Source organism: Rana temporaria, chromosome 8 (genome assembly GCF_905171775.1).
Source record: "Rana temporaria chromosome 8, aRanTem1.1, whole genome shotgun sequence".
NCBI classification, from domain to species: Eukaryota; Metazoa; Chordata; class Amphibia; order Anura; family Ranidae; genus Rana; species Rana temporaria.
In genome coordinates this window covers 64411104-64483192 of record NC_053496.1, presented here as the reverse complement: position 1 = coordinate 64483192, position 72089 = coordinate 64411104, and positions in this window count along the sequence as shown.

The following is a 72089-nucleotide window of genomic DNA, read 5'->3' as shown; positions in this document are numbered from 1 at the left end:
TTTTAGGGCTCATCTTGTTAGACCTGTGGCATTCCCAGCACCCCTGGATTACTCCTCACCCTCTCTTTCTTCAAACTTTACTACCCGGTGTCTTCCGCTCTGCTCTGCGCATGCGCATGCGTGGACAGCCGAAAATCGAGCCATTGGACCGGAGGGGTCCTAGTGCCTAGTGCTTGAAACATCTTTAGAAAGGGAAAGGCTGAACACCATTTTCCAGTGGCAGCGTACAATCCCACCCTTGGTATTCTATGTTATGGAGAATGCTGGGGGCTCTAACCCTATTCTTTTATAATATTCACTGGTCCTTAGGGAGGAGCCAAGGTGGAGCTTGTCATAGGTATTCTGCCATGGATAGGCACCAGGAAAAGAAAATACAGTAAGTATGGCACAATTTTCTTTTTTTTGCATTTTTAGATCTCTCCCAATAGCAGGCTGCATGGGGTTAATGCTGCAGGGAAAATGTCCAGGATTTGGGTTGGTCCGGCAGAAAAGTCTTATGAAGACATAGGCCCAGATTCATAAAGACTTACGCCGACGTATCTTTATATACGCCACTTAAGTCCACGGATGCGCCGTCGTATCTATGCGCCGTATTCACAGATACGCTTGAATTTTGGTTTCCTACGACCAACGTAATGCCGCATACAGACGGTCGTTTTTTGTGATGAAAAAAAAACGACGTTTTAAATCATGAAATAAAACAACGTTTTTGAAACCTCATTTTCAAAAACGACATTGCCTACACACCATCGTTTTTTCACAATGCTCTAGCAAAGCGAGGTTACGTTTCACCACTTTTTTCCATTGAAACTAGCTTCTGGGCATGCGCGGGTTTAAAAACGTAGTTTTTTGGTACACACGGTCAATTTCTGTGAAACAAAAAACGACGTTTTGAAAAATGACACAAAAAGAAGAAGACATAAAACGACGTTTTCCCCCACACACGATCATTTTAAATGACGTTTTCAAAAACTTCATTTTTTTTCATCACAAAAAACGACCGTCTGTATGCGGCATAAGTCTCCTACGCCGTCGTATCTTGGGTGCATATTTACGCTGGCCGCTAGGGGCGCTTCCATTGATTTACGCGGCGAATATGCAAATTACCTAGATACGCCGATTCAGGAACGTACTTGCACAGTAAGCTACGCCGTTTACGTAAGGCGTACGTCCGGCGTAAAGATAAACCACTAGTTGGTCTAAGTCATGTTAGGGTATGGACGTCGGAACTGCCGTCGGATTTTACGTCGTTTACGTAAGTCGTACGTGAATAGGGCTGGGCGTAGGTTACGTTCATGTTTTATCGATTGAGCCGACGTATTTTAGGGAGTGAATTTGACGTGATTCTGAGCATGCGCGTGCATGCGCCTTTCGTTCGGCGCTTCATTTACATGGGGTCACGATTCATTTTAATACAACACGCCCACTACCTGCCTACTTTGAATTAGGCGGGCTTACGCCGGCCCATTTACGCTACGCCGCCGTAACTTAGGGAGCAAGTGCTTTGTGAATACTGGTCTTGCCTCTCTATGTTACGTTGGCGTAGCGCATATGAGCTGCTCTACGCCCGCTCAAATATACACCGCTCTACCTGAATCCAGCTAATACTGTCTGGGAAAGGGCTTGTTTAGTTAAATTCTTCTCCCAATTTCCACTGATATCATATTCGTTATTTTCAGACAAATATTACAGATGCAGCAAAAAAAATTATTTACTAACACTGATGCGTTACTGATGCAGTGACACTACCAATGCAGGGACATTATTTCCTTCCAGTTACGCCACCAATGCAGGGGCATTTGTTCCTTCCAGTGACGCCATCAACACAGGGACATTATTTCCTTCCAGTTACTCCACCAATGCAGGGACATTTGTTCCTTCCAGTGACTCCATCAACACAGGGGGCCGGATTCAGATACGAGATACGACGGCGTATCTCCAGATACGCCGTTGTATCTCTGAGTGCGGGCCGTCTTATCTATGCGCCTGATTCAGAGAATCAGTTACGCATTGACTTCCCTAAGATCCGACCGGCGTAAGTGTCTTACACCGTCGTATCTTAGGCTGCATATTTACGCTGGCCGCTAGGTGGCGCTTCCGTATAGTTACGCGAAGAAAAAGCTAATTAGGTATTTACGTTGATTCAGAAATGTACGTTATTTCCTTCCAGTTATGCCACCAATGCAAGGACATGTGTTCCTTCCAGTGACGCCATCAACACAGGGACATTATTTCCTTCCAGTTACGCCACCAATGCAGGGACATTTGTTCCTTCTAGTGACGCCATCAACATAGGGACATTATTTCCTTCCAGTTATGCCACCAATGCAGGGACATTTGCTACTTCCAGTTTTACCACAAACAAAGGGACATTTTTTAATTCTAGTGACACCACCAACGCATGGATATCTTTTCCTTCTAGTGACACCACCAATGCAGGAGCCTTTTTTCCTTATTATGACTTCAACAAAACATGAGCATTTTTTCCTTACACCAATGCCGGGACGTTTCTTCTATAGCCACTGTTAGCCCCATGTTTTTCTGCAGGACGAAATGTGTACTGCCAATAATTGCTCCTAATTTTGCTGTGATTTGCCACTACCATTGGCACTATTTTAGCGCATACCACAGCTAATATATACAGTACATTCAAGCATGACAATGAGTGTACCGTTATTATTCCCCATGCAATACTCTACCTGGGGGAGAGGTGGAGTTTGGCATCTTCATCCTGGGCACCTGATGACCTTGTCCCAGCACTGCCCCTAACCATGTGTAGATGAGAGACCTAGGTAAAGCATATGCACCATCCACAACCCTGTCAGCCAGTGCCTTACACTATATACAGCAACAACACAGTTGAACCTTGGATTACGAGCATAATCCGTTCCAGGAGAATGCTTGTAATTCAAAGTCCTCGCATATCAAAGCGAGTTTCCCCATTGAAAAAATTATTTGTTCCGCATTGACTTCAATGGCATGCAATACCGCATGCGGCCAGAGCTGGACAGCCTCGAAACGGCCGGAAAGGCCCAAGTACACTTCGGCTGACCTCGGCAAACCTCGGAAAGACTCCGTTCCCGCGATTTGCCAAGGTCAGCCGAGCTGTCCTCGGGCCCTTTCATGCATTTCCGAACGGCGTTGATCGACTGCAGATCGCCGACATTCGGCTCTGCTTGGCTCCGGGCGCCCCCCCACCTCAGGCCAAATGCAGTACTGCAGGCCCCATTAGCTTAAATTCTGCTAGTTTTGCGAGACAACACTTGCAAACCGTGCCAAAATTCCTTTAAAAAATCTGTACTATCTATACTTAAAAAGCTCTCCTTGACCTCCAGGCAAGTGATATGATGTCATCAGTCTGCTGCAGGCAGTTAGAAAATTTCTTCTTTCTTTCTTTCTTTTGATTTGTGTCTGACGTTTGTAAACACAGCAAAAAACTGTGCAGGAACCAGAACTCACATGACTAGTCTTTGAAATTAGGGCTGTGGAAATTAACTATTAATTCATCGATTATTCTTAAATTTTTTTGATCGATCAAAATTCTTTTGATTGGTACTCACCTCTCTGCCGGCTTCCGGGCCTTCAGGTAATTCTATTGAAGATCCGTTGACATCACGGACACCGGCGGGGCTTGCCGTGTCCATCTGAAGGGCTCCTTTGCTGTGCCTTCAAATCTGCATGCCAGCGGGACCTTACTATCTGTCACATACAAGGGCTGTTACACTTCCCTCTATCAACCTGGGATTCTACAACCATCCACTGGGAGTTGTGATAGTTCCCTTCACGGGACATCTACTTCCCGACGGACTGATGTTAACACCTCCTCATCTGGATTCAGCAGTGGCATCGTTGTACCCATTTTTATACCAGTATCATACTTAGCTACATGTTTTAATGTCTGCTTTTGCTACCATTTGGTATTACTCGCACCATTTTTACAGTTAATGTAGCTACATCGATTTTATCTCCAGTGCATTATTTATTTTGTTACCTACTTGAGTGCTGCCTTTGTGTGTTTTTAGTATCCTGCTATCCATTTTTCCAGTGGTTGGTAGCTGCACTGGGAATCGGCCTGCAAGGAGATCAGCTAAAAGTAGTTGGATCTGTGTCGAAATTAGTTGATTAATCGATTAAAAAAAATCGATTAATCGAACACAAAAATTTTAATCAGTAACAGCCCTATTTGAAATAGATGCTGACAAGTGATGACGTCTGAATAAATACGACAGTTGTGAGTGGTAAGGACTAACAATAGTCTTCTCCTTCCTTACACTTTTGGGGTGCACGTGAAAGAAGTCTACACAAAAAGAACACACAAAATACATGCAGAGAGCGTAGAGAGTCAAACTTATGCCATTTTTGTTGATTGTGTGATTTTTTTTTCTGTGCTCAAGGTGGACTGTTGTCATTTGTCACAGGGTATATCTAAGCATTCTAGGCATTACCTGTTCCTCTTTTAATCACATTGATGTCTAACACATTAGTGCTGCGGATGTATCTGGCGCTGCCAGACAATTTAGGAGGAGATAAGAGACAGCATGTCCCAGAGAGAAGCCAAGTGTCTGTAGACTTCAAAATGCTGATTCAAGCAGCAATTCTGAAAAATGAGAGTTATGCCAGCACTATTTGTGATCATTATGCCGTGGTGCATTAACCAAGGGCGCAGAGAGTGTGGCTGCAGCCGAACTGAATTACCTGGAAAAAAAAACATTGTCTCCTCCAATACAGTTGCGGATTGGCACAGCATTTGTAGGTCAGATGATAAATTCATATGACACCTACTCACTGGCTATTTTAGCCCCGTAAATCCTGCACCGCTAAACATGTGCAGAATGTGTTTTGTTTCGGATATATTAGTTATATTACTAATTTTGGTTGTGAGTGGTTGTACCGGCGCAAATAAATTAGATATTACGTGTTAATATAAATTAAATTATTTGGTCTGCTGCAGTTGTGGTGTACTCCACCATGTGGTGCAGTTGTGCAAAATATTAAAGTGTATTCGTACAGTTTGTACTCCTGCGCTGACCTTAAAATATAAATGAATATGTATATATCCGTGACATTCATACACCAGCTCTTGTGAATCGTTATCTCTAAATCTGTGATACATTCACATATATAGAAACAAAATGTAAAAATTATATAAAACACAAAATATATGAACCCCTTCTCCCCTGCAAACTCTTAAGCGCGTCTGCGCTATTAATCAAAATACGGAACTATAAATACACTAAATAGTTCAGTGCAATTGTGCATTAATACAATGTCCTCAAAAAAGCGTGCCTCCAGTAAGTGCAGGAATTTGTGCCTTGCTGCAAAAAAAAATTCGTGACTTTGCCACCTTATAGTGTCACCACCACCTCCTATTGCGCTATGCTCTCACCAGATTCAAAAAGGTAAACTGCATATAATCATATGGTGTACGGTTTCCTCTTCTGGTTCCCGAATCTCTGCGCTCCAACTCTCTATGGGTTCTCTTATACTCCCAAGAAGAAAAAAGGCCCATATGGTGTAGTACGCTTTAACAAGTTTTATTCATGAAACATTAAAAACGAATTTTACACTCACATGTTCCTGTGCCCAAGCCGGCACTAGCCTGTCCAGCGTCACTGCTACCTTCCCGGCGTGCGTTCCAAGCCTTAACCATGGTGCGTTCCAGCGGACGAAAATGCCTGTGCGGTATCATTCCAGGGGTCAAGGATCGTGTGGTGTGAAAAAGATATGTGGTACCCCCGCGCCTCGACGCGTTTCAAATACTTAGATTCGTCCTCAGGAAGCTATATAGAAACAAAATGTAAAAATTATATAAAACACAAAATATATGAACCCCTTCTCCCCTGCAAACTCTTTAGCGCATCTGCGCTATTAATCAAAATACGGAACTATAAATACACTAAATAGTCCAGTGCACTTTAATACATTACTAATTTTGTTTATTTTCGTCAAATTTCGTTTTCAGAACGATTTGAATTCGGATCAGTCAAAAAATGAACGTCCAATTCGAATTCTGTGTAATGAATAGCTGGTTGTTATTAAACAGTGGGCCGGGAAGCTGGCCACCATGTCCTTAACTACTTGCCGATCAACCACTGTGTATTTACTCTGGTTATGTGGCGCTTTTGTGCGAAACACCGTGATTGTCTAGCGGGGTTGTCATCCGCGATCATCCCCGGGAGAGGCAGATCGCCATTATGCAAGGGGACAAAATGGAGATCTTGTGTTCCTGCTAAGCCTTCCTTCCTTCCCCCACTCAGTGCAAGCCCCCACAGTTTATAAGCACCCCCTAGGGACACACTTAACCCTTTGATCGCCCCTGATGTTAACCCCTTCCCTGCCAGTGTCAGTGCATTTTTTTTAGCTCTGATCACTGTATTAGTGTCACTGGTCCCCAAAAAGTGTCAAAAGTGTCAGTTAGATGACCGATTTTTCCGCCGCAATGTTGCAGTCCCGCTAAAAATCACTGATCGCCAACATTACTAGTAAAATAAAAATTCCATAAGAATATTGCATTGTTTGTAGACACTTTGGCCCGGATTCACAGACAGCCGCGCACATTTATGCGTATCTCCTGTACGCTACGCCGACGCAGCGCAGAGAGGCAAGCACTGACTTCACAAAGCCAGTGCTCCCAAAACTGCGCTGGGTTTCCTAGGCGTAAGCCGGCGTAGGTGGAAGTGGGCGTGAGCCATGCAAATGAGGCGTGACCCCATGCAAATGATGGGTCGAGCGTCAGACAGATACGTACAACGAACGGCGCATGCGCCGTCCCGTGGACGCATCCCAGTGCGCATGCTCAGAATCACATCGAAACTACTCCCTAAGATACGTCGGATCACTGCCTACGGCGTGAACGTAACCTACGCTCAGCCATATTCACGTCCAACGTAAACTACGTAAAATATGCCGGCTTGTGTTCCCTGGTGCAGCCCTTTACATGGATGCTGCTGAGTTACACCTCCTTTATGGGGCATAACTTTACGACGTACGTATAACTTACGCGCACTTGCGTCGGGTGCACATACGTTCGTGAATCGCCGTATCTCCCTCCTTTGCATATTTGAATAGAAAATCAATGGGAGCGCCAAATGCGTCCAGTGTAAATATGCGCCCACTCTACGCCGGCGTAGGCAAGTTAGGTCGGTGGGATGAAGCCTGTTTTTAGGCGTATCTTAGTCGGTGGGTCCGGCGCATAGATACGACGGCACATATTTGCACTTACGCGATACGTCGGCGCAAGTGCTTTGTGAATCCGGGCCTTTAACTTTTGCGCAACCCAATCAATATACGCATATTGGGATTTTTTTTACCAAAAATATGTAGCAGAATACATACTGGCCCATATTCAGATAGGAGATACGACGGCGTATCTCCTGATACGCCGTTGTATCTCTGAGTGCAGGCAGTTGTATCTATGCGCCTGATTCAGAGAATCAGTTACGCATAGATTTCCCTAAGATCCGACTGGTGTAAGGCCCCATACACACGAGAGGATTTATCCGCAGATACGGTCCAGCGGACCGTATCCGCGGATAAATCCTCTCGAGGATTTCAGAGGATTTCTATGCGATGGCGTGTACACACCATCGCATTGAAATCCGCGCTGAAATCCTCTGCCGATGACGTGTCGCGCCGTCGCCGCTATTATGACGCGGCGACGGGCGCGACGCTGTCATATAAGGAATTCCACGCATGCGTCAAATCATTACGACGCGTGCGGGGAATCCCTTTAGACGGATGGATCCGGTAAGTCTGTACAGACGAGCGGATCCATCCGTTGGAATGGATTCCAGCAGATGGATTTGTTGTGCATGTCAGCAAATATCCATCTGCTGGAAATCCATCCCAGGGGAGATTTCTCTGCGGATAAATATCCGTTGGCGTGTACACACCATAGGATCTATCCGCAGAAACCCATTTGATGGGATTTATCTGCGGATAGATTCTATGGTGTGTATGGGGCCTAAGTGTCTTACACCGTCGTATCTTAGGCTGCATATTCACGCTGGCCACTAGGTGGCGGTTCCGTATAGTTACGCGAGGAATATGTTAATTAGGTATTTACGCTGATTCAGAAAGGTACGTCCCGCCGGCGCATTATTTTACGTCGTTTAAGTTAGGCTTTTTTCGGCGTATAGTTACTCCTGCTATATGTACGTTACGCACGTCGCCGTTCAAAAAAATGAAGTCACTTCGCACAAAGCACGGCGGGAATTTCAAAACGGAGCATGCGCAGTATGTCCGGCGCGGCAGCGCGCCTAATTTAAATGGTACACGCCCCATTTGAATTGGGCGGGCTTGCGCCGGACGCCTTTACGTTACACCGCCGTAAGTTTACGGTGCTTGGTGAATCAGGCACTTGCGCTAAAAACTTGCGGCGGTGTAACGTATAGACGATATGTTACGCCGCCGCAAGTATATGTGAATCTGGCCCCAAATGTTGAATCACATATAGCAATGGACAATTTAACAGTAAGTATGACAATTCCTCCTACTATTCCTTGTCAGCCTCCTTTTATACAATACAAAGGTGGGAGTTTATGTACAGTGCCTTGAAAAAGTATTCGACTGCGCTCATCTTTCTGAAAAGATGCGCTCATCTTTCTGAATCCGGGCCACTGTGTATGCTTGTTTTATAACAGAAAGTAAAAAATATTGGGCCAGATCCACAGTCAGCGGGCTTAACTTAAATCTTCCTATTTAAGTTACACCGCCGCAAAATTTCTACCTAAGTGCCCGATCCACAAAGCACTTACCTAGAATTTTCGGCTGTGTAACTTAAATGTGTCCGGCGCAAGGCGTGCCCAATCTAATGGGGCGAGTCCCATTTAAATTAGGCACGCTCCCGCGCCGGACGTACTGCGCATGCTCCCGACGCGATTTTCCCGTTGTGCTTTGCGCGAAGTTACGTTACGCCGAGTTTTGTGAATCGCGCCGGGTAAAAAAAGTTGCGTCGGGAAAAAAAAAAATTTGAAAAAAAAGTTGACAGCGTCGCGGGAAAGAAGGGTCTACTTTTACATGGTGTACTAACTTTACACTTTGTAAAAGTAGCCCTAATTTTGCGTTTGCAAACTAACAACTTACGGAGACTTCACGAAGGGAAACCGCTTCGTGGATCCCAGTAAGTGCTAATTTGCATACCCGACGCAGAATTTCGACGAGAAATGCCCCCAGCGGCGGCCGAGGTACTGCATCCTAAGATCCGACAGTGTAAAACTATTACACCTGCCGGACCTTAGGAATATCTATGCGTAACTGATTCTGTGAATCAGTCGCATAGATAGAAACAGGGATACGACGGCGTATCAGTAGATACGCCGGCGTATCCCTTTTGTGGATCTGGCCCATTGTTTTTTTTGTTTGTTTTTTAAATTGTCGCTCTTTTTTTTTTTTGTTTTGTAGCGCAAAAAATGAAAACTGCAGAGGTGATTAAATACCACCAAAAGAAAGCTCAATTTTTCAGAAAAAGGGACATACATTTAATTTGGGTACAGCGTGGCACGACCGTGCAATTCGAACTCCACCCAGCGGCGGCCGAAGTATTGCATCCTAAGATCCGACGGTGTAAGTCAATTACACCTGTCGGATCTTAGGGCTATCTATGCGTAACTGATTCTATGAATCAGTCGCATAGATACACTCAGAGATACGACGGCGTATCAGGAGATACGCCGTCGTATCTCTCCTGTGAATCTGGCCCAAAGACTCTCAATTATTAGGCTTCTTTCACACTAGTCGATTTCAAAGTTGCGTGATTTTTAGTGCAACTTCTTAATACGACTTTGAAGTGACTTTGATAAGACTTTTACGCTCTCTGCCATTGAAGTCATGTCAAAGTTGGATCAAAGTAGTGCAGGAACCCTTTCTGAAGTCAGAGTGACTTCAGTAGTGCCAATTGGAATGGCTTGCATAGAGATATATGGCAATTCACATGTCCTGCGACTTTGGGTCTCACAAGTCAGATCCCAAGTCGCACGAGTGGACCACACCTTAAAGAGAAGTCTTGACGAGGCAGTGTGACTTTCACGTATATTTGTAAATGTGTAAACTGTTAGACTGGTACACTGTCTTTAAGTATTTACGCAGCAGGCTAAATGATAAAGATGTGAGGAGCTCGGGAGGAGCTTGCCATACTAACTATGCAATAATAGTGCAACGATCTTCCCATTGAGCTTTTGTGTTCTGCCCCCCCCCCCCCCCCCATGCAGAACACACCAGTTAGCGCTCGCAGCTATTGGCTTCCAGTGCTGATCAAATGCTGGTTTTCGGCTTTTGTTAAACAGCCTGATGTACAGTATACACGGGTCGAATGTCAGCCGTTTTCTGTTGACCCGGCCGATATTCGGCACCGTGTGTACCAGGATTTAGACAGCGCCAGGGGAATGCTGGGAAAACTTTTGTTTATTTTGGCTGTCGAGTAATGTTTAACATAATTATCATTATCAACTCTTAAGTGTTAAAACTTTAGAAACCGCCCTCCTGCATTGTATGTTCATGAGGGACAAGTTTGTGTGGGGACAAATATACTGTCCAGAATGGCTTAGAATCACACTTTCTCCTTAGAAACATCTAAAAGATAGATAGATAGATAGATAGATAGATAGATAGATAGATAGATAGATAGATAGATAGATAGATAGATAGATAGATAGATAGATTGTTTTTGTTAGATATGCTGTGTGAATAGGAACACATAACAAACATAGAGTGGGGTTTTCCAAAATTTTACAGCAAAAGTGGAAATTTTTACTTTTGCCATCTGCTGGCCAATACTTTGCACTGCAGTTCTGGGGGCAGATCCACAAAGAAATTACGCCGGCGTATCTATTGATACGCCGGCGTAATTTCAAAATTCCCGCGTCGTATCTTTGTTTTATATCCTCAAAACAAGATACGACGGCATCTCTGCTTGATCCGACAGGCGTAAGTCTTCGTACGCCTTCAGATCTTAGATGCAATTTTTCGGCAGCCGCTAGGTGGCGTTTCCGTCGAAATCCACGTTGAGTATGCAAATTAGCTATTTACGGCGATCCACGAACGTACATCGGCCCGGCGCATTTTTTTCCGTCTTTTGCATTCGGCTTTTTTCCAGCGTATAGTTAAAGCTGCTGTTCTGAGGCGTACTCAATGTTAAGTATGGCCGTCCTTCCCGCGTACAATTTTGAATTTTTTGTGTAGTTTGCGTAAGTCGTTCGCGAATAGGAATTTGCGTAGAATGACGTCACCGTCGTAAGCATTGGCTGGTTCTGGTTTAATTTCGAGCATGCGCACTGGGATACCCCCAGGGACGGCGCATGCTTAGTTAAAAAAAAACGTTGTTTACGTCGGGTCACGATGTATTAACATAAAACACGCCCCCATCACTTCCATTTGAATTCCGTGCCCTTATGCCGCAACAGATACACTACGCCGCCGTAACTTACGGCGCGAATTCTTGAGGATTCAAACCAAACAAAAGTAAGTTACAGCGGCGTAGCGTATCTTAGATACGCTGCGCCCGGCGCAGATGTATGTGGATCTGCCCCCTGGTCTCTACCACACACACCTGCCCTAATCAAGAAAGCCTAAATAGACTGCTAGACATGTAGCTTTTGCATGATCTACAGTGTATTCTACCTGCTCATGTCCTGAATCAAGGTCTATCTTATGTCTGTCAGTTCATGCCCTGGAAGATTCCGGTAAATTGGTTGGGCTGTATTTGTACTCAGCTTGTCTTGCTCATTAACCTGCTATCACAGTTATTATCAGTTGTTTCTCTATCTACCTATCTGAATATTCAGACAATTTTTTTCTGTGTGTTATCTGGCCATTTGCCTGCTGATTCTGTTTCCATCTGCTGTTTACTTTTGCCATCTGTCTGAAGACTTACCCTGCTCTTGAGTCTGCCATGTCTGTTAGTCGGCTGTCACCCCTGGTGACATGATGGATCCACCAAACTCCACGACAGTCAGTATAATACCAGGAGTGAAAAATATAGGAGCCCTGACATTAAACACCAGTTTTCAATGGCCTTTCTTGCACAGCATTATACAGGGCATTGCTAAAGTGCTCTGAATTGAAGATAAACCCAAAATGAACAGAATGTACATAAGCTGATCAGGATACAGCACATGCACAATTGGTTTCCCTTTGTCTGACTCATTTCTCTCTAAAATCTGCAATGTTTTATGCAGTTTTCCCTTTCCTATCTTCATGATCATGTTTCATTATTTAATTGTCAGCAACAAGGCTCATAGGACATAGTCCCAGTGACTGACAGATGAGAGCCATGTACAGTGATACAAGCACTAATGTTTCTAAAGAACCCCAATTTATGTTATGTTATGTCTTTTCCCATCAAGGCCTGATTGTGCCCATAAATTCTCTTACTTTATTTCACAGCGGTCCTACCCGCTTCACTGTCTTGGCAATCATACAGTTAAAACTCCCATCTTTTTTTAGACGCTAACAGAATTTCTCTCCTACATTGTGGGCTCTGGAATTGAACTTGTTGGACATGTTTTTATTGGACTGCTGACCTGAGGGAAAAAACGTTTCAGTCATTTTCTAAGTATTTGTTCGGAGTTCAAAAGGTACGTTACAAGCTCTGCAAAACGACTAGTGAGGGGAGGTCAGTGGCTTGCAAGGCTTGCTTCAGGATGAGATTCTACCAGCTTCCAGCCAAAACCCCTAGTGAAAGACAATCACCATCGCTGTCAACTAGCTAATTCTGACTATATCAAGGCAGTAATGAAATTCACTGCAGGATTACCCTTTCTATCCAATGGGGCAGCACTGCAGTGACATATCTCTCTTATCGCCCGAATGTAACACACCATCTAATTTACGTCGTGTAGCGAGTGGGAATGAAATGTTCATAAAGAATTGCAGCATCTTGTCACCTTAACTGTGGCCCCAGGCTCTAAGGCATCTGTCAGAGAGAGAGCAGCATTTAGAGATGGCTGGCTGCTGCTTAACTCATGCAGACCTCCCTATTCACACGTTTATCTATATTTTCTACAATGATTACGTGTATTATTTTAAAACGTTTATAATTCTAATGAGGTAAAAAATATTTAGAGGGGGAAATTAATTCAAGCTGCCTGACCCCATTGTTAATTTCCTTTTCTATCACCACCAGTGTCAATTTCGTCAACTAAAACCGACTAAAACATTTTAGTTGACTAACTTAATACCATTTTAGTCAACTAAGCACATTCATCACGCTGTAACAGACTGACAAGCACGAAGACTGAAAAGCACGAATCGTCTCTCACCAAAGTTTTACTTACACGAAATCAGCAAAAGCAGCACAAAGGGTGGCGCCATCTGAATGGAACTTCCCCTTTATAGTGCCGTCGTACGTGTTGTACGTCACCGTGCTTTTCACTATCGTGTGTATGCAAGGCAGGCTTGAAAAGAATCACGTAGAAAAAAACTTCTAGGTAGATTCAGGTAGAGTTAGGCCGGCTTATCAGTAGATAAGCCGACCTAACTCAGAATCTACGCCGACTTATGTTTAAACGTATGCTCAAACAGAGATACGCTTAAACATATCTAAGATAAGACGGCTTATAAGGCGGTCCTATCTTAGGTTGCAATTTTTCGGATGGCCGCTAGGTGGCGCTTCCATTGCGGTCGGCGTAGAATATGTAAATGAGTTGAAACGCCAATTCACGAACGTACGCCCGGCCGCCGCAGTCGATTTACGCTGTTTCCGTAAGGCATTAGCAGGCCTAAATTTATTCCATCTATTAGGTGGAATAACAATGTTAAAGTATGGCCGCCGTTCCCGCCGCGAGATTCGAATTTTTTACGTCGTTTGCGTAAGTTGTCCGCGAATCGGGATTTACGTCGTTTACGTCCACGTCGAAATCAATAGGCCCATGCGGCGTACTTAGCCGCAATGCACGCTGGGAAATGTAGGCGCCCGGCGCATGCGCAGTAAAAGAAAACTTCAAAAACGTGAGGTCAAGCCTCATTACCATAAAACACGCCCCCCTCCAACACATTTGAATTAGGCGCCCTTACGCCCGCCGCATTTACACTACGCCGCCCTAAGTAAGGAGGCAAGTACTTTGAGAATACAGTACTTGCCTCTCTTACTTAAGGCGGCGTAGTGTAAACACGCTAGGCTACGCCGCCTTAGATTTGCGCGCCCCTACCTGAATCTACCTATTCGTTTTTTCTAGGACATTAAAAATGGTCGTGTGTAAAACTAAAAACTTAAAACTAAATTGAAAATTGCTGACACCTTCGATGGTATAAAAGTATATCATACATGGGTGTTGGTTGGTCATTTTTGGCACAGTAGAAGTAGAAGATCCCTTAATTGTCATTAAAATATAAAGTATCTCCAATAAAAACACTAACATTTTACACAGAACTAAACTGTATATGAGCGCCAAAAACTGAAAATGCTATTTCATTCATTTTTAATATTTAAAGCATACTCAGCCATTTATCCATGTCTCCGTGCTTTATTTTGTTATCTTTGAACAACACCCCCTAGCATTTCTAGTTGTGGCCATCTTGATGTAGCACTACCCCCGGAGGAGCTGCTGGTTAAATTTTGGGTTTGCACGTTACCTTTGTAGCTTCGTTGTCAGGGTGGGAAAGTACATAATGAATGCAATGTCCAGGCCAATGTAAAACCTCCAACAGTTAGGTTTTATTTCTTTTTACTGAATCGTAACTTGAAATAGAGAAAGCAGGAGGGAGGAGAAGAGCAGGGGAAGGTTCAGGCACGCGTTACAAAATAAATCAGTCTCCACTCCTAGCTACTGAGTGGGAATTGCTCACCCGGATAGTCCCCTCCCACTTGGCCTAGCAGCCGGGGTGACGCACAAACTAATGTCCAGACGGTCTCTGCCACAGGCCAAGTGGAATGAGCTTGGTCTCTGCCACAGACCTTTAGATGATCTTGGTCTCTGCCACAGACCTTTAGATGAGCTTAGTCTCTGCCACAGACCTTTGAATAAATTTGGATGCGTCTAGGAATCCTCTGCCACAGCATTTCAAAGTCCCGAACCTCCAGCTGAGCAGTAAGAGAGCCTTTAAGCTGGAACCGGCAGACTGCAGGGCTTTCGATACAGTGGATCCCTCCTTGATTGGGTCACTAGGCCTCACCCGAGACGCTAGCACTTTGCCATGCTCCTCCAGGGCAGGTCCTTCCCTGCTTTCCTTCATCAAAATAGCTTCCTCTCTTGTGGACAGACAGCTTTGGATCCCCTTTAAGATTGTAGGCCCCAGCCAGCATAGCCGGGCCCACTCCACAGTAGCACCACTCCAGGCCAACGTGGCCCTGAAGTCGGGCTCACACACACACCCCTCGCACCAGGAGGGCCGCAAGGCGAGGAAGAACCTCGATCAATTGTGTCTGTCCCTTAAGTACCCCCCCCCAGCATGCACAGCGAGGTCACCACTTCACTGCACCGGTGCCAAGAAGGGACACCCAACACACCATGGTACACCTGCGTTCCAACTAGGGTTGTCCCAATACCGATACCAGTATCGGTATCGGGACCGATACTGAGTATTTGCGGGAGTACTTGTACTCCCGCAAATACCCCCGATGCCTAAATAGAATACTTGCCCCCCCCCCCGCCGCCGCTGTATATCGCAAATCCGCCACTGCCGCATTAATCACCGTGCGGCAAACATTACAGGCACCTTTAGTTTGAATAGCTGTTTTGCCCGCCGCGCCGTGTATAGACACTCCCCCTTGGACGGATCTGTCCAATCCCGAGCAAGGGGGAGTGTCCTTTACACGGCGTGGCAGGGAAAACAGCTATTCAAACGAAAGCTGCTTGTAATGTTCGCTGCACAGTGATTAACGCGGCGGCGGCGTCATCATTAGGTATGGGGGACATGGCTGCATATGTTTGGGGACATGGCTGGATATATGTGGGGGGATATGGCTGCATATATGGGGGACATGGCTGCATCTATGGGGGACATGGCTGCATCTATGGGGGACATGGCTGCATATATGTGGGGGGACATGGCTGCATTTGTGTGGGGGGACATGGCTGCAATATGTTTGGGGACATGGCTGGATATATGTGGGGGACATGGCTGCATATATGGGGTACATGGCTGCAATATGTGGGGGGACATGGCTGCAATATGTGGGGGGACATGGCTGGATATATGTGGGGGGACATGGCTGCATATATGGGGGACATGGCTGCATATATGTGGGGGACATGGCTGCATATATGTGGGGGACATGGCTGCATATGTTTGGGGACATGGCTGCATATGTGGGGGGACATGGCTGCATATGTTGGGGGACATGGCTGCATATGTTGGGGGGCATGGCTGCATATGTGGGGGACATGGCTGCATATGTGGGGGACATGGCTGCATATGGGGGGGACATGGCTGCATATTGGGGGACATGGCTGCATTTGTGGGGCGGACATCGCTGCATTTGTGGGGGGACATGGCTGCATTTGGGGACACATTTAAAAAAAGTATCGGTATTCGGTATCGGCGAGTACATAAAAAAAAGTATCGGTACTTGTACTCGGTCCTAGAAAAGTGGTATCGGGACAACCCTAGTTCCAACATAAGGCCAGGGTGGCAGCACCACCTACAGTGAACAAGGGAAACTACCAAGTAGTACCACAGCCAGAACAGAGGCAAATTTGGGTTAATCAAACAGGTCTGGGCCCAAGTACTGGCCCAGACTTCCCCTAAATTTGAATTGGGGTGGGCACTACATTGAGTATGAGCATTAATGTAGCATTTACTTCCTGGAATCTGCTTGGCCTTAACTCAGGCTTGCAGGCAGGAGGGTGTGTTTAGCCGAGAAAGCCCCTCCTCCTATCCTCCAGGTGAAAGAAGAACAAATGCCATGAAGACTACTGGGGATGTATGACATCATGTTTGCCTAGGGCAGAAACCAGGAAGCAAGAAATATAAAATAAAAAAGTAAATAAAATATACTTTCCTATCTATTTACTAATGCTAGCAAGGTAAGGATTAAAAATAGTTAATGTTAGGACAGAGGAGACATCTTACACATATTCTGGCGCTGCCCAAAGTTGACACACTTCTGGGGGGGGGGGGTACGGGGGATCTCCCCAAAATTCATGGACTACACCCTCAGAGAGGACCCCTCGTTTTTCCTCCTTTCAAGGAAATTAGGCTGTAGGCAGAGCGCACACCACATTTTGTCTAATGATATAATGCATCTTATCTAGCACTCTATTTCCCGTATATCCCCAAGTAAACAGACATCACCACAGCTTACGTCTCAGCTCCATCAGCATCACTCCCCAGAGACCAGTGTGCTTGGCTTTTTATTCCAACATCACAAAAGCTATGACAAACAGGAAGTGATTACCACAATAGCCAATCGCTTCCTCAATACAAAATGACATCACAGGAAATTACAAACAAATGGGGGGAAGTGCACACGCCCGACCATATACACACACATCCACCATCTTAATCAGCATGGAGCCCACTCAATAATGTTCAAAGTAAACAGTATCTAGTAAGATCATTCTACTTGTTCTTAGGCCCCGTACACACGAGAGGATCTATCCGCTGGAATTGATCTGCGGATCAGTTCCAGCGGATAGATCCGCTGGTGTGTACAACCCAGCGGATCTTTTTCCGCTGATTTTTTTCGGGCCGACCGATTTCCAGCAGATAAAAATTTCTTAGCATGCTAAGAAATCTATCCGCTGGAATCGGCTTCAGCGGATCGAACCGGTGGTCTGTACAGACTCACCGGATCGATCCGTCCGATTCCCTCCCTCGCATGCGTCGTAATGATTCGACGCATGCGTGGATATCCTTATATGACAGCGTCGCGCACGTCACCGCGTCATCATCGCAGCGACGGCGCGACACGTCATCGCGATGGGATTTCGGCACGGATTTCGATCCGATGGTGAGTACACTCCATCGGATCAAAATCCGCAGAAATCCTCGAGAGGATTTATCCGCGGATACGGTCCGGCGGACCGTATCCGCGGATCAATCCTCTCGTGTGTACCCGGCATTACAGGCTTGAGACAATCTGCCACTGCTGTTGTCAATATACGGTACAAGTACAGGGCAGATATCAATGTCCTCTTATAAAAACAGATATGTATCCAAAAGGGGCATAGCGAAGTCCGCAAGAGAGATATAATAGGTTTCTCTCATTATGCGAACTTCGCTTCTCTAATGTGCATAGTCATTTGAAGGCAAGAAGCCCAGCGCATTGCGTTTGATACCTACAAACCAACAAATGCCCACACACACAGAGAACACGTCTCAAATCTCATGAGAAGGTTTTTATACTGACCGTTTTTACCGCTGGTCTCAATTCAACCCAAGTGCACTCTGCTAGAGCGCTTCTCGATTAAATTAGGCACAGGGAGACAGATGACAATCCATAAAACACACATCCTAGATTAAAATGTCCACCTAAATCTTATATAATAAAATTTCCACAACGCTCCTCAATGTCTCAAAAATACCAACTAGAATATATAAGAAATCAGTTCTGCATCACCTAGGGGTCTCCAAACTATGGCCCTCCAGTTGTTCAGGAACTACAATTCCCATCATGCCTAGTCATGTCTGTGAATGTCAGAGTTTTGCAAGGCCTCATGGGATGTGTAGTTCAGGAACAGCTGGACGGCCATAATTTAAAGACCCCTGAGTCCTAATCAATGCATCAAGTTCAGGTCCACCCTATAGCAATTTTACTGCTACAGGGCGGCACCTGTACGCCGGATCACGTATATATAAGTGATCTGACACTTCTGGGTAGGGGCCGCCAGCGACTCACTCCCACTATAATTACACAAAGTGTAAACATGGCAGATCGCCGTTCTGACAGGAGGGTAGGGATAGAATTTGTGTTCCTGCAAAGCAGAGAACAAATTGCATCAATTCCCCTAGTAAAGGCACTTCACACAGTATGGTAAAACACTAGATAGGCACACGGTTAACTCTTTAATGTTTAACCCTCTCACAGCCAGTGTCATTAGTACAGTGGCAGTGCATATTTTTAGCATTGATCACTATATTAGTGTCACTGGTCCCCAAAAAGTGTCAGTTAGTGTCAGAATGTCTGCCGCAATATCACAGTGCCGCTATATGTTGCAGATCACCGCCATTACTAGTAAAAAAATGTAATTAAATACAAATATCCCATAGTTTGCAGATGCTGTAGCTTTTGTGCAAACCAATCAATATACGCCTATTGGGATATTTTTTTTTACCAAAAATATGTAGCAGAATACATTTTGGCTTAAACTGATGAATTTTTATTATTATTATTATTATTATTATTATTATATATGTTTTATAGCAGAAAGTAAAAATTGTATTTTATTTTTTCAAAATGTTTTCAAAATTATAGACCTTTTTTGCTTATCGTGCAAAAAATTAAAAACACGGAGGTGATCAAATACCACCAAAAGAAAGCTCTATTTGTGGAAGAAAAAGGACATACAATTTATTTGGGTACAGCATTGCATGACTGCACAATTGTCAATTAAAGTAACGCAGTGCCGTATCGTACAAAATGGCCTGGTCGTGAGGGGGGGGGGGGGGTAAATCTTCTGAAGGTCAAGTGATTAAAATGGAAATACCCTCACCCTCCCTCCATATCACTATGGGTTTCTAAAGTCGAAGAAATAAACGACATGGAAGATCTCATCCTCTCACAACCAACATGAGGCCTACACCTAAACGTGGTTCCACTGGAACTCTATAATCAATGGCGCTCGTTCACACCTGAACATAGTGTTGCTTGTCGACACCCGAAGTAGATCTCTGTTTCGCCTCTCGGGTTCTGCCGCCGGCTTCACTTCCTGGTTCCCTACAGCGCATGCGCGACTCACGTTGCGCAATGCTACTGGTCCCTGCTGTCTTCTGGGACCGTGTGTCTCCCAGAAGACAGCGGATGGCGCCGGACATGACATAGACCCCAGCAGATACTGCAGGGTCTATGCCTGGAAGTGGGTGCAAATACCTGTCTTAGAGGAGGGATCGGGACAGCGGAGGTTCCATTTTTGCGTGGACCTCCGCTTTAACATGGGTCAGGATAGCAATAAATCTGACCAGTGTTCTAATCTACTCTAAACTTAAAATGTGTTTCTGTGACATTTTTTGCTAATAGCTAGATTAGCATTGGCAAACAAAAAAACCCCCCAAAAAACAAAACCTGTTCAGATGCTAAAAAAAAGCCCAGAAAAACGTAAGAAATTATACATTTTACCAGGGCGCTGCTATTATCCCCTTGGCCTGCCTCTCTCTCTTCCACAATCTCAGGCTTATCAACTTTGGAAACTTCCTGAGTATGAAAATAACTATTGAAAAATCACAATATACAGCAACAGTATCATTAAAAAAAAAAAGAAAAAAAAAAAAGCGTTTCCCATTCTAGTGAATAGCTAGGGATTTAGGGCCAGATTCACGTAGAAGTGCGGCGGGGGCGGGTGCCATTTAAATTAGGCGCGCTCCCGTGCCCGACCTACTGCGCATGCTCCGTTTCAAAATTCCCGCCGTGCTTTGCGCGAAGTGACGTCATTTTTTCGAACGGCGACGTGCGTAGCGTACTTTCGTATTTCCGGACGTCTTACGCAAACGACGTTGATTTTTAAATTTCGACGCGGGAACGAAGGCCATACTTTATACAGCACATACGTGTGCTGTGTAAAATTAGGGCACCCAAAACGACGAATAAATTTGCGACGGGAAACTAGACTAGCAGCGACGTAACGAATGCGTAAAACCGTCTTGGATCGCCGTAACTCCTAATTTGCATCCCCGACGCTGGTTTACGACACAAACTCCCCCCAGCGGCGGACGCGGTACTGCATCCTAAGATCCGACAGTGTAAAACAATTACACCTGTCGGATCTTAGGGCTATCTATGCGTAACTGATTCTATTAATCAGTCGCATAGATACTCTGAGAGATACGACGGAGTATCTGAGATACTCTGTCGTATCTCCTTTGTGAATCTGGGCCATAGTTTGGGCACCAAGGCCCAGATTCAGAAAGGAGATACGACGGCGTATCTCTGGATACGCCGTCGTATCTCTGAGTGAGCGTGGTCGTAACTATGCGACTGATTCAGAGAATCAGTTACGCATAGATTTCCCTAAAATCCGACCGGCGTAAGTGTCTTACACCGTCGTATCTTAGGCTGCATATTTACGCTGGCCCTTCCGTATAGTTACGCAATGAATATGCTAATTAGGTAAATACGCCGATTCAGAAACATACGTCCGGCCGGCGAATTTTTTTACGTCGTTTACGTTAGGCTTTTTCCAGCGTAAAGTTACCCCTGCTATATGAGGCGTAGCTAATGTTAAGTATGGACGTCGTTCCCACGTCGAGTTTTGAAAATTTTACGTCTTTTGCGTAAGTCGTTCTCGAATAGGGCTGTACGTAAGTTACGTTCACGTCTAAAGCAATGACGACTTGCGGCGTAATTTTGAGCATGCGCACTGGGATTTTTTCACGAACGCCGCATGCGCCGTTCGTAAAATACGTCAAATACGCAGGGTCACAGTGAATTTACATAAAACACGCCCACATCATCCCCATTTGAATTAGGCGGGCTTACGCCGACACACATACGTTACGCCGCCGTAACTAAGGGCGCAAGTTCTTTCTGCATACGAAATTTGCGCCTTAAGTTACGGTGGCGTACCGTATATGTGATACGTTACGCCGCGCCGACAGATACTGCAATGTATCTGAATCCGGCCCCAACTTTTTTGTGACAAAATGCCAATTAAAAAAACATTACCATTAAACCAATAATTCAAATAAAAATATTTATTCAGATAAATCCTTTCATTTCATGCTTCAGTCATTTTTTTTTTTTTAACAGATAATCCAAAGGCTCTGTTTTGTTCACTGAATTATTAAATCTCATAAAGATTCATTATGGTAGAAGAGGCATACAGATTGTGATTCTGGGAGATTCCAATTGCTTAATTTTCGTATGTGATGATTAATGGTGGTGAACATTTCCAGGGGTGCTTGAGAAGTTGCAGAATTATATAAGGTATATTTTAAGAACATGTGAATACAAGGTGATAGTTAAAAGCCCTCCTGCAGGGTTATAGTTTATCATGCCCTCTGTCACTGTCAATTTTGCAGAACAACTTAGGCCTAGTACACACGAGAGGATTTACCAGCGAATACGGATCCGATGGAGTGTACTCACCATAGGATCGAAATCCGCGCCGAAATCCCATTGCGATGACGTGTCGCGCCGTTGCCGCGATGATGACGCGGCGACGTGCGCGACGCGGTCATATAAGGAATTCCACGAATGCGTTGAATCATTACGACGCATGCGGGGGATCCATCCGGACGGATTGATCCGGTGAGTCTGTACAGACCAGCGGATCAATCCGTTGGGATGGATTCAAGCGGATAAATTTGAAAGCATGTCTTCAAATTTTTATCCGCTTGAAATCCATCCCAGGGGAAAAAAATCAGCGGAAACAGATCCGCTGGGTTGTACACACCAGCGGATCTATCCGCTGGAACTGATCCGCAGATCAATTCCAGCGGATAGATCCTCTCGTGTGTACGGGGCCTTAGTCTACATGGTAATGTGGAGAAACGTTATAAATAAAAATCTGCAAAATAAAAGATAAAATCATTGGCCCGGATTCAGAAAGGAGATACAACGGTGTATCTCCGTATACGCCGTCGTAACTCTGGGTTGTGTTGTCGTATCTATGCGACTGATTCATAGAATCAGTTACGCATAGATTTCCCTAAGATCCGACCGGCGTAAGTGTCTTACACCTTTGTATCTTAGGCTGCATATTTACGCTGGCCGCTAGGTGGCGCTTCCGTATATTTACGTGATGAATATGCTAATTAGGTAGATAAGCCGATTCAGAAACGTATGTCCGCCCGGCGCATTTTTTTACGTTGTTTACGTTAGGCTTTTTCCGGCGTAAAGTTACCCCTGCTATATGAGGGGTATCCTATGTTAAGTATGGACGTCGTTCCCGCATCGAGTTTTGAAAATGTTACGTCGTTTGCGTAAGTTGTTCGCGAATAAGGCTGTACGTAAGTTACGTTCACGTCTAAAGCAATGACGATTTGCGGCGTAATTACAAGCATGCGCAATACGCTGGGGCACCATTCATTTAAATAAAACACGCCCACATCATCCCCATTTGAATTAGGCGGGCTTACGCCGGACCACAAACATTACGCCACCGTAATTTACGGCGCAAGTTCTTTCTGCATACGGAACTTGCGCCCTATTTTCCGGCGGTGTAACGTATCTGAGATACGTTACGCCCGCCAAAAGATACACCAATGTATCTGAATCCGGCCCTCTGTGTTTACAAGTTTAAAACAGTTTTTTTTTGCTAGAAAATTACTTAGAACCCCCAAACATTATATATTGTTTTTTTTCTAACACCCTAGAGAATAAAATGGCGGTCATTGCAATACTTTTTGTCACACCGTATTTGCGCAGCGGTCTTACAATCGCACAATTTTTGGAAAAATTCCCTTTTTTTGGAAAAAAAAAAAAATTTTTACTTAAAAAATAAGACATCAGTAAAGTTAGCCCAATTTTTTTTATATTGTGAAAGAAAATGTTACGCCAAGTAAAACGATACCCAACATGTCACGCTTCAAAATTGCGCCCCTCGTGGAATGACGTCAAACTTTTACCCTTAAAAATCTCCATAGGTTGCATCTTTTGAGTTACAGAGGAGGTCTAGGACTAGAATTATTGCTTTCGCTCTAACAATTGCGGCGATACCTCACTTCTGTGGGTTGAACACCATTTTCATATGCAGGCGCTACTCATGTATGTGTTCGCTTCTGCGCCCGAGCTCGTCGGGATGGGGCGCTTTAAAAAAAACATTTTTTGTTTTCCTATTCATTTTACTTGATTTTTGTTATTTTTACACTGTGAGATCTGGGGTCAAAAATACCTCAGATCTCATATTTGGACTAAAATGCCAAAAAAATTGAAATGAAAAAAATTTGTCATTTGAAAAAATTACAACAAAAAAATGTGCCTTTAAGACGCATGGGCGGTAGTGACGTTTTGACGTCACTTCCACCCTGCTATGCTATGAATGCCACCTTGCCCTCACTCATATCCATGCCACAGAGGGAGAAGGATCCGATCGCCTCCGCCGCTACCGACAGCTCCGGTAAGCGGCAGAGGGCACAGGAGAGTGGCGGGAGGGGGGCCCCTCTCCCGCCACCGATAACGGTCATCTTGCAGCGAATCCGCCACAGAGACCACTATTATCGTTTACAGGACCAGCCACAGAAAAGATGGATATCTCGGTTGTGGCAGCAGCTGCTGCCATTACCGAGATATCCATCTTTAAATTGCCGACGTATATGTACGTGAGTCGGTCCTTAAGTGGTTTTAAATTCTCCATACCTCTGTTTTATAAAACTTAACTAAACTCATCGATTTAACAGTTTAAAAAAAAACTGTTGCATTTCTGACACTTGTCGGGATTGTAACTATTACATTGGTTGCTCTCTCGACCAAACTGTCAAACCATCAGATGGCTGGTGTCATAACTGATCACTTGTGCAGCATCATAGCAGTTGAAGATCCAACAGAGTCCAAGATGGCAGCTTCCTTAGCTCAAAATGATAGGAGGGTTTAGTTCCGCTTGAAGCTGAAGAGTCATAAATAACTGCACTGTTTTAAAAACTGCAAGTGCGGTGATGACTGATTTTCTTTAGGATTGGTTCCTTCCTTAACAAGGTCTTTGGATCAGATCCAATCCATTTTCTTTATTAGCAGTCAGATTGATTTTTTTTTCCTCTATCGCTCTAGTATCATTTTGTCATTCATTGTTGGATCAAAAAAATAAAAATAAATTACTGCAGCGTTACAACCTTCTTGTTTGAAGCTGTCACGCAGAGGATGCATTAATCACCTTGGATTATAATTGGGAAGCTGTTATTTGAGAGCAAGATAATTACACAGTTAAATATACCTGATTATTTATCTTAGCTGGCTTCTTTTTTTTATTAATCTCATGTCATTATTTTGAAAATTACTTAGCATTAAAATTTCAGCTCATTTGAGATGCCAGCCTTTAGGTCAGTAACTGGGGCTCACCTTACTGTATACAGTAAACAAATGTTAAAATCATGAAGGGCCATTGATTATATGAAAGCTAATTGAAAGCTCGTCTGTGGTGGTTATTAATGAGCCTTGTTAAAAAGCCCAATCATGCATTTAAACGTGTTTGGAGACTGAATGATGTAAGACAAATATCTGCCACCTGTGCCTTGGAATGCTACAAACGCTGGATTATTATGCTTTGTTCACATGTGCAGCTTGGGGGGCTTTAAAACCGGGCAGTTGAAGCGTGGGTTTACCACCCCCAACTGCCTGCCTGAATCTAAGCATGCCGCCGATTAGGGCTGTACACATACCATGCCCATGATGATATGCTGGGCAGCCGCTGGAAAAATGAAACAGCATGTTGCATTCTTCAGGTTTTAATTCTGCCAAATGCAACCAATACAGCATGGTAGTGTGGCATTTACAAGGTTAAATGAGGCTGTGACTGTGACAGGAGTCCCTTTGGGCAGGGGGCTTGTGGAACCCAGCTTACCCTGGAGAGCACTAAAATCTCCTTGTCCAGCTCCCCTGGCCCCTCCTATGTGTAAGTCACCCTGGCCGGGATTCAGGTAGAATTGCGCGATATTTGCGGGGGAGCAGGGCAACAATTTTGCCCTGCGCCCCCGCAAATATTTTGCGCTGCCCTCGATTCACGGAGCAGTAGCTCCGTGAATTGCAAGGGCGTGCCGGCAAATTTGCCCGGCGTAAGCGCGGGCATGATTCCCGGGGGCGGGAATCATTTAAATTAGGCGCGCTCCGTCGGGAAACTTTCCCGACGTGCATTGCGGCAAATGACGTCCAGCGCCATTCACGTTTCACTTACGCAAATGCCGTGAAATTCAAATTTCACGGCGCGGGAAGGCCGGCTATACTTTAGCATTGGCTGCCCCTACTATTGGAAGGGGCAGCCTTGCGCTAAAAGTAGCCGTACGGAAACTCTGTACCTGGCTTGCACGGGGCCCGCGCAAGCTTGTGAATCAGTGGTAGTATGCAATTTGCATACTACACGCTGATACACAATGGGAGCGCCCCCTAGCGGCCCCCGCAAGAATGCAGCCTAAAATCTGCAAGGCATAAGAGCCTTATGCCGCGCAGATTTTAGCCTGCAGTCGGTGTAACGAGGTTCCTGAATCAGGAGCACTCGTTACACCGGAGCAAGTAAGCACTTGCGCTGCGTAACCTATGGTTGCGCGGGCGCAAGTGCTTCTTGAATCTGGGCCCCTGTGTCTATTAGGGGCACAGGGTGACCGAGAACCCACTGCACTAGTCAGACTCACTGTACAATCACACTGAAATATTCTATATATATAGTATATTGTCTCATATACTGTTGTAGACTCTTTACTAGATCGTTTGAGGTGTGGCTGTATCCCATTGTTCTATTATTTGTGTCTGCCTTGGGAGCAACCTATTATATGATGTATATTACCTAGATTCAAAGACGCCGCCGCAACTTTAAGGCGGCGTAGCGTATCGTATTTACGCTACGCCGCCTTAAGTCAGAGAGGCAAGTACTGTTTTCACAAAGTACTTGCCTCCTAACCTACGGCGGCGTAGCGTAAATGCGGCCGGCGTAAGCGCACCTAATTTAAATGAGGATGGGGGCGTGTTTTATGTTAATTACTCGTGACCCGACGTGATTGACATTTTTTGCGCCGTCCGTGTACATATCCCAGTGTGCATTGCTCCAAAGTACGCCGCAAGGACGTATTGGTTTTGACGTGAACATAAATTTCGTCCAGCCCCATTCACGGACGACTTGCGCAAACGACGTAACATTTTCAAATTTTGACTCGGGAACGACAGCCAAACTTAACATTGACTATGCCTCCTAGGGGCAGCTTTATCTTTACGCGGCGTATCTCATACGGAAACAGCGTATCTTTACTGCGACAGGTGCACGTATGTTCGTGAATCGGCGCATCTAGTCATTTACATATTCTACGCCAAACTCAACGGAAGCGCCACCTACCGGCCAGCCTAAAAATTACACTTTAAGATACGACGGCGTAGGAGACTTACACCACTCGTATCTTAGCCTAATTTAGAGCTCTTTCACACGGAGCGGATCTGTATTGATCCGCTCCGTTAGCCCGTTTGGCTCAGCGGGGATTCCTCCGTTAATCCCCGCTGAGCTGTCAGCGGACAGGGCGGTCCCCGCACACAGTGCAGAGACCACCCTGTCTCTCCTCCGCTCTCCCCTATTGGGAATCGGATGAATACGGACCGTGTGTCCGTATTCATCCCATCCGTTCCGCTGGACGGAAGAAAAATAGGATTTTCTTCCGTCCGTAAACGGACTTGTAATAAACGGACCGTTTGTCCGTACGTCTGAAAGGGCCCTTAAGCGTATCTGGTTTCCAGAATACGCTTAAATTAACGCTGGCGTAGATTCAGAGTTACGACGGCATATCTACTAATACGCCAGCGTAACTCGCTCTGAATCTGCCTATATGTCTCTGTGGATTAGCTGTGAGAGTGTAAGGGGGGGGGTGATTTTTCCAGCAGCCCCTCCCAAAGACAGTCTACTGATGAGAAGTTTGAACATACCTGTGTCATGCAACTGGTGTAGGTAAAGTCTACCCGCCCTGTTTCATTATGCAAAGGAGGGGGGTTTGTCCCCTGAGTGTATATCTGTGTGCCTTTGTTCAAATAAACAGTTTGCGTTCCAGCTTTGCAGCCAAAACCAGTCCTGTTTTGTTCTTGGTTGTAATATCTAATATCTATATTCAGACTGGAGGAAGCGGTATATGACGAAAGCACTCAAGCGGAGTGTGGGAAGCAATCCTGTTACAGTGAGGAGCCCAAAAAATGCCTCTACACCACCTGTCAAGTGCCCTGCCCTCGGAAGAGTGATACAACACAGATTGCTCTTCAGAGGGGCCTGCACATGTGAACAAGCCCTAAAAGGTAACCCCGGGTATATAGGTAAATACAGGACTCCCATATACCCATACACAGACATTGTAAGGATAAAAGTTTTGTCTGCATCAAATGACTTTATTTAAATATTGGCATTAGCTCCAGCATCAAAAACAGCTTGGGCAGTGTCTCTACAGGAAGAAATAAATAAATAATGACAGCCTTCCCATAACTTACTACATAGACAAGTCCCTTTATAATAGTGAGTTGAACCTTGTGTGTAGCTCAGTGTTTCTCAATTCCAGTTATCAAGGCGCACCAACAGGTTATGTTTTCAGGATTTCCCTCAGATGAAACAGCTGTGGTAATTACTAAGGCAGTGAAACTGATCAAATCACCTGTGCAAAATAATGGTAAGCCTGAAAACAAGACCCGTTGATGCGCCTAGGGGACTGGAATTAAGAAACACTGGTCTAGCTCAAGAAAACATAAGCTATTTACTTACAAGGCTGCCAACATGCAGCAACTCTCCGAAGGTCACTGAAGTCGATTTTTATCATTACTGCGACATTATGGCTGACTCATCGGACACTTTTGACACATTTTTGGGATCATTGTCATTTTTACAGCAACAGTGCTATAAAATGCACTGATTACTGTGAAAATGACATTGGTAGTGAAGGGGTTAACCACTAGGTGGCGCTGAAGGGGTTTAGTGTGCCTAAAGATGTGTTCTAACTGTAGGGGGGATGTGACTGTGACACAACACTGATCACCACTCCCGATTACAGGAAGCTGTGTACACTGTCCTGCCACTAGAAAGACTGGGGAAATGCTTGTTTACATCAGCATTTCCCCTGACTTCCTCACTGTGACACGATCGCGGGTATGCCCGCGGTCATCGAGTCCGCGGGACCCGCGGTCGGAGTCACGTAGCTCCCGGCCGGAGCGCGTGTGCAAGCGCCCACAATAACGGCTTCTTAAAAGGGGACGTATATATACGTCCTTCTGCCTGTCCGTGCCATGCTGTCGACGTACATAGTCGTGCGCTGGTCGGCAAGCAGTTAAGGGACTTTGCTCCAGAGCTTAGTAAATGAGGTGAAGCTTCTCATTTTTCAAACAATACCCAATCACAAGGAAAATAAAAATAATTGCATTTTTTGCCTGCTCATAATTGGATGATAGAAGTAGAGTTTACCCTCATTTACTAAGCTCTGGAGCAAATTTCATTGCAGAGTGCAACTGTATTTGCAAAGTGCACAGTCTTATTGCTTTTGGCGAAACAACCCCTATGCACTGTATATAGTCTGAAGTCCTGTACACACGGCCCAGAATCTCGTCAGGAAAAAAACTTTGTCCTGACGAGATTCTTGGCAAGATTCTCTTGCCGGCCGAGTGTACACACACTCCATTCAAAAGAACCGCCGTTCTTTTGAATGGCACGAACGCGGTGACTTCATCGACTACGACGAGCATACGCTCGTCCCATTCAATGCCGTCGCCGCCATCTTGCTACACTCTACCTATGCCTTGGAAGCTACCGCGCATACGTCAAAGTCATTTCGAGCATCGACGCTCGGGTTTCTCAGCAGGAAAACACTGCCGAGAATCACAACGAGAAAATAGAGAGCAGGTTCTCTATTTTTCTCGTCTAGATTCTGGGCAGTTTTCTTGACGAGAAACCTCAAAGCCTCGTACACACGCATGGTATACTCGGTATACTAGCTCTGCCAGCAGTTTTTTTGCTGGTTCTTGCCGAGAAAATCGAGCGTGTGTATGAGGCTTAAAGGGTTAGTAAAGGAAAAAAAAATGTCCTTTAAAATAACAAACATGTTATACTTACCTCCACTGTGCAGTTCGTTTTGCACAGAGTGGCCCCGATCCACGTCTTCTGGGGTCCCTCGGCGGCTGTCTCTGGTCCTCCCCACAAGTACTGACCACAGTCATGTGAGAGAGCTTTCATGGTGGTGAGTAATTGCGGGCGCATTCCCGTGATACAGCGAGCGGCCATATCCACTCGGCCCCGCCCCTCGGCGCGCCGCGTCACTGGATGTGATTGACAGCAGCGCCAGCCAATGGCTGCGCTGCTCTCAATCCATCCACTCTAGCCAATCAGCGGCCAGGCTAAACGGCGAAGAGGATCTCGGGACCGAGCGCGGGACTTTCGAAGGGTCAGGTAAGTATAACGGGGGCTCGGGGGGGGGGGGGGCGGCAGCATCAGATGTTTTTTCACCTTAGGCTGCATTCACACCTGAACGCGTCATTTTTTAAGCCTAACATACGCCGGAGGGGTGATCAACATTGTCGGCTATGCCGAACGCCGAAAGCCTCCTGAAAAAAAGGGTCCGGGACTTGTTTTGAGCTTCAGGCGTACGGCGTTTCGGCGTTCGGCGTGGAGATGTGAACCATCTCCATAGCCGACAATGTTAAATCACCTCTCCAGCGTATTGCAGCAGCGCCAGCCAATGGCTGTGCTGCTCTCAATCCATCCACTGTAGCCAATCAGCGGTCAGGCTAAACGGCGAAGAGGATCTCGGGACTGAGCGCGGGACTTTTGAGGGGTCAGGTAAGTATAACGGACGGGGGCTGGGGGGGGGGGGGGGCGGGCGGCAGCATCAGATGTTTTTTCACCTTAGGCTGCATTCACACCTGAACGCGGCGTATTGTACCGCGATTTGCCGCGACAAATTGCGGGGTTTTGTCCCGCGATTTGCTGCGACAAAACGTATCATTTTTTTAAGCCTAACATACGCCGGAGGGGTGATCAACATTGTCGGCTATGGCGTTTCGGCGTTCGGCGTGGAGATGTGAACCATCTCCATAGCCGACAATGTTAAATCACCCCCTGCAATAGCGTCGGGCGTGAAAACGCCTAGGTGTGAATGGAGCCTTAATGCATAGATTGCATTAAGGTGAAAACATTTTTTACTTTACAACTCCTTTAAGAAGTACTGAATTTTTACATAAACTTGGGGTCTGTTTTGTCTAATTGTCGGAAGCAATGCTCAAAATCTTTACAGCACTTGTAAATTAAAGGTTTATATGGCCATCTTAACTTTTATGGATTATTGTACTGAGCTCTAGCACCAACAAAGGCCCCTCTTAGATATTATTTTGGAGTTTTCGGCTAAGATATGGTTACAAGTGGGATAAGTTAAAATACCCAAATACTTTTTACTGTTATTTTTCCATAGCTATCTTAGTAGAAACAATATGCATATAAAAAAAGAATAAATTGAACACAATGTAGTGCCCATCTGTGAGCACATCATTGTTCGGGTATGATAGACACATTCTTTATTCTAAAGACACGATGTTGAAGTCTCATAGTTTGGAGGACAATAAGCCAATGACACAGCTTTGTATTATCGCTCAATCTAATTTTAGTCATTACTTATAATCCCCATTATCGTACTCCTTTGAATTAGTGTCAGTTCCATCTGATATTGCCAGTTTTTTGCATGGTCATTTGAAGAAGCAGCATCCTTCTATCGTGTTCGTTTGTGTCTGGCTTTTTTTTTTTTTTTTCAGCCTTTTTTTTTTTCATCTTCCCTCCTTCTCACAATGGCTCAAAGCCTTGCTGTCATTTATGGGGTTTAAAATGTCAAAACATTGCCTGCGGGGACGCAAGGGAGATTAAACTGCAAACAGTGAAGGTTATATACGATGTTTCCAATACACTGACAGCCCACCAAAAGTGATGCTGCAGTTTAGCACTAATTTAAAAAACATGGAGAAAAAAAAGAAATTTATATGAAAAAAAAACAGGTATTCCTAACTTACATTTTTTTTTTGCCGTGCGGGATAAAATGAAATTATAAATTGGATTGGATTATGTATTGAAAGAAGGTTTACATTTCCCTTGTTTTTGTAGAATAAAGAAAAAAATATATAAGTGTCCTTTTATGTGGTGATTCTATTTCCTTGCCACAATTATTATGTGCAGCCACTATAACAGAAGACTCATAAAAAGAAGGCATGCTGGGTAAACCAAATTTGCTAAGAGAGGCTGGTGTGCAACACTCGCTGGTCTACTCAGTTAGCCATATAAAGAGCTGTGTGTCGCACACAGGGCAAGTGCATTCTAAGGGCATCGCGACTAGCAAAGGGCTGAGCTGCAGGAGTAAAACTTCATCGCAAGCAATTCACCTTCTAGAATGCTTTCCAGGAGATTTGTAATTAAAAGGCATCTAATCTTTTATTTTATTTTATAATTGCATTTAAGAGGATTTCCATGAAAAATTGAAATTCCGTATTTTATAGGGAAGGGTCACTTGTAACCATTGTATAGCCAACCCTATTCCACTACTATTGCATACATTAATGTATATTTAAAGCGGAAGTAAACCCATCTATTTGATAGTTTAAAAAAACAGTTAACATTCCCAGCATGTCAGAAATGCTAGATGTCACATTTGCTTGTGCTCTCAACCAAACTGTCAAACCATCCAATGGCTGGTGTCATAACTGATCACATGTGCAGCATCGTGGCAGTTGCAGATTAAACAGAGGCCAAGATGGCAGCTTCCTTGGCTGAAAACAATAAGAGGGGTTACTTCCACTTTAAAGATGATTTTTTAATATTGGATAGCGTAAGTAATGTTTAAAAGCATTCTTTTATTTTCTATCTGTGTCCCATTTTCTTTCACTTCTTGTCCTGTAGACATAACAAGAAGCTAGCAGAAATCTCCTCAATTTGAAAACACCCTCCAAGGTAGTTGTCCCCTGAACAGTCCATTAAAAGATTTCCTCTCTTTTCCTGTTTTGGTGAGAACTCAAAATTTACATTTGGTCCCAGTGACTGTTTACCAGGACCAGGGCTTTTTTCAGAGGAAACGCAGGGGAACCTGGGGGCATTGCAGTTCTGGCACCTTCAGCACTGAATGTATGCAATGGCAAGGGGTATTGGGGTGTGATGGAGGGTCTACTGATGCTGGCTGCTGAGGTATCTATTGTAGCTGGAGTGGATCTATTTTTGCATGGCAATCTATTGTTGCTGGTGGAGGATCTTTTGTTACTGGGGGGTCAATTGTTGCTAGAAGGGATCTACTGTTTATGGAGGGGTCTACTGTTGCTGGCTGCTGAGAGTCTATTGATGCTGGTTGCGGGGCGATGTGTTGTTGCTGCTGGGGTTCTATTGCTGCTGGCTATGTGGGATCTTTTATTGTTTGTTATCATTACCAAATTTCAGGCAAATTAGCACTACAAAATATTCCTTGGCTCTATATTCTCTGAAACGGGCCGTGCTGGGAGCTGGGTTGGGGGTGGAACCAAGGGTTGGTGGGTAGGGGCGGGACCAAGGGTCAGTGCTCGGAGGTGGGTAGGGGGGAGACACAAATTAACTTAAGTTAAGTTCATTTGGGGGAGTTCCTGCACTTATCCACCTTTTTTCTGAGAAAAAAATCACTGACCAGGAAAATCAGGACTGAGCCTCCTTAGTGGGGGAGATATAGGGGGTTCTGTTCCTTCATCACTCTATCCAAAACTAAAAAAAAAGTTTTGGGTTTATATACACAGTATATACAGTACAGACATTCGTTTGAATACAGAATTACTATATTTACGGTGGACCTACAATCAAAACGTTTTTATTTTAAGCTCTAATACAGTATGAGACAGTTTTGATTTTTTTCAGGTTTTTAAAGGGTAAGGCCACTGTTACACGGGGCAGATCAGTGATGATCCGCCTCCGTATGCTCCGTATGCTCAGCGGGGATCGCTCCGTTGATCCCCGCTGAGCCGGCGGATGACAGGGCGGTCCCCGCACACTGTGCAGGGATCGTCCTGTTTTTTCTCCGCTCTTCCCTATGGGGGGATCGAATGAACACGGACCGTATGTCCGTGTTCATCTGATCCACAGACGGAAGGAAAAATAGGATTTTCTTCCATCTGCAGAATCGGATCACGATGGAGGCGGACGAGATCGGGTGTCAGCGGATATTCATCTGCTGACACCCGCAATCTCATAGGGACCAATGTATGTCCCCGCAAATGGATGGATGAAAAAGCGGACATACGGTCCGCAGGTGTGAGTGAAAGGGGCCGGGAACTCTGGGCTATAGTATGCAGTTTGCACACATCACCGCTCCCCCCATGATGCCAGGGGAGCAGCAGCGGTGGGTTGACCTGGCTATAAGAGCCTTGTAGTGGGGAAAATACCGGCGCATGCCACAAGTGTTTAAAAGTTTGTGTATGCATATTTTTTTACTTGAGTCTGACTTTTCTCTTCTGCCAGTGTGTTTTGATGTGTGTACAAAGGGGTGTGTGTGCACACATATATTCTATCCGGCTCCTTGCATGAGATTACTACCATCTTAAATATAGGTTCATATAATACTCTGAATGAATTGCTAATTAATAACAATTCCAAGATTTCATTCAGGGAAAAATCACTCTCTTCAATCTGAATGCTAATCCAGCCCTCCACCTGGGAACCCATGAGTAAGTCGCGTGCCTGTGACGTAACGCGTAGGGAGGAGCCTGCGATCGAATCCGAGTGCATCGGATCGAGCTGAGGAAACAGCATACTGAGTGGCGTTTTCATGCTTTACTGAAAGCGGGGATTCGTGAGTGCATATGTCAATGCTCTGAATACATTTTTGATCTGTCATCGAATATTGCGCAATGAGGTTTTTCTCTTTTCTTTCATGCAATCCCTGTCTGTGAGTACCTGTATCATCTGATCACAGCGGTGGAGGGCTGGATTAGCATTCAGATTGAAGAGAGTGATTTTTCCCTGCATGGAATCCTGCTAATCATTGTGCACTAATTAAGGACATATTAGTAATTCAGAGTTTATGGAGTGTTCTCCCTGATTAGTTTTCTTTGTACGTTTTATCACCTTTTAAGTTAATATTAGCGCATCTATATTTTATATGTTTCACTGTTTGGATTTGGTATCACTCAAGATAGCAGCTATATTATTTGGTTTTTTATTTAGGTGCACGTGGAATTGATTATTTAATTAGCGCTGTAGTATATTTTTCACAATTCTAAGATTTGGTGTCATAATCGGTTCATATAACGTTTTGTGGTGGGGCATTGGGCAGGGGTGAGGGGGGCATTGGATGAAGCTTGGGCTTGGCTTACTTTAAAATGTTATAAAAAAAATTCCACCTAGCAACACCCCTGGTCCTCACTCTTTGTGGTCCCCAATCCTCTTCTTGAGCACATATGCACCCAATCTGCATTCCTGATTTTTTTTTTTTTTGTTAGTCTACTTTGACTCTTCAGAGTTTGCTATACATACTATGTACGCCACTATTGTAGATTTTTCTCAGTCGTGTCTCGTCTGCATTATGAGTTCTACCTAAATTTACCATTAAAGGTCTATGGCTGTATTGTTCTCTATTTGTACTTCAAACTTTAATAAAAACATTGAAACAGAAATATCAATGCTTTCCCAATTTGTGCTTGTATTGATTTCCTGGCATCCAGTCTAAGCTGAAGAGCCTGTTTACATCGATGTGTTGAAGTAATGAACGTTAAGTGCGTTGGCAGCAGGTACTACTTTAGATTGATTGTGGTGCATTTGGCAACCTATTAAAAAAAAAATGGGCAGCCTTAACACACCGCATCTTATTACGCATTATAATGTCATTTTACGCACATCTAGGTAGATTCACACACATTGGCCTAACTTTAGGACGGCCTAGCCTAGCCTGTTTAGGCTACACCGCCGTAAATTAGTTAGGCTAGTAGTGATTCACAATCTACTTACCTGCTAATCTACGGCGGCGTAGCCTAAAACGAGCGGGCGTAAGGGCGCCTAATTCAAATTGCTTGGAGGGGGGCGTGTTGTATGGAAATGAGGCTTGACCTCAAGTTTTTTGACATTTTTTGACACTGCGCATGCGCCGGGCGACTACATTTCCCAGTTCGCATTGCGGCTAAGTACGCCGTACGGGCCTATTGATTTAGACGTGGACGTAAACGACGTAACTCCCAATTCGCGGACGACTTACACAAACGACGCAAAAATTTCAAACCTCGCGGCGGGAACGGCGGCCATACTTTAACATTGTTATTCCACCTCATAGGTGGAATAACAATGTTACAATGAATAACAATGTTACAATGAATAACAACAATTCGACGGCGTAGGCCTGGCGTACGTTCGTGAATCGGCGTATCCCCTCATTTACATAATCTACGCCGGCCACAATGGAAGCGCCATCTAGCGGCCATCTGAAACATTGCAAGCTAAGATAGAACGGCGCAACCCGGCCTATCTTAGCTTTGTTTAAGCGTATCTCTGTTTGAGCATACGCTTAAACAAACGCCGGCGTAGATTCAGAGTTAGGTCGGCTTATCTACTGATAAGCCGGCCTAACTCTTTGTGAATCTACCTAACCATCTCTTGGACCTTCTAGCCACCAAAGTAATTTTTGCGGGGAAAAACTTGTGTCAGGTTTTAAATGCTATATCCATGCTGAAGAAGTTCTATATGTCCACATAGAGGACATTTCTCTTCTCTTTCTCCTATTTCTGACACCTGTCACCTAGACAAGAAGTAAAAAGAAATGTCCTTGAATTGTACACAGGCAAAAATAAAATCCCAATAAAGGTTTTAAGCCTTCTCCAATCCCCAGATTATCCAAAAGTACAACAAAGTTGGCTGGAGTTGTTTAGGTAAATATAAAGTGCTGCAGCTAATTGTTTAGTATTTTCATTTCTAACCAGCAAGCAGAGCTTTATGCTGCTTTTTAACAGCAGCTTGTCTATTTGGTATCATGTTGTTGTCAACAGAGTTCAGTAGATCAAGTTTAAAACACAAGTAAATAAATCAGAAGAATAACTCATTCCTTCTTTCTGCCTGCTTTGTTTATACCAGGCTGTATTGAGCTTTTGTCAGACAGAAAGTACCTGAAGGCAAACCGCTTTTGCTTGGCTTGCTCTCTGGAACACCAATAAAGTTATGTGAAACAAAATGGGATGAGTGCACCCTTTATTAAATGTTTAAAGGCAATGCCAAGTTTTTATGTAAATAGTAAAAATGTAAAATATCAGGGTAAACGCTTAAAACTTAAAAGCAATGCAATTCAACCTAAATATTATAGTTGCTCTTTAATGCCCACATGCAGTCTGATAGATGAGTATTGCAGAGAGAGCTGAACTTTTTTATGCTAATAATGGCTGTCTGAAATATTAGGATTTTTATAATTTATTTTATATATAAAATGTTAACCACTTAAGCCCCGGACCATTTTGTTGCTAAAGGACCAGACCCCTTTTTGCGATTCGGCACTGTGCCGCTTTAACTGACAATTGCGCAGTCGTGCGACGTGTCTCCCAAACAAAATTGACGTCCTTTTTTTCCCACAAATAGAGCTTTCTTTTGGTGGTATTTGATCACCTCTTCGTTTTTTTTTTTTTTTTGCGCTATGAATAAAAATAGAGCGACAATTTTGAAATTTTTTTTTAATATTTTTTACTTTTTGCTATAATAAATATCCCCAAAAAATATATAAAAAAACATTTTTTTCCTAAGTTTAGGCCGATACGTATTCGTCTACATATTTTTGGTAAACAAATCGCAATAAGCGTTTATTGATTGGTTTGCACAAAAGTTATAGCGTCTACAAAATAGGGGTTAGTTATATGGCATTTTTATTAATATTTTTTTTTTTACTAGTAATGGCGGGGATCAGCAATTTTTATCGTGACTGCGACATTATGGCGGACACATCGGACACTATTTTGGGACCATTGTCATTTTTACAGCGTTCAGTGCTATAAAAATGCACTGGTTACTGTGAAAATTACACTGGCAGTGAAGGGCTTAACCTGTAGGGGGCGCTGAAGGGGTTAAGTGTGACCTAATGAGTAATTCTTACTGTGTGGGGGCATAGCTTGGCGTGTCACGTCACTGATCGTCGTTCTCTATGACAGGGAGCAGACAATCAGTGACAGTCTGACTAGAAAGCACGGGGAGAGGTTTGTTTACACTTACCTCTCCCCATTCTTCAGCTCTGTGACCCGATCGCGGGACATCGGCGGTGATCGGGTCCGCGTGTCCCGTGGTCACGAAGTACCCGACCGGGTCGCAAGCAAGACCCAGGGCTGTGCATTTTAAAGGGGACGTACCTGTATGCCAATATGCGCAAGCCGTGCCATTCTGTCGACGTACATCGGCATGTGGTGGTCGGCAAGTGGTTAAAGAATACACACACTTGATTATTTTATTCATGTGACACCAGTGTATCATTATACTGTTTCCAATCTAAGTGTTCTGCTGTTTTTTTTTTATCTTGTAGGTGGTACCAAATGATTTGAATTTCTATGTGTACAATGGAGGAGGGTCAAAAGCCTGAACTGTGAGTTATGGCCCAAAGTAATGTTCAAACAATTATATCACGTAAACAGGTGTTTTCATTTTGTCTAATTTTTATGAACAAGAATTCTTTCATGCATGCTAATAACTAATTTCCTGCACACATTTATAAAAGGCATGAAAATTCCTTAGAGAGCTGTAAAGGCCTGTATGCACGATCTGACTTTTTGACAACAAATGTCCGACGAACCTGTTTGATCGGACAATCCGACCGCATGTAAGCTCCATCGGACAAAGTTTTCACTTTTTCATTGGACAAATGTTCTACAAACTTTCCGGCAACAAATGTCCTACGTCGGCTAATCCGTTCGTGTGTACACAAGTCCATCGGACTTAATTCCAAAGTACAAGCACGCGTGCTCAGAACCAATGCTAAAGATCAGACAACAATAGCAGAAGTTGCCCACAGGGTGGCGGTAAAGAGCTGAAAAACCACGTGATTTGGTGAAAGTTGGCTGAAAAAGTCCTGCCGTGTGTATGCAGAACAAGTTCACGGCCAACGCCCATTCGGAGCAAAATCCACCGAAAAGTCTGTTGGAAGTCTGATCGTGTGTGAGGCTTAAGGCAAAAAATGTGGCCACTATCTTTGTCAATATAATTCCAAATATTGGTTCTTTGAAAAAATGAAAAGTTCCTTGACAGTAATTCTTTTACAGTGGAACCTCGGTTTACGAGTAACTCAGTTAACAAGCTTTTTGAAAGACGAGCAACTTTTTAAAAATAATTCTGACTCGGTTTGCCAGTGTTGCAAAACAAGTAGAATTCAAGCTAATGGGGCCTGCAGTAGCGCATTTGGCCTGTGGCGGGGGGGGGGGGTCGCCGGAGGCGAGCAGAGCCGAACGTTGCCGATTGCAGCCGATCTGCGCCGTTCGGAAATGCATGAAAAGGCCCGAGGACAGCTCGGCTGACCTTGGCAATTCTCGGGAACAAAATCTTTCTGAGGTTTGCCAAGGTCAGCCATAGTGTCCCCGGGCCTTTTCGTCTGTTTCCAAGGCTCTCCGGCACCCCCCACCTCTGGCCGCATGTGGTATTGCATGCCATTGAAGTAAATGAGGAACAAATTATTTTCGTTTCCATTGACATCAATGGGAAAACTCGCTTTGATATGCGAGTACTTTGGATTACGAGCATTCTCCTGGAACGGATTATGCTTGTAATCCAAGGTTCCACTGTATTTGGAAATAACATTTTATAAGCCTTTCCTGGACAATGAAAAAAATAACGGAAAAATATTCTGTCTCTGTGATCCAATTAGATCAGTTGGTTAAAAAGAAAGGTTCAGCTAACTGTTGAACCTTAGGGCTCTTTCACACGGGCGGCCCGTTCAGGTCCGCCTGCCAGTTTTTTAGGCGGACCTGAACGAGCGATCCGTGCTCCTCTATGGAGCCGCGGATGTCAGCGGTGACATGCCTGCTGACATCCGACCCACTCCGATCCGCCAAAGTGTGACGGAGGAAAAACCTACTTTTCCATCCGTCTGGCGGATCGGATCGGGTGAACACGGACAGACGGTCCGTGTTCATCCGATCCCCCCATAGGGGAGAGCGGAGATCAACAAAGCAATCCCCGTTGAGCATTTAAAAACTAAATGGTAAGAAGGAAGAAGGCAGGAGGCTGGTGCACCCTTCTTGCTTCTTATCATTAAATACTAATTTGCATACCTAAATGATTTTTATATATTTTTTAAAAGGCATAAGGTTTTTATTGGGTACACTGTCGTGATAAAAACCTGCTCTTTTCTCATCAGTGACTGGTAAATGCATGCAGTACATACAGGACTTAGTTTTTCTAAATACTGTAATTGTATATGACAGTTACATTATGTAAGAGATGTACAATACCATCTTCAGGCTGTAGTGCCTCCTAAGGTGCCATTTGAAGGCATATTTTGTCAATGAAGCCACCAGCAAGCACGTGATCACTATGTCATAGCTGACATAGCAATCACATGCTCAGGAACCACTTTGGTTGGTTCCTAATCATCATTGGGGACCAGAGCTGTGAGTAAAAGCCCAGTCTGATGGGAAGCAGGCACACACCGTGTTGTCTTCTGCTTGCAAAAGGGGAATGCAGATTAATGTTTTTCAAGCATGGAGCATTGTGCTGGGAAACATTAAGCTACAGATTGTGGTAGGGCCGGGGTTAATTTATTGTCTTTTGGTCAAACTCCATGGACACATGTGTGTTTTTCAACCTTTCCTACAATGTAAGTGTGTGGCTAATACTAAAACATCTGCATTGGTTAAAATGAAAGTATGGTCTTACCATTCTGTGTCTGATTGATCAATATGAAATATTATTGAATGCCATAATGACAGCTTGATCTGAAATCAGTCACTTGGCTTTAGGAGGCGTAAGACGTTTCCCTGAAGATGCTGTTTTTGAAGTCATTACCGTACAGTGGCTCTACGTCAAATAGCAATTACAGAAGGCTGTGTAATGGGACTTTAGCACCCAACGGTATGCAGAAATTACAAAGCCACAGCATCCGTTACCTCCAGGCAGTCATCTAAAGATCCACTATTTTGTAACGTGTGAAGGTGCTTTGTAAAAAATAGTCAGGCTATGAAGCGTCTTCACTCAGGCGTATGCGCAAAGCGCCTTATTGATAAAGAGAGCAAAAATAAAAATAAAGTAAGCTAAAAGGAAATGAAAACACACAAACAGCTAGGAAATCTAGCCACAGAGCAGAAAAAAAGGCAGTTGTTTTATTCATGGCAGGCAATATTATAGACTGAGTGAAAATCACATTATCGTAATGGGAACGTTAGAGTTGCAAAGATGATGCCCTGAAGCCTGCACGCTGATTGGGGTGTGATTGCTATCTGTATTTATATGTAGAAAGCAAAGTTCATTGCTAGTTCAAGATGGTGGCTGACTCAAGCTGCATCATGCTACATAATTCTTCAAAAAAAGGGGAATCGAGGAGACTGGGGATCAGCTAAAAAAGGGAGATTGCTTGAGTTTGAATGAGCAAGCAGACAAGTTCTTCATGATGCTCGTTTAGGGGGCATCAACCGGCGTTTATTGGCAAAAGATATAACAAATTAAGGCTACCTCCTACAAAGGCAAAATTAACTAGATTGCTAACAGCCGTCTGAGCCTTGCTGAACAACCATACAAATACACATTACACTATAGTTACACATTTGTCTAACGGCAGACATCAGCTGGGGGAGGATTCATTGGCACTGCATCTGCAACAAGCATGGGCCTTAACCCTCTCACTGACATATGCCCAGCAGCCTGTCAATACTGTTGCGTAACAACAGTCCATATTTTCTTGGGACTTTTCTATTTTTTTGGGGATTTTAGGCTCATCCATTAGCAGACTTTCCACTACCCTGGTATTGGTCAAATGAAAATGTACTATTTGATGTGTATAGATCATATAGTGTGGATGCCCTCAGGCGGCCCCAAGGTGAGCTGCTTAAGATGTATCCTGATAGCAGAGGAGTCTTAGAGATGTCACAAAATGTTATTTTTGGTGTTGTGACAGGAGTCACTTTGGGTGGTGGTGGTGGTGGGGGGGGGGTCGGGTGGAGCCCAGAATCGCTTGGAGAGGTGGGGAAACCCTTGCTTCAGCTCCCTGTGCACCTCCTATGTCACCCTGTGTCTATTGGGGCACTGAGTGACCAAGAAAATAATGGACATTGAGAATGTGCCTTGGATCGCGTTGGTACCAGACAAAGGAAGTGTATACGGCAGACAGACTCATCTTGAGTATGGGGGTCCATGACAGGTGTAAATCTCGAATTGTGCATGAATAGGCATTGGAATCCATTGGGAAGAACTTCACTATGTGGCTGGCCTGGTGAGCCTACGTCTCCTGCACGCCCTCTACTGTAAATGGTGGGCAAAGCAATTATAGGACCCTCAAAGTGCCACTTCCTGAGGAAAAATGGGGGTGATGGTTTCAAGAGGTTTTGCATATACAGTATTTGGGGGAGGATCTAGCAGACTAGAAATAGGGCATACATGGCCTAATCCTGAAGTATTCTGAGATTAATGTATTATGACTTGCAACCCCAACCCCTTCCCCTGATACATTAGATTGACCATCTATACGCTTGTGACCATAGCTTTAATGACAATCAATAGCATTATTTAAGAGTGTTTTTTTTTCAATATTGTTATGTGGCCAATTGTAGTGCACATTAGGTTAAAATATCTTTTTATTGCTTGTTCATTTTAAAGGAATATATTTTAAAAAATATACTTTGTGTTTGTAATGGTGAAAAATATGGCAGTGTGCCATTATATGTAGAATTTTCAGCTAGAAATATTCCTAAGTGTAAACAGTGTGTACTACGGGTTGAGAAACCATGCTTTAGCTAACCATTTGCTAATTGGTCTATGCAGCGATGGCTGCACTGTGGTTAGGTAGCTGGTACTCTTTGCTATGCAATGTTGGGGTCCTGTTCTTGATTTTCATTGAAAACTCTGTCTGTGTGGAATTAGTGTGTAGAAATATTATATTGTGTGTTAGTATTTCAAGAGCATCAAACTGTGTAGGAATCTGCTGCCCTCTACGGTTAGCTGCTAATATCACTATGTTGCAGTGCTGTGTATAATTATGCAATAGCACTTCCTGTCCCTGTTATGCTGGCTTTGAAAAAACCCAAAAGGAGGAAGTGGAGAGACAGAAACTGTCTCAGCCACATGTCCTGTCCATGCTGCTAAATCCAGACCAGAAGAGACCATTATGCAATTATTCCTATGTCCCAATACTTTAAATGCAGCTGCCCATACCTTTGTGAGTGTGATTCTGAATCTGTGTGACAGGGCATATCTGTCCTATTATTATTATTATCTCACATGCACAGTGCTAGATAGCTAGGTCTGTACTAATGAATGTAAGTATTAGTCACCTTCTGGAGTGGATACTCACAAAGTTGTAACAGACCATACAATGCCATGCATTGTGGGCCCAAAATGTCGTAAGCATCAAAGGGGTGTGTAGCTGATGCATTTTGGGGGGCGCATACCCTTCCTCAGGGATCCTTCCACCTATCGTTGAAATGGCAGACAGTAGACCCCGCCCTAGGGGAGCCTCCCTCTGGCACCTCCCAACATCCACAAACCCATCCCAGTCCATCTACCTGAGTTCCAGGAATTTGTATGGGTCCCATTGGCCCCAAGGAAAACTGTTCAAAAATAACAAATACAATAGGAGGCCCAAATAACCAGCACCTGCTGGCAGTGTTACACCAGGGGTTTCCCAGGCACTGGCTGTTACTCGCACAGATCTTCCCTACCACAGTGGTAAGGGTAGATGACCCATTTCATCATCCCATATACCAGAAGCGGTGCCTTACAAGTATCTGGTCCATCAATCCCCTACATGTGTCACAGATTATGATTTGGCTATCCCCAAGTCTCCAGAAGACATATTGGGGGTGAACATGCCCAGCTCTTTCCTTGACCCCATATTTTCTATGGGCTTCTCTGCCCCACCCTCCTGCCCATCGTTTATGTTTAAAGTCCCACCCACAGGGGGGGTCAACCGGAGAAAAAGGTCTGTAGAAAAAGCAGGCGAAGAAAGACATAAAAAATAAATTAAAAAGGGAATATCTGAATGTGATACTATAAAAATCTATAATCTATCCCCAGTAATTTCCAGTGAAGCTAAGCTTGCCCTGCTATGCAAAGGTCTCAACCTTGTCCCACCCAAGCCCCCTGACCTATTCGAACTGTTTTTTGACCCAAATAACAAAGAACAAAGAAATCCATGGCTGCCCTAGAACCAGACAAATTTTTATCCACACTCGATATTGGCAGATCCCTGTCACCAAAGTGAACTGGCTGAAGACTGTTTTTATTGCTCCCACTGGGTTGTGCCAGTTCAAAAAGATGCCCTTCAGGCTAAACAATGTGCCTTCCCAATTTCAGAGAATAATGAAACCCCTGACTTGGAGACATAAACCTAGATAGTATCTGATCTATCTGAATTAATTGGTGTTTTCTATCATATTCAAGGACCATCTTTCACACTTAGATGCTATGGTGCACAGTATAGGCTGAAGCTTAGGCAGAACAAGTGCCATCTATTCCACCATGAGTTTGAGTTCCTAGGACAAGTGTATTTCTCAATCTGAAGAAAGTAGAGGTCATACAGGAATGGAAGTCTCCAACAACCATGACCCAAGTCAAAACTATTCTGGGGCTGCTAGGATATTATCATAATTTCATCAAGCACTACAGCTATCAAAACTCTAACACAGGACAGGAAAGAATAGGAGCCATATGAAAGTGGAATATGTGTCTGAACAACAGAAGAACTACTGTTGGCTCTTGTGCTGTTCTGGGCAGATATCTCTCTCAGGTCCAGCCATGTCATCACCATGCCAGCACTCAAGACCCTGGGGTCATCACCTACAACAGTCAAAACCTACTTGCAACTGAGAGCAACCCTTCAAACTACAGCTCCTTCAAGCTTTAGCTGTTGGACTTGGTGACTTGGTGTGGGCTGTACTCAAATGCTTTTGGAATACCTGACAGGAGCATGGTCTGAGATCTCAAAACAACTAAACCTGCACTATGGAGCAACATTGGGTAGCCCCTCTGGAGATGTTGGAATTATTCTTGCATTGTCACCCTGGAAAGAGGAAAAAGGAGTTTAATGCTTTATTATGGTACCCACCTAGATAGAAATCACTAATTTGACTGGAAGAAGGACTAAGAGTAGACATCAAGTGAACCTCATCCATGTACTGGAAGAGTATAACTGGGCAGAGACATAGAGAGAGAATTCAGTGGCTGCCTCTCTAATAATGGTGATAACGCTAGGACAGTGGCTTAGTCCCAGAGAAAAATCAAAGCTTCTACCAGAAACAAACAATATGCTTAGTACTGTAAGTGATTCCGTTTTGTCTGGAGGAATGGTATACTGATCCACCGAATAATATTCTCCCATGACTAGTCAGTGACCTGGCAGGTCGTACTGTCAAGAGTCTGGGCCCTCTCTGTGGCTGAGAGAATCCATGATGAAGCAGGATGCTGGGCTGTCCACAAAATATTCAACAGGTTCAAGAGACAAGCCATGTGTGTGAGTCAGTTGAATGAACAAGTCTGTCGAAACTGTGCAGTATGTGCTGTGTTGAAGGGTGCTGAGGCCCCAATTCCAGTTTTGACTTGGCGCATATTTACGCTACTGGAAGTATTGCCCATAGGCATTCTTACAGTTGACATGTCAGAACATAGATACTATGACATTCTAGTCATGGTGGACCACTTTACAAAATTTGGGTGGCAGCATTGACCAATGCCCAAACCGTCAACACCACCACCCAGAGGGTGTAGATGCAATTCTACCTTTGGCTGTTGGCATGAGATACAGTAGATTCAGGCCAGGAACCCTGTTTCCATAGAGTGTTCTTCCAAAAATGGTGCCACTCACTAGACATTGAGAAGTTGCACACTACTGCATACCACCCACAGCAATGGGGCATATGAGAGGTTCAGATGCACCCTGATACAACTGATGAAAGACTTGAAACAAATGTAATGGACCTATTAGCCAAATTGATCTGAAAATACAGCATTACAGTAGTACATACCTACCATTCACCATACCATGTTATGTTTGGTATAGGCCATAGTGCCCACGGAAAAATGTGAACACACTGTGACTTTCTGAATTGGAAAGTGAGAACAATGCCTTTCTATGATGCAAAAGTTTGTTAAAGACTGATTATGGATGAAGCAAGGAGAGTTGGAAGCATCAGACTTTGACCTTCAGCCTGGGATAATATTCCTAGTCCAACAGAGAGGTAAACATCAGCAAGCAAATTTGTAAACCCCATCGGCAGAATTTCCTGGAGTTGTCTTACTATGGCCCATGGCATGTCAAGTGGTATCCAGAGAGGAGGGACCCAAGGAAAACGTCTCCAACCATGTGGGACCCACAGGGAGGCCTATATAAGGGAAGCAGTTGCACAACTGCATTGCTGTCTGATCTGCAGCTTTTCCCATGTTCCTGTGCCTGTATATTGATTCATGTGTTTGACCCAGCTTATCCTGACCATGCTTGCTTCTACATGTCCTGACCTCAGCTTGCCTTTAGACTTTGTTATATCTGTGTGTATCCTGTTGCCAACCTCTGCCTGCATCTTGACCATTCTCTACTTGACGTTTATGCTCATATCTGATTATCCGTTGCTGACTTGGTTTGTCTGACCCTGCATCCAGTTATCCATCTGTCCTGCTCTGCATAGTGCCTGGTGATGCTGGTCCTCCATCTGCTGTGTGCCTGCATCTGCTGTTCCTGCTGTCATCCACTGCTTCAGCTATCCAGCCCAGCTATGGTGACGCACCTACCATACACCTCTGCCACCAAGGAAGATCTTGTAGGCACTCTTACCTCACCACACTCTCGAGACCACTGTCACAGCACCAGTGGCTCTTCAGCCGGGGCTGTACGAGAAGTCTCCTTTTACACGTCAGGCTCTGCCACAAGGTATGTGACACCTTCTCTTCCACCTTTATCCTCAAGACTCCTAGGAGAAGGCATTGATCGTGACAATAATACTAACCCCAATGATCCCCCAATTTCAGGTCCATTCTCCTGCTGTTTAGTCCTCTGAATCACCATGCAATGAATCGCCTGAAGACAGAGATATTGTAACATCTCTGGTGGTGGAGCTGACGTATAGGGGTAGGCTTCTCTTAAACCTCTGGCTCAGGAGCCCTGTTAAGGTAACATGGAGCGCTAGAGCACAGAGTGGCACAGGTGACAGGTCTTCTGTTGACAGATGCTGATGAGCAGGCCGTGTATCTAGGGTATGCAGAGATGGCAGACTGGATGCTCGCTGACAGATGAACTGGAGCAGGAGCCAAGCACAGATCAGCAAGCTCAGGTACAGGAAGGAAGTCTGTAAGCAAAGTCAGGCAGTCCAGGTCAGCAACTAGTGAGCAGATCAGGTACAGACAGCAGGTGGAAGAGTAGTCAGGAGTCAGACCAGGATTAGTAACAGCAAAGCAGATGAGCTGAAGGAGCAGGCAGAGGCATAATCCAGAAACTAGCCAGGGGTCGGTGCATGTGGTGTTCAGGAGCAGATCAGGTTGGTAGCAGAGTGTCAATATGTAGGAGACCAAATGACAATGACCCAAAGCACTAGTGCAGCTTAAATAGCCTGACTGGCGCTTGTATGCATATGTGCACGTGCACCTGCACATTGGCCACAAACAGAGTTCCTTAAGGGTCTGTGCACACGTATGCACCTGAAAGATGAAACTGAAAATTAACCCTGAGGCACGCCCAGAAACCTAACTTCGGGAGACCCCCTGTACTCTTTGCGCATAATGAATTTAACTGGTCTCAATATTTTCCAGGGACATCAAGTTCAACTGGGCTGGAGTGTAGCAGGGAGCCCATTTACTCAAAATGCTCAGATGCAGGCACAGGCCCATTTAAATCCATTTCCTACAACTCCCTGCGTTCTTGCTCTTACCCAGGGAAGATAAGTTCCTCAGAATCTCAGAGAGCCCACACCTGATGAGGCAGTGGTAGCTGAGCAAGTGATTTGCAGACAGAGTGGCTCTTCACTGCCAGAATTAATGTGCAGGCAGACTGGTCCAGAGCCTAATAGTACTTAGCTTTTCCAAAAGAACCAACTACTGTGGGTTCACCTGCTCAAATATAGGGTGTAGCACATCAGATATGAAGAGCCTGGCTGGGTGAACATGCCACTTGACACAATACATTTTTTTTTTTAAATAGAACATAGGGTAGGCCTTTATTTGATTGATATGCTGTTAGAAATTTTCAGTATGAGATAAATCTTTGTCTTATTTGGATCTTGTTTACCAGGGCCGGGCAGGAGAGGCGGCTGCACTGGGCACTGTGGTATCATGTGAGGTGGGGGGATTTGTGTTGGAAGGGGGAATTTGGGGGTGTCAGGGGGTAAGTGTGGGGGGGGGGAGTGCTAAGAGTGGTGTTGGGAGGGGGGATGGGAGGAAGAAGATTTGTGCATTGAGCTGGGGGGATTTGGGGAATTGGGGGGCAAAGTTTTGTGCTGAGAGGGGTGATTTCAGCAGGGCATTTGTACTTGGGGGGGTGAGCATGTTCAGTGTCTTTGTAGGGGGATTTTTGCTAACACTTAATGTCCATTTATTTTGGGGGGGGGAGACGCGGTTTGGCACTGGCTCTAGATGACCTTTGTTGCTTACTATGTACAGTAACTATATTTCATGCAGCTACTTTATTCACCTGTTTTATGTCTCTGGTGGCAAGACAAGACTATCTGTAAGCCCCAGGTACACACACACTTGTGCAGCCATTTCAAGAGGATCCCAATCCTCTTGTTGGATCTATTTGTTCCAATTGAAAATAATACAGAAGGTGTAGGATTCCTGAACCCACTCTTTTTAATTATTTTGGTGAACACTGAACTGGACTGAAATTGTGGGGAAATTCTAAATTTTGAATTGCCACCAGAACAGACATAGAAGGAGAATATTCCAGTGACAAATGTGTAATATGAATTTCCCTCACATTAAAGAATGTCTAAAAAAATAAAATAAAATGCAATTATATTTTAGTATTGACATGGTGTTCCTCACAAAATACAGCAATACAGTACAACGGTGCTTGTATATCTTTAAAAATCGCATTATTCTTCACAATAATTAGTGTGGATGTGTTGCCGGATGTGGTAAGAAATGTAGTTCCTAACAACTTGCTGTTGTAACCGTAAAGTGAAAAGGGATATTAAGATAATCAAGTAATTAAAAAAAATAGCTCGCTAATGCAGCATTTGCTCCTGCACATTGAGCTGTATTAGCTTTGCAGTCATAAGTTGTTAGCATATAAAGTATCAGTGTTAACAGATGTACTTCTATTGCTACATACAGCTTTAACAGATTAATTTTGCCACCATTTTGGAACGATAAAAAGATGCATATATATAAAACGGTAATGGTAGCAATGCAGTTACACTAATTGTGGAAGTCACGGCAAGATGGTGAAAGAAGGTGAAGGTAAGGTCAGGCAACTGTATCTACAGAGATACAAGGTCAAATAAACATTTAGAGGAACTTCGCTCAAATGGAATTTCAAACACTCTATTTGAGTATATATAATAGCAACTGTCTACCATTTAAACTTTTTATTTTGTTTACTATGTAGCAGTCCTTGGGTCTGTCAGCTGTGTTCTTGGAATAGAATTATAAATAATTGTAGATTTTGTCAAAATCTACAATTATTTCTTAGTTGTCTAAACTCTGCTTTCTAACAACTATCCAGACTATTTTCGTTCGCCTTATTGTATCCATGTAGACATCGAGGGACCATCAGATACAGGGGCGGCTTAAGGTGTTAAGGCGCCCTGTGCGAGCTAATCCTGTGGCGCCCCCCCCCCCCATCTTCACCCCTCGCCCCCGGTCACCTAAACATACACAAAGAGGTCCCTTATATCCTCCTCCCCTTCTGTGTGTAGGCTGGCTACAAAAAGTAAATACTTTTTCTTTTTATCTGAAAAAATAGATGCATGCAGGGCCAGGGGCTTAGTGTGACTTACCGTTCGGTGGACGGTGGGGCTTTACATTTGAAAATGGCGCCGCCCAGCGCTTAGACACCACTGCGCATGCGCTGTCTGCCCGAGAATAGCCAAGCGTTTTGGGGCTTTCCCGAGCAGCGACGGCGCATGCGCAGTGTGCCTGTCGGGGCCGGCAGCAGCCTTTTTTTTCAGGTGCCGCAGCCGATGCGTTGCTCTTCACCCAGTCTCAGGGCAGGGGGACCTGTCAGCGCCTGCTGCTGTGACTCATAGGAGTCGGACTCCTGTGATGATCATGTGAGTAACTGACTGCGACTCACATTCTGCGAGCTGTGGTGGCCGCACGGCGCCCCTGTTGCCCATGGCGCCCTGTGCGGCCGCACAGCTCGCACACACCAAAGGCCGGCCCTGATCAGATACATCCCTACTTTAACTTTTTTTCCAGACTGTTAAATTGCAAAATGTGGATCCTGAAAAGCACGTTGAAAAATTCAGAATGCAAAATCTGTCTATTATTCTCAGTTTCAAAGAATTGAATAGAACTCATCTTTCTTCCAAAATTCCCCAGTAACTTGAAAATATGTTAACCAGGGACGCGGCAGTTCGTCCATAGTAAGCACAGGAGTGCAGTTCCCTCTCTCCCCTGCGCCGGCAGGTGTACAATACATAGAGATTCATGCATGCATTGCATGAATCTCCACTATTCAGATGGCCGTCCCCCTGGTGAGTGCCGTCCATCTGAATAACAGCAGTTTGTGGGTGTTTGGAAGTGTCTATCAGAGCCAACGGCTCTGATAGGCTTTCCGATTACAGCCTGTTGGCTCTAATTGGCTTTACTAACATCCAGTCAAAATCCAGAAAAGTAACCACATGACTTCAGAAAAGGAGTGGGGTTGGGAATTAAAAAAAATAATGCCTGTCTCCAGGCTAGTACATGAGATATGTAAATAACCTGTCACTCACAGCAAGGGGGTGGAACGGACTAAGGTTTTTCTCTGTAAGTCCATTTAATTTCACTGAACAATAAAAGAGGATTGTTCAGAGCTGGATTAAAGTGGAGGTTCACCCTAAAAAAACGAATTTTTAACATTAGAGCCAGCATAGTAAGGGCATATACTTTCGGCAGTTTTTTTTTTTTTTTTCTCCGTACTTACCTTTATATTCTGATTTGGTCCAGGGCTTCCGCGTTCTGATGACTCCGGGACTGGGCGTTCCTATCCCTGCCTCAGGTTTCCGATGACTGTGGTACTGGGCGTTCCTATCCTTCGGTTCAATGATTGACGGCTTGTGAAACAGGTGACCTGGTGCACAACGCCCGTCACCAGATTTCCGGAAATAGCCGAGCTGCGAGTCGGCACTATACGGCGCTTGCATCCGCCGTGTAGAGCTGACTGCGCAGGCGCCGTATAGTGCCGACTCACAGCTCGGCTATTTCCCGACATCTGGTGACGCGCTTTGTGAGACAGGTCACCTGTTTCACAAGCCGTCAATCATCGAACGGAAGGATAGGAACGCCCAGTCCCACAGTCATCGGAACCCAGAAGCCCTGGACAAAAACTGAATATACTGGTATGTACGGAGAAAAAATAAAACGCCGAAAGTAAATGCCCTAAGTATGCTGGCTCTGCTAGATGTAATATTAAATTTTATTTTTTTGGGTGAACCCCCGCTTTAACTCTGTGTGGCAAGAATTTCAGGTTTACATCCACTTTAAACTTAAAGAGCAGCTTTATTTCTGGTGGCTGGATCCCTCCACATTATTCTAAAGAGTAAAAAGTGTTTATGCATTTTATTAAATTAATTGGGACATATTTTTCAAAATACCATATTTATCGGTGTATAACACGCACCCTAACTTTAAGAGGAAAGTTTCAAGAGGAAAACTTTCCACAGCCCCCTGCGTATAACACGCAGGCACAGTTTACCCTCTATTTTCAGTGTAAAAAAGTGAGTGTTATACGCCAATAAATACATTATTTACATTTTTTAACATGTTTCTTAAAGCGGAGGTTCACCCAAACTAACAACATTATTTTAAAACAATCCTTGCACAACGCACATACTGAATTGCCATAACATTTAAAAATTTTTTAAATAAATTCCGTAGTATTGGCATGTAAACTATGACTTCCGGGATTCCCCTCCCGCGGGAGTAGGCGTATCTTAACCTTTCCTCGGTGCCGCAATACGTTGTGGGACCTCTCTCCAAAAATGCAATGTGAATCTCGAGAGATTTCACACACAAAGTGACACGTGACGTCGGTCACGTGACGAGGACGTCTCTAATTGCGCCATTTTATAAACTGGCATGCCTGTAAATATTGCTATTAGGTACCAGAACACACTGTAAACAGTGTGCAGGCGTGAGAATGAGCAGTGAATGCTGGGAGTTCAGCATTCAACGCTTCCAGGAAGTGATTGCTTGTGGCCTTCACAAGGCCCACAAGCAAAATGGGAACTCCCTCGGACGGATTTTATAACTCCTTCTTTGCAGAAAAAACAGATATTGGATATTGGATATGTGCAGCAACCAAAGTAGTGAGTGTACCTTTGCATTGTTATACCCCAGTGAATGCTGTTTGCTCCATCGTACAATTGTTGTCGGAATTATTGGCTGTGCATGTTCTCAAATTGTCCGACAACAAATGTGTTACGTTGGATCATCCGATCGTGTGTACACAAATTCGGCAGACTAAAATCCAAAGTACAAACACGCATGCTCGGAAGCAGTGCTAACCATAAAACAACATTAGCAGAAGTTGCCAAAAGGGTGACGCTAAAGAGATGAAAAAACACGTAGTACGTCTATTACGTCACTACGTTCGTGGTTGTTGGCTGAAAATGTTCTGCCGTGTCTATGCATACCAAGTTCACGGACAACGCCCTTCGGACAAAAATCCACGGAAAAGTCTGATGGAAGTCCGATCGTGTGTACAAGGCTTTATGCTGTTTAGTTATTTAAGTTTTAACATTGCAAGTAGAATTGGCAACTAATCCCTTTAATTTCCTTTTTTCTCATCCCTTTTTTAATGTCATATCTGGGATATGCTTTAACTCTAGTTTCACACTTCTGCATGTGGCATTGCGGCGATTCCTGCACCTGCAATCACCTGCAGTGAAAACGCACTGCTCTGCGAAAACACCCATGGCTGCCATTCAATCTGAATGGCGCCCCTATGCATGTGAAATCGCAGTGCGTGTGCGGGAATCGCATGGAAATTGCTTGGTCAAAAAGATTACGTGATTTTCCTGCTGGCCGCATTTTTTAAAAGGTGCGTGCACCTTTTTTTGTTGAAATGTGGGCATGGCAACCCATTGAAGGATTTCCCTTAATTTTCAGGGATTTCCTCTCACTTCCTGATTGGCTGTGGAACAGGAAGTGAAGGGAAATCTCTGCAATGGGACACTGATTGCAAGGGGAAAATAAAATCTGCTCAAATGAAAAAAAAAAACTTTCGCCTCAGAAGAAGTCACTTGACGAAACGTACGTAAGGCAGAGCAATCTCACACGCAATACGTCACTTCTGGTTGTTGAGTACGGAGCCGTGGAACGCACGTCGACTCTCAGCCCTTTAGATATTGTGTTTTTTCATTTTGATTTTATCTGCCTTGATGATGCTATTTGGATCGCTTTTTTAACCCCTTAAGGACCGCCTCACGCCGATTTATGTCGGCAGAATGGAGCGGCGTGGGTCGCGCGCGTGCCGCCAGCAGAGAGCTCGCGACACGGTTCTGAGCTCCGTGACCGCGCCCGCAGGACCCGTGGACCCGATCGCCGCCAGTGTCCCGCAATCGGGTTACAGAGCTGAAGAACGGGGAGAGGTAAGTGTAAACACACCTCTCCCCGTGCTTCCTAGTAAGTCTGTTACTGATCGTCTGTTTCCTGTCATAGGAAACTACGATCAGTGACGTCACATGCCCAGCCACGCCCACCTACAGTAAGAAACACACATTAGGTCACAATTAACCCCTTTAGTGCCCCCTACAGGTTAACCCCTTCACTGCCAGTGTAATTTTCACAGTAACAGTGCATTTTTATAGCACTGATGACTATATAAATGACAATGGTTCCAAAATAGTGTCAAAAGTGTCCGATGTGTCCACCATAATGTCACATTCGCGATAAAAATCGCTGATCGCCACCATTACTAGTAAAAAAATTTATATTAATAAAAATGCCATAAACTATCCCCTATTTTGTAGACGCTATAACTTTTGCGCAAACCAATCAATAAACGCTTATTGCGATTTTTTTTTACCAAACATATTTAGAAGAATATGTATCGGCCTAAACTGAGGAAAAAAAAATATTTTATATATTTTTTGGGGATATTTATTATAGCAAAAAGTAAAAAATATTGTTTTTGTTTTTTCAAAATTGGCGCTTTTTTTTGTTTATAGCGCAAAAAATAAAAACCGCAGAGGTGGTCAAATGCCACCAAAAGAAAGCTCTATTTGTGGGGAAAAAAGGAAGCCAATTTTGTTCGGGAGCCACATCGCACGACCACGCACTTGTCAGTTAAAGCGACAAAGTGCCGAATTGCAAAAAGGGGCCTGGTCCCTTTTAAATAAATAATCGGAATTACACTATGCAAGTTCGTTATTCTCTGGCTTTATGAGGACATCAGGAGCTGATATGCTGGGAAGGCAGTAACATAGCATAGCTACAAGATCTGGCCATTGGGCCGGGAACCCAAGAGTCTGAACAGAGGAGCAGCAACCTGGCATAGAGCGAACCAACACACTCACTATCGCCTACCACCCCTGCAGGGGTATCTGGATCTGGTGAGTGGGGTATCAAAAGGGGAGCACAAAAGTCACCTTGATCGGTACACCTCAGGATAATGTCCTCGTGGGACACCGAGGACAATCACCTTACTGGAAATTATATTTTTCCTTTTTTACTTATCTTATGAATATTGGACACTGCAGCTGAACTTATATTTACTCAGTATAAACTTTCTTTGTGGATTTGCCCATCAGTGGGTACAATTTCCCCCCTGGTGGGGAAGGATACACAGGACACACTTATTTATTCATTTACCTCTCACCTTTCACTGCTCACAAGTGTTTGAAGACAGGGTAATTATAATGTATGTTTTGGATGCACAGCTGTTTTGATATATAGCACAAGTTGTTTTAATATCTGTTTTCGTTTTGGATACACTAATGCTGGCCATACACTCTACAAAAAATTGTCTGAACGAACTTTCAAAAAAAGAACGTTCGGCCGTGAGCGCAAACAACAGTGCCATCATGTAATGACCGATAAATCGTTCAGTGGAAATAAATAAAAACATTTATTTTTTTTTACATATACCTAGTGCAGAAAGTTCGGACGGGAAACACATTAACCTTCCGATTTATCGTTTGTTCGGCAGAAAATTTCGAAACTTGTCCTTCATTTTTTCAGGCTCAAAAACATCCCAAAGATGATCGATTTTGTGCCCCTTAACTGTTCGAAAAACGTATGAACTGTCTGAAAGACCGAATTTCGGACGACTTTTCGTATAGAGTATGGCCAGCATTAGGATTTAGTGCACTCGAGTATTTACATCTCTACACACGGGTTGCTATCACCCATAGAAGGGGCCTTTTAGTCTGGATCACTTTTTTAGGAGGTTTTTACCATAATTTTGCAACTTTGAGGAAAAAACCTGTTCTAAAGGTATTAAAGGGAGTATTGATTGAACATTAACCACTTGTTCTACACACATCCATTGCTGACTGGCCCCCAGGAAGAACGACTCGAACACCAACTCGCTCTTCATAGGTGGCATGCAGCAACAGACTTCACCTGACACCACTATTTTCTAAAATAGCATTTCCGAGCTTTGCCGAGCTCAGCCAAGCTGTCCTCGGGTTTTTTCGTTCAATTCCCCGAACGACGTCGTTGGGCTCTGGCGCATCCCCACCTCAGGCCAAATGCGGTACTGTAGGCCACATTAGCTTGAATTCTGCTTGTTTTGCTAGACAACACTAGCAAACCGAGTCAGAATTTCTTTTAAAAAGTTGCTTGTCTTTCAAAACGCTCACTAACTGCGTTACTCGTAAACCGAGGTTCTACTGTACCTATGTTGTATTTTCTTGGCACCTTAAAAGTCCCATCCTTTCTTTCTACTAAATTCTTGTTAAAGTGGAGGTCCGCTTAAAAAAAAAAATATTAAAAGCCAGCAGCTACAAATACTGCAGCTGCTGACTTTTAATATATGGACACTTACCTGTCCAGGGTGCCCATGATGTCAGCAACCGAAGCCGATCAGGCGCTCGGCTCTCAGCTGCCCCCATCACCATCCTCATTGAGGGAATCAGCTTCACTTCCTGGTTCCCTACTGTGCATGCGCGAGTTGCTCTGCATGTCCTCACTGGTCCCTGCTGTCTTCTGGAACCTGTGTGTTTCCCAGAAGACAGCGGGAAAGAACAGTGTAGGTGCAGGAAATGGCGTAGGTTACCACGAACACTGTGGTGATCTATGCCAGGAAGTGGGAGCAAATACCTGGATTAGACAGGTATCTGCTCCCTCCTCCTCCCTGAAAGGTGCCAAATGTGACACTGGCAGGGCCGCCATCAGGGGGTACAGGCATTACACCTGTAAGGGGCCCGACCGGCCCCCTCCCGTTTTTTTTTGCATTACACCTGCATTACGCCAGCCCACCTCCCATTTGTTTTTTTTATTATTCCGCATTACACCTGTAAGGGGCCGGTGGTCGCCAGACCGCCAAACCCCCCCCCCCCGCTTATCATCTTGTGCCAGGAGAGAGGACAGAAAAGATTACATTTGTTTGTTCTTTGTCAGCCCTCCCCAGTTCTCTGCTCCAGGGGGACCTTGCCTAAAGCTGTGTAAGGGGCCCCAAAATTTGTGATGGCTGCCCTGGACAACGGAGGGGGCAGGGTTCCAAAAAGTGGACGTTCCATTTTTGGGTGGAACTCTACTTTAATTTAGGGATATGGTGCCATTGGCTTTCTAAAATACAGAAATTAATAATATCTTATTATACAGGATTTTTATATCGCCAACAGTTTACACAGCACTTTACAATATAAAAGAGAAATAATACAGTTACAGTACAATACAAAGGGACTAAGAGGGCCCTGCTCAGAAGAGCTTACAATCTAATAGATGATTTGCAGTTTGATCCATTTACCATTAAAATGTATTTTCTGACTACAAGATAAAAATCTAAAAAACAAATTGGACTTTTCATGTGTGTACAGTAACATAAAAAATGCTGAAAGAGTTAAAAAAAAAAAAAGTTTCAGTGCAGTCAGATGTATTAAGGACTGCAGTCTTATGTTCCTTTAATAAGCTTGTGCACGGGATGCTGTGTGTAACAATAGTTTAGAATTAACATGGTTTTCCGTACAAAATAAAACCTGTTTACCATGTCATAAACTCCTAATGTTAGACTTTTAACTGCATACCTTTTGTACAAGCATTCGGCTTGGCATAAGCAGAATGTGTGATTCTCTCTGGAGTCACTTTTCCAGAGTTTAACCAGAATCAGCAGCTTTTGTCACCTGCTGCTACCTGCTTTTAGTCTTGTTCACTAAATCTGTTTTAACCCACAGATGTGTGATTAAACAGGCAGAAGTTGAGCACAGGATCTCTGCTTAGTGGTCCCCTTATGGCTGACGAGCAGCAAGTGCAGCTGTAGCAGGGCTCCCTCGGGTGTACTGCTCATGTAGAAACACTCTTTTCACACTCTCTGTCTTCTGTTCTGTTCTTCAAGCCCATTCTCCACTCTGTATAATCAAAGCTGAATACTTTAGGAAGAACATGAGAGGAGTTGGAGTGCGTTGAAAAGCCACAGTTTTAGTGAATTTTTCATAGTCATTTGTAAAGAAAATCAAATATAAATATCATTTAGGACGTCTTTAAAAAAAAAATTGCTTTTATGCAAATACAAGACCCCGTTCACACTTGCTCAAAATACCGATGCTTAACAAACGCCTATAACATTTATGATAGTTTGTTGAGTTTGAATCAGCAATTTTAAAAGCTCTATATATGTTTGACGAGCGTTAAAAACGCACCCCAAAAAACTCACCCCCATCCCAGTGTGCCCTATACTCCAGGGTCAAAGATGTGGAACTCATGGAGAAAATGGCGGCCAGAATACGGGACAGGCTAGACAACCACAACAGGGTCTGGGAGTGGTGGCATTTCGGGAGGACTTGCCGTGAGTCGGTAAAAAGAGCCATTGTGGTAACCTAATGACTTCTCCTATCTCATTTCCCCTACTTTCTTTTCCCCCTCTTTTACATCTACTTCTTCTCTTTCTGCAAATTACCCATGGAAAGTTACATGCTACATTAGTCTCAAGGTATTGCTTACTAGACATGTGCACAACAAAAATTTTCGTATTTTTTTGTTCTGTTTCGCCTCATTCCGTAGATTCGTAAAGATTCGTAATACTCAAGTTTCCCTATTCGGACCCGTTCGTATTTCGTAAGACGCAAGTTTTCCAATTGGACCCGTTCGTATTTTCGTAACAGTTTTATTTTTGTTTATCTTGAATGATTCGTAATTCTGTCTAATTTATTTTCGTTGATTCGAAATTCGTAATTTTGTTAGATAATAATTTTCGTTTAATGGTTTGTAATTTTGTACTTTTGTAAATACATAGCAACACGTGGCTAATCCATATTAAGATATACTTTCTCTTAAGCCCCGTACACACGTTCGGACTTTTTGCCAACAAACGTCAAAATGAGCGTTTTCCAAAAAATCCGACTGTGTGTACGCTCTATCAAACAAACTTTTTCGGTTTCAAAAGTCCAACTCCCTTCAGACAAAAATCCACGAAAAATTGTGTTTGAAGTCTGATCATGTGTACGAGGCTTTACACTGTACAATGTGACTCAGCACAAAAGAGATAAGCTGATTGGCTAAGATATTAAGTAATCACTCACTAACTACACTGCCCAGGGCCCATTCGAAAGAACGATACAAGTACACAAATTAACGAACAGACAAAGAAACGGATTTACAAAACACACAAATGAAAATACGAACATACGAATGAAAATACGAACAGACAAAGGATTTAAAATACGGAATGCAAATCGTTCGTTATAGATGTCATTTTCGTTCTTTTGCTTTTTTGGTGTTTCGTATTTTAGTAAGATTGTCCAATCATACGTTCGTATTTTCGCTTGTTCGTTATTTTGCTTATTCGTAATTACGTAATTTTGGTATTTTGGTTCTTTCAGCTTTTCGTATGCTCGATTTGTTACGAATGTACGAATTCGTTTTATATATTCGAATTTGTTTATATATATTTTTGGGGGATATTTATTATAGCAAAAAGTAAAAAATATAGATTTTTTTTCAGAATTTACGCTCTTTTTTTGTTTATAGCGCAAAAAATAAAAACCGCAGAGGTGATAAAATGCCACCAAAAGAAAGCTCTATTTGTGGGGAAAAAAGGACGCCAATTTTGTTTGGGAGTCACGTCGCACGACTGCACAATTGTCAGTTAAAGCGACGCAGTGCCGAATCGCAAAAAGGGGCAAGGTCCTTAACCTGCATAATGGTCTGGGTCTTAAGTGGTTAAAGAGTATCATTGCCCAGCTAGTGCTTTCTCCAAATTGGATCAGAAGCCCATAGAAGCAGACACATCACGTGTTAATAAATTATCTTTGTTAATAATATTCAGAACATGGGCTTTAAAGCAGTAGTAAACCCTTCTTGGTCATTTTTACCTACTAGCTCATTATGTATTTGCCTTGCAGGTGTTTTTATTTTTTAACAACATCCCCGGTGTACAACCAGTTTAAGGGCCCTTTCACACTATTGGATCCTGTGCGTATCCGTTCCTTAAAGCGGGAGTTCACCCTAAAAAAATTTTTTAACCTTAGATTGATGCTCATTTTGTCTAGGGGAATCGGGTAGTTTTCTTAAAATCGAAGCCGTACTTACCGTTTTAGAGATGCATCTTCTCCGCCGCTTCCGGGTATGGTCTTCGGGACTGGGCGTTCCTACTTGATTGACAGTCTTCCGACAGGCTTCCGACGGTCACATCCATCGCGTCACGAGTAGCCGAAAGAAGCCGAATGTCGGTGCGGCTCTATACGGCGCCTGCGCACCGACGTTCGGCTACTTTCGGAAAATCGTGACGCGATAGATGCGACCGTCGGAAGCCTGTCGGAAGCCTGTCAATCAAGTAGGAACGCCCAGTCCCGCAGCCCATACCCGGAAGCGGCGGAGAAGATGCATCTCTAAAACGGTAAGTACAGCTTCGATTTTAAAAAAACTACCCGATTCCCCTAGACAAAATGAGCATCAATCTAAGGTTAAAAATTAACATTTCCGGGTGAACCTCCACTTTAAATATGTATGCCCTTGCTCTGCAGGGATTGCTCCGTTGATCCCCGCTGAGCAGGAAGATGACAGGGTGGCCCCGCACACTGTGCAGGGACCGCCCTGTCAGATCTCCGCTCTCCTCTATGGGGGGATCGGATTAACATGTACCTGTCCGTGTTCACCCCATCCGATCCGCAGACGGATGAAAAAATTGGATTTTCCTCCGTCTGCAGAATCGGACCATAGCGGGGACCGATGAGATCGGGTGTCAGCGGATGTTCATCCACTGACAACCGCTATCCCATAGGGATTAATGTATGTCCGTATTTCATCCAAAAGGATGGATGAAATATGGACATACTGTCTGTAGCGCCCACCCCAAATCTAGGGGAGCTATTTCAAATTTAGGGGAAGTCTGGGCCAGTACTTGGGCCCAGACCTGTTTGATTAACACAAATTTGCCTCTGTTCTGGCTGTGGTACTGCTTGATAGTTTCCCTTGTTGCCTGCAGGTGGTGTTGCCATCCTGGCCTTATGTTGGAACACAGGTGTACGGCAGTGGTACAGAGGGAGTGGTGACCCCCCTGTGCATGCTGGGGAAGGATACTTAAGGGGCAGACGTCATTTTCTGGGGTCTTCGCTTCGTGTCTCTCCCGACGTGTGTGTGAGCCCAACTTCGGGGCCACGTTGGCCCGGAGTTGCTTCGCTGTTTAGTAGGCCCAGCTATGCTGGCTTGGGCCTGCAATCCTAAAAGGGAATCCCAAGCTGTCTGTCCACAAGGGAGGAAGCTGTCTTAATGAAGGAAACCGGGGGATGATCTGCCCTGGAGGAGACTGGCAAGGTGCTAGCATCTTGGGTGAGTCCTGGTGACCGAATTAAGGAGGGATCCACTATATTGAAAGCCCTGCAGTCTGCCGGTATCGGCTTAGAGGCTCTTCTACTGCACAGCTGGAGGTTCGGGACTTTGAAATCCTGTGGCAGAGGATTCCTGGATGCATCCACATACATTCAAAGGTCTGTGGCAGAGACCAAGTTCATTCCAGGAGGTCTGTGGCAGAGACCGTCTGGACATTAATTTGTTCGTCATCCCGGCTGCTAGGACTATCCGGGTGAGCAATACCCACTCAATAGCTGAGAGTGGAGACTGATTGAATATTTTGAACTTTCTGTACCGGGTGCCTGAACCTTCCCCTGCTCTTCTCCTCACTTCTACTTTCTCTATTTCAAGTTACCCTGCAGAAATAAAACCTGACTGTTGGAGGTTTTACATCTGTCTGGACATTGCATTTCTTATGGACTCCCCCCCCCCCCGACAACGAAGCTATAAAGGTAACATGCAAACCCAAAATCTAAACCAGCAGCTCCTTCGGGGGTAGTGCTACATGTCCGCATGTGTGAAAGGGCCCTTAGGGTTTATTTTTATATGTATTCTACAATGTATACGAACTTAAAAATGTTAACAGAGCTTTTATAATTGAATTTGTTGAAAAATAACTTGACGGTCCTCCTGAGAACTAGAGGTTGAACTATTTAAAAAAAATAGTTTACCCTTTTTTCTCTCCATACAGCTACCCAGCCACTGCTGAAAGTTTTTCTTGTTGTGGTTTTATGTGAATACTTCCCATTGTTACTTTGTGCTTTATTCATCCCTTCAGATTCTTTGTTTTGCTACTTTAAATAAAATGTAATTTGTTTCTTATCTTCAAAAATTTGTTTTAAAATAAATGCCAGGCCAATTTTCAGCTTTTACCGCTGTCACAATTTGAATGACAATTGCATACAACGCTGTACCTAAACAAAATTGTTAGCCTTTTGAAAAAAAAACAAAAAACTGTTTCATAGTTTGTTATAACAATTTGCAAACAGGTAATTATTCTCCTTCACTGATGTGTGCTGATAAGCTGCACTGATGGGCACTGATAAGCTGCACTGGAGAGCAGGCACTGGTGGGCACTGATGAGGCTGTACTGATAGGCGGAACTGATGGACACTGATACGCAACACTGATAGGTGACATCAATGAGGAGGCACTGATTGGCAGCGCTGGTGGGCAATTATTGGCAGCACTGGTGGGCACTGTCAGTGCCCTGATTATCAGTATACATGTCACTTTTAGAGAAGCCAGTTATCGGCTCTGTTCACCTCTCCTCACGCTGTCAGCATGAGAAACGGAGTGCCTATAACTGGCTTCTGTTTATTATTATTATTATTATTATTATTATTATTATTATTATTCATTTGTTACATTCCATTTATTTAGATACAGCATTTGTTATTTTGCATAACTTGTAACTTTGGATAAATTTGTATTCGTTACGTTCACTAACAGCCAAATTTGAAAGGAAATTCCAATAAGTATAATTTAATAGTTAGTAAATATTAGTTATTATTTCAGAGTTTTGAATTTTCGGATTTTCATTCTAATTTTCGGATTTTTGTTCTTTTGAATTTTCATTCTCTGTTTTTTTGGATTTTCATATTTCGGAATTTTTCTAATTTTTTTTAAATTTTCGAATTTTCGAACATTCAAATTTTTATAATTTTTGGAAAAAATAGTTAAACAGGTTTTCATTAATTCAAACATTTCCGAACTAACGAATTTGTCGAAATTACCGTATTTATCGGGGTATTGCGCGCTCCGGCGTATAGCGCACACCCCTAATGTGGACCCGCAATTCCTGTAAAAAAAACATTTTAGTACTTACAGTTTTGGTGTCTTGCGCGGCGTCCATCGGCGGCCTCGTCGGGTCCGGCGTCCGTCTGTGGCTTCGGTGGTGTCCTCCCGGCTTCTCCCGCGCTGTCTCCCCGTCGAATCACCGCTTCCCGCGCTCAGTTTGAACGCTTCCGCCGACGTATACCGAGTGCAGTACACTCGGCTACATTCGGCCAGGCTCGCTCGTGCTCACGCTCTGTGACGTTTATGCGGGAGCACGAGCGAAGCCAAGCCTGGCCGAATGTAGCCGAGTGTACTGCACTCGGGATACGTTGGCGCAGGCTTTCAAACACAGCGTGGGAAGCGGGTATCGGCGTATATCGCACACCCGGGATTTTCCCCTTATTTTAAGGGGAAAAAAGTGCGCGGTATACGCCGATAAATACGGTAGTTAAAAACGAGTTCAGAAAGAAACTAATTGCAGATGTCTAGTAAGTGTATGCATCTTTCTTACACAGTTTAGTAAGTATAGGTGTTAGAAGGGGGGCAGGGACAGTTTTAAGAGTAATTGGGTAAAGCCAAGAATTTCACTTTAAATAAAAAACAGAGATGATGTTGGCAGCAAAACTTTTTGCTTTCAACCTACACAGGAAAAAAATACCGCTAGAATCCGATTGGCTGCTGCGTGAGACAGCATTAGTTTTCATTGCTTTATTTTCTAGGGATGGAGCCCCACACACTGCTAAGTAACACGTTAAATAGGGGTTAATACAAAATTCTCCTTGTTCCAGCTGTGAAGCAGAATGTCAGAACATTTTCTTCATACAGCATGTAAAATGCTGAGTATGGAAGGGAATTCTTAATGTTCTGCACTTGTGTAAACTTAATTTCCAGCTCACAGTTTGCTGATGGTCAATACTGTTTGTAAGCGCTGAGGATTTTGGCTACATGGGAATAACCAGGGGTGAAGCAAGGGGTATGTGTTCTTTGTGTAATTTCCAAACAGCTCAACAGACTTTTTCTCTTTACAAATAAAATGAACAAATTCAGCTGTTTTCTTCTTCTTGTAAAATGATTGAACAAGCTGTTTACCTATCGTTACAGTTACATCTATCATAGTGTGCTATGCTGAATTTCTAAATTTATAATGTAAATTTCATGTCTGAGATTTATTTTGGGAATGTTATTTTTTACTATAAAAAACCAACAAGGTCATAGCTTTTCTTTGTTGTATTACTCAACCTAAAGTTACCAAAGTTATGTCCGCACAAAACTTGTTTTATTTGGTGGTATGCGGTGAGCAAGAGCTTTTTTTTAATTGGATATCCCTGTGCCAAATCCTAGTGCAAAGGGACTTGGAGAGGAGTGATTTAACCACTTCCTATCCGGGCCATCGACAATTGACGGCCACAAGGTGGCTCTACAATGCCGGGATGCCATCAATATACGGCCTCTGGCCTCCCGCTGCTAGGTACCCGCGATCGGCAGTCACAGAGACAGGGACGTGGATCTCTGTGTATAAACATAGAAGATCCACGTCCTGTCAGGGAGAGGAGACCGAGAGTGTGTCCTTTGTACATAGGGACAAGCATAGGTCACCTCCCCCCACAGTAAGAATCACCTGGCAGGGAACACATTTAATCCCTTGACCGCCCCCTAGTGTTTACCCCTTCCCTGCCAGTCACATTTAATCAGTGCATATTTTTTATTTTTTTATTTCCACCTCAGACTCAACCACAGCAAGAGACTTGCTCATGATTTTATTCATAATTCCGTCTCCACTTTTGGTTTTGCATCATTTGCGGTATTTCAAATGTTATTTTATATATTTTTACTTTTTTTCATTATTATTAGTTATTTTACACAATCTCTTTTAATTCAATTAATATAAACCTTACCCACCCTCTTCCACCCCCACCCGAATGGTTTGTCCCTTACCTTTTTTTTCCCTTTTTCTTTCTCTTCTTTTCTTTCTTTTTTCTTTCTTTCTTCTCTCCCTTGATCCTCCCCCTTAGCTACTGTCTACTGTGATTTTCTCCAGATATTTCTCCGTTAATTTAAAATCTTTCCACGGCTTCCATCTCTTTTTATATATATTAAATTGGCCCTCATCACAGCTACATAAATGTTCCAGATTATTATAATTTGTGCATATTTCTAGCACCGTTCGCTGTATAAATGTGAATGGTCCCAAAAATGTGTCAAACGTGTCCGATGTGTAGCAGATCGCCACCATTACTAGTAAAGAATAAATAATAAAAAAAAATGTCATAATTTTATCCCCTATTTTGTAGGCACTATAAGCTTTTTGCGATTTTTTTTTTACCAAAAATATGTAGAAGAATACATATCGGCCTAAACTGAGAATTTTTTTTTTTTTGTTAATGGGATATTTATTATAGCAAAAAGTAAAAAACTGTCTGTTTTTTGTATAGCGCATAAAATAAAAACCGCAGAGGTGATCAAATACGACCAAAAGAAAGCTCTATTTGTGGGGAAAAAAGCATGTCGGTTTTGTTTGGGAGCCACGTTGCACGACCGTGCAGTTGTCATTCAAAGCATGACAGAGCTGAAAGCTGAAATTTTCACTTGGGCAGGAAGGGGGTATATGTGCCCAGTAAGCAAGTGGTTAAAGAGAGCCTGTCACATATATACTGTAAAATGATTAAAATAAGCATGTACCTCTAAGTAGGGGTTAGTACTCCTTTTAGGGAAGCTCCTCCCTCTGGCAGACATAGTGGGTGGAGCTAGCCTGTCTTTTGTAATCTAGAGCCGGAAGAGCCTGGGGCAGAGGGTGATGGGAAAATGCTATCCCTAGTATTTACAGATTGTAACCTTAGTAAAGTCCATAACAGGCTCAGGTGGAAACCCACTTCCCAGATAGCACGCAATTGAGCTGCGCATTTGAAAATGACTTGCTAAGCTATTGCTAGACTTGCCAGGCTTCACAAGTTTGTTGGAAAATTGCAGCAAGACTGCATTTCATGTCTACAGATCAACTTTCTTTGCAAACATTCTGCAAGTCTGCTGCAAGGTCTGGTTCAGTTCTATTGTTCTATAGTCATCCCTCCACCACTGTGACTTGCAGAGCGCTCGCTGTAGACCAGGGGTCTCCAAACTTTTCAAACAAAGGGCCAGTTTATAGTCCTTCAGACTTTAGGAGGGCCAAATTGTGGCCAGCGTGGGCAGAAAATGTCCCGGGTCCGGCATCAGTGAGAATAAATATGGCCTCAGGGTTGGTGGTCAATAGGAGAAGGAGTAGTGCCCCTATTAGTAGGAGGAATAGTATACAATCATAGTTATTGGCGCAAGAAATGGTGCCCCACTCTTGGTGTCAGTGGGAGGAATAGTGCCCCAAGGGCAGATAAAGGCTAGCAAAGGGCCACATCTGGCCCTTGGGCCGCAGTTTGGAGACCCCTGCTGTAGACAGTCCACTGCAACTTTGCTCTTACTAGAGATTTGCCATGCAAATTTATTTGGAAAAGTGTCAACTAGAACTTGTGCTTCAAGTGCTCTGCCAGTGATAATGTGCAGCAAGTTAACAAGACTTACAATTCAACATTGCCACAAATTTGTGGCAAATTATCCTTTCTTTCTGGGTTATGGGGGACCTACAGTGAGGACTATGGAAGAGTTGGCCAGTCATCCGATGTTAATGTTGGACCTGCAATGTGCAGAATTATGGATGTCTGAACTAAAGGAGCGGAGGTGAAGGTTGTGTTGCGAAAGAGCTGCCCATTATACTTCTGCTATGGCAAAATCATTAAAAGGACGGATATTCTTTAGTGGTTGAAGTGGGCCACAGACCTGGAGAATGTAAGTGGCCAAAGATGTGCACCCAATCTCATTCCTGAGCACAAGGATGCTAGAAGGGTCTCTTGGCAAGCATGCTCATTGCTGGCAACACTGAGCAGTTCATGAGACATGGTCCCCCCAAGTCCATTAGTCTTGGATTCCGTAAGTGATGCTCTGCCGTAAGTACGTACGGTTTCTATGGCAACAGAACAAGTAATATGTACTGTGTTTTCATACGTAAGGGTGGGGAAACACACACTTACAGCTCTCCTTTACTCCTGAAAGCCAAAGTGGGTCTAGGAGGATAGGAGGAGCTGTTCGGGATTTTCATTCATGAGAAATCATCTGATGTGCATACATCACAGGACAGGAAGGGAAATGCAGGGCTGACAACCCTATAAAGAAGTGGGATTTATCAGAATTATTCAGTGACAACACTATAGCGTTGTCAGCCAGAGAGAGGGATTGGTCTGGAGAGGGGTAGAATGAAAGGAAAAAAGGAAATTAGAAGTTACACCGGTTAGAATAAATACTACAAAAGGCGATTAACTGACTCATAGAAAGGAATGTGAAGTTTATGGTTTTGACTGCAATTACACTTAAAATTAATAAATATGTTTTACTTGGAGTTTCTTTTGTAATCAGCTTGATATGATTTAGGCCCCTTTCACACTGGGACGGTGGGTGCATCGGTGGGAAATTTAGCGGCGCTTTACCGTCAATTTTGCGGCGCTTTTGAACCCTGCTAGCGGCTGAAAAAGGGTTAAAACCACCCGCAATGCGCCGAAAACCTCTTTAAGCCTTATTATTTGATTTTCTCCCCACTAAATGGTATTGAAAAAGACCAGATTTTTTTTGAATTTGCTTCCTGTAGACTTCAATAGAGTTCAATAGAGGGGCAGTGTGTACAAAAAGGGGTGTGTAGGGTTAAAGGAGGGCGGTGTGTATCGGAAGGGGGTATAGAGTTAAAGAGGGGCAGTGTGTATAGGAAGGGGATATAGAGTTAAAGGGGGGCGGTATGTATCGGAAGGGGGTGTAGAGTAAAAGAGATGCAGTGTGTATAGGAAGGGGGTGTAGAGTTAAAGAGGGGCAGTGTGTATAGGGAGGGGATATAGAGTTAAAGGGGGGTGGTGTGTATCGGAAAGGGGGTGTAGAGTGAAAGAGGGGCAGTGTGTATAGGAAGGGGGTGTAGAGTTAAAGAGGGGCAGTGTGTATAGGAAGGGGGTGTAGAGTTAAAGAGGGGCAGTGTGTATAGGAAGGGGGTGTGGAGTTCAAGAGGGGCAGTGTGTATAGGGAGGGGATATAGAGTTAAAGGGGGGTGGTGTGTATCGGAAAGGGGGTGTAGAGTGAAAGAGGGGCAGTGTGTATAGGAAGGGGGTGTAGAGTTAAAGAGGGGCAGTGTGTATAGGAAGGGGGTGTAGAGTTAAAGAGGGGCAGTGTGTATAGGAAGGGGGTGTAGAGTTAAAGAGGGGCAGTGTGTATAGGAAGGGAGTGTAAAGTTAAAGAGGGGCAGTGTGTATAGGAAGGGAGTGTAAAGTTAAAGAGGGGCAGTGTGTATAGGAAGGGGGTGTAGAGTTAAAGAGGGGCAGTGTGTATAGGAAGGGGGTGTAAAGTTAAAGAGGGGCAGTGTGTACAGGAAGGGGGGTGTAGGGAGCTGCGGTGGCTCAACGCGATTGGCACTGCGCTGACAAGCCATTCACCTCTGCAGCTAGAGGTTCGGATCCCGGTCTCAGCTACATGTGAATTGAGTTTGGTGGTCTCAGCCCGGCCCCCGGTGGGTGTGCTATGTGAGGTAAGCCTGCGCTTAGTACGCCCACCCCCCTCCCACAAAAAAAACACCACACTTACACGCACTCGAAATTGGGTTAACATGCACGCACTTTGACCACTCGGTCTCTAAAAAGAGAGGCGAAGGACTAACGGGGCTGGTTGAGCAGGCAAATCCTCTCACTCCCTTATAGGGAGTCCCTCTGCCCCGTTGGGCTTCAAAGCGGAGCAGGTAGGGCGGGCTGTGTGGGAGGACCCCCTCACACACCCACCATTGTCACCCGGGGCATGGAGAAAGGTGGCAGATTGCCTCTGGGGGAGAACTGCCTACTCCCAACTCCTGCAGTCCGGCTCCTCTCTCGAGTACACGCACAAAATACACTTTAATAAAAAAAAAAGATACAAAAAAAAAAAATGTGAAAAAAAAAAAAAAAAAGGAAGGGGGGTGTAGAGTTAAAGAGGGGCAGTGTGTATAGGAAGGGGGTGTAGAGTTAAAGAGGGGCAGTGTGTATAGGAAGGGGGTGTAGAGTTAAAGAGGGGGCAGTGGGTATAGGAAGGGGGTGTAAAGTTAAAGAGGGGCAGTGTGTACAGGAAGGGGGGGTCTAGCATTAAAGAGGGGCAGTGTGTATAGGAAGGGGGTGTCGAGTTAAAGAGGGGCAGTGTGTGTAAAGGAAGGGGGGTGTAGCATTAAAATTGGGCAGTGTATACAGAAAGGGGGGGCATATGTACAGTTTTTTTGGGGAGGGGGGGGGAATTGCAAGTAGCTGGTCTTGCCTAGGGCACAAAATAGTCTAGCATCGGTCCTGGTAGTGGGCATGCTGCTGATAGTGGTGTTCATGGTTGGCTTATACACGTTGCACAAACCCTCAAAGACATTTCTTCATCTTGATAAATTAAAAATTGCAACAAGCAAACATTTCTGAGATGTGATATATTTATTTCTGAAGACCAGACGAATATAAGACACTTTGATCCCTGTACAGAAATAAAAAACAGGGACTTAAAAAACCCATCAACATCCCTCTCCTTCTCCTTAATGTTCCCTCTCCTGTTTGTGGCTACTATTGAAATAAATGACAGCTCTTGTATGCCTGCAGCCTGGCAGGGAGCGCAGTGTTGTAAATCATGTCTATGAATTTTCAGATGGCTTCTGTGTTCAACATATGATCTTGAGCACTGCAAAGCATTCTCTTCCGCCAGCTCAGACGCAGTTGGCAGCGGTTTCTTGTTTATACCTTTTAGCACGAAGAAGCATTAAGTCTTAATCCAACCCCTTTTTTTTTCCTCCCCCTGATTGCCTCTCACCCTCCTGCGCACATAAATCTTAATTGCACCCATGATTTTTACAATGTTAATTAATCATATTTAGTTCCATTTCCAGCTGTTGCCACAAAAAAGGAAAGGGGAAAACACATGCACATTATTTTTGGTAAATCTGATAAGTTCAGGAATCCTTTGATATAGTAGAAAGGGAAATAGGGAGTGGTGCTGTCAGTGTTCCTCGGCTGTAATCCGTTTAGATGATGTCCTGTCTGTATGGGATTATTGGATCACCTTCTTATGATAGACCTCGAGTATCACAGACATATTTTGCAATGGCAGAAGGGCATGCCCTTGTCCTGAACTGAAGGAGCCCTGCAAATAAATACATGGTGGGCCTAATTTTAAAATCAAACATGGCAGATAAGGACAATTCCAAAAAAAAAAAATCAGACAAAAGTCATGTGCAACATAAAGAGCCGGATAGCTATAAAGGGAAAAAATCCCTGTGGTGCCCTTCACCCCCACCCCTTCCCTTTGTGCCCTAATTCAGCACGATTAGGATACCACCTATTTTATACTTATTACATGTTCTCATTTACTAGCATAAAAAATAATAAAAAATTGATATTATTTTAGACGCTCTTTTCTAACAGTGGCAGCACTGAAAAATCCTACTTACTTATCTTTGTTTCTAAAGGCACACGATCAGATTCTCCGACGGGAATTGCGTGATGGCAGGCTGTTGTCGGAACCGAACAATTGTTGTCGGATTTTCCGTTGGCAAATGTTGGATAGCATGCTTTAAAATTTCCCGCCAACAAATGTGTGTTGTCGGATTATCCGATCGTGTGTACACAAATACATTGGACAAAACTCCAAAGTACAAACACGCATGCTTAGAAGCAATGCTCACCATAAGACAACATTAGCAGAAGTTGCCCAAAGGGTGGCGCTAAAGAGCTGAAAAACCATGTCGTTTTATAGAGATGGCTGTATGTGTGTTAGGAAGGAAAGCAAAGAGTGGGGAGCCGGCCACAATAGTGGCGTGTGTAGGATGGCTACTGCCATTATGGAGGACCAGCAATCATTGAATTAAAAAAAAAAATGTATGTTTTATCTCTCTGGAGTTTAGCTTTAAAAAGTGGATGTAAACCCGATTCATGAAATTTGAGCTGGGCACATATATCTGCAGTATTTTGTTATCTCTTTTCAATGAGCCAAGTCTTATAGCTCTCTTCTGAACGGTTCCTCTGTTATCATTCTGAGAACTCCTGACATATTTTTTGACTTTTTAGACAAAAGCAGCCTGAATTTTTTGTCAAAGGAGGTTGCTAAAATAGTGTAGCAGAGAGCAGCTCCTATTACAAAACAGCTCTGAGAGTCTCTGCCTATGAGAAGAAGGGGTGTGTGCCTTTCCTCCAATCAGCAGTGTTAACTATCTTGGCTGTATGCCCAGACATCACACTCTATGTTAACCAGGAAGAGAAAATCTCCTAACAAAATCTGAACTTTCTAAACAGTATATAAATGTGAAGACAGCAGATATACATATAAAACCTATGTAGGGAGATTTGGTTAATCTCTGTGTTTCATCTGAGGTTGTTCACTTCACTGGGTGTATAGAGGGTTTACATCCACTTTAATAATGAATTTAGGGTCGGGTTTCACATTCATTTATTTGCACCTCAAAATTCACACAAGTGTCAACAACCCTAGTGCTTGTATCATAGAAAGATAAGAAAAGCACAAAGTGACGAACTTGACTTAAAAAATTCTGCTTGTGTGATTGGCTTACTAATTGTCCCAGAAATTACTGAGTAGCCTCTGAAGATTTTGAGTATCCTCTGCAACTAAAAACACATTTTTAGCGAAATACAACCAAATGGAAAGCATGTGTAGCACCCTCTAGTGTACAGTTCTGTTAGGTAAATGTATGCTGACCGACAATAGTTAAGTGAGTCTGGGTAATTGTTGTGGGTTCTCAGCATAAGGTCAGGCTGGAAGGCTCTGCAGACCAGGTCTCTATCGCTTGGTTCTGGAGGTCCATGGAAACTTCTAGAAACTAGTGAGTGGAGGTAGAGAGGCAAGAATCTGAATATTTATGGGAGTTTGATCAATCCTCAGGCAGGAGGCCTGGCAGGGTGGTAAGACAGGCCCATAAATATTGAAGAGCTTGTCCAGAAGAGGGTTGTTGTCATGTAGAAGGTAGAATGCTGAGGATCGCGAGGGCTGGGAGGGGTTCTGCCTCAAGGCTGGAGCCAAGTAAAGCCTCGTACACACGATCGGATTTCCATAGAACAAATCCGTGGGTTTTTGTCCAAAGGGCATTGGCCGTGAACTTGTTCTGAATACAGATGGCAGAACTTTTTGAGCCAACATTCACGAAACACCATTGTTTTTCAGCTCTTTAGCGCCACCCTTTGGACAACTTCTGCTAATACTGTCTGATGGTTAGCATTGGTTCGGAGCATGTGTGTTTGTACTTTGGATTTTAGTCCTACGGACTTGTGTACACACAATTGG